Source organism: Mya arenaria, chromosome 13 (assembly GCF_026914265.1).
Source record: "Mya arenaria isolate MELC-2E11 chromosome 13, ASM2691426v1".
Lineage (NCBI taxonomy): Eukaryota > Metazoa > Mollusca > Bivalvia > Myida > Myidae > Mya > Mya arenaria.
Window position 1 is genome coordinate 31,165,881 of NC_069134.1, and position 72,089 is coordinate 31,237,969.

The 72,089-nt window shown below is 34.9% G+C and overlaps 3 protein-coding genes, 1 long non-coding RNA gene and 1 other non-coding gene across 7 annotated transcripts; 2 read left to right on the forward strand and 3 right to left on the reverse strand.

Moving 5' to 3' along the window:
• Nucleotides 1-3,563: 3,563 nt before the first annotated feature.
• LOC128213558 (phospholipid phosphatase 1-like) lies at nt 3,564-23,029 on the reverse strand. Of its 2 annotated transcripts, none has more exons than XM_052919402.1 (6): nt 22,069-23,029; nt 14,241-14,392; nt 5,946-6,166; nt 5,515-5,635; nt 5,052-5,228; nt 3,564-4,643 (listed from the first exon to the last, which is right to left on the reverse strand). In XM_052919402.1, exons 1-6 carry the CDS (start codon nt 22,178-22,180, stop codon nt 4,353-4,355), a joined length of 1,074 nt encoding a protein of 357 aa, XP_052775362.1. In that variant the 5' UTR covers nt 22,181-23,029; the 3' UTR covers nt 3,564-4,352. The 2 variants fall into 2 exon arrangements, with proteins under 2 accessions (XP_052775362.1, XP_052775361.1); XM_052919401.1 differs by lacking the exon at nt 22,069-23,029 and adding an exon at nt 17,224-18,422.
• LOC128213560 (uncharacterized) lies at nt 6,677-9,391 on the forward strand. 2 transcript variants are annotated; one of them, XR_008257755.1, is made up of 4 exons: nt 6,677-6,958; nt 7,595-7,759; nt 8,634-8,752; nt 9,078-9,391. It is a non-coding gene; the product is annotated as an uncharacterized LOC128213560 (long non-coding RNA). The 2 variants fall into 2 exon arrangements; XR_008257756.1 differs by lacking the exon at nt 6,677-6,958 and having other exon boundaries at nt 7,455-7,759.
• A 977-nt stretch (nt 23,030-24,006) lies between the features above and the next one.
• Nucleotides 24,007-33,550, reverse strand: LOC128213557 (phospholipid phosphatase 1-like). The gene is made up of 6 exons (XM_052919400.1): nt 32,950-33,550; nt 27,830-27,981; nt 27,369-27,589; nt 26,149-26,269; nt 25,706-25,882; nt 24,007-24,732 (listed from the first exon to the last, which is right to left on the reverse strand). Exons 1-6 carry the CDS (start codon nt 33,059-33,061, stop codon nt 24,442-24,444), a joined length of 1,074 nt encoding a protein of 357 aa, XP_052775360.1. The 5' UTR covers nt 33,062-33,550; the 3' UTR covers nt 24,007-24,441.
• Nucleotides 33,551-38,530: 4,980 nt separating this feature from the next.
• Nucleotides 38,531-38,602, reverse strand: Trnaw-cca (transfer RNA tryptophan (anticodon CCA)). Its single transcript has one exon. It is a non-coding gene; the product is annotated as a tRNA-Trp (tRNA).
• A 3,694-nt stretch (nt 38,603-42,296) lies between these two features.
• On the forward strand, nt 42,297-49,873 carry LOC128214420 (uncharacterized). Its single transcript, XM_052920886.1, has 5 exons — nt 42,297-42,542; nt 45,680-45,724; nt 45,905-46,017; nt 47,346-47,419; nt 48,255-49,873. Exons 1-5 carry the CDS (start codon nt 42,437-42,439, stop codon nt 49,717-49,719), a joined length of 1,803 nt encoding a protein of 600 aa, XP_052776846.1. The 5' UTR covers nt 42,297-42,436; the 3' UTR covers nt 49,720-49,873.
• Nucleotides 49,874-72,089: the final 22,216 nt, after the last annotated feature.

Sequence of the window (72,089 nt, forward strand, 5' to 3'; positions counted from 1 at the left end):
ATAATTATAAACGTGACGTATAAGGACAATTATTTTGAACTAACCACAAAGTTTATTACTCCATTTATGAATGTAACACTTTCCAACATATATTTTATATATTTCCATAAAATGAATTTGAATTGGCATTTTATACACGTTTACCTACATGACAGCATGCGATATGCATATGCGACGCGCAATGCATCAAATAATATGTGCAGGTGCTTTCACTTCATTCTTTTTTTTTCACTGCATTAACAATGCATGGCGAATTGTATGAACTTGTTCCAAATAACCTACTTTTACAAGACATATTTGTCGCAAATAAATGCTATATAAGCACACATGAAGTTGCGGATATGATATTTCCTATATGGTTTCTAACCATTGCAATTTAAATGCAGTAATTTACAAAACTAGTCATTATCGATGGATACCAGAGGGCGAATACTTTGTGACCTTAACAAGGGACTAAAAAAATAAAACAATTTCGCCCCTAAATAGTTTTGACATTGTCAGTAATGACATAGCTGACAATCGGACAGTCCAGACTTATCCTTAGCAGATATAAGGCAATATGAACTAGTAGCGTTTTTGTCAGAATTTGTGATATTTTTTACAGAAGCGTTTGTCAGAATGTAAGTGAAATATCCATTATAAATCGTATGTGAATACAGATTGGGGAGAAGGCAAATCAAAATGAAGTTTTAATTTCTTAACTAATCAAACTTTCAAAATCAACTTTCCTTTTTTAAACGAACTCACTCATATATAATATAAAAATGTAAGCCATCGTCGTTTTTAATACCGGTGTGGTCGTTGTTAATAACAACATTGTGCATTTTCGTTATGTTCTTGTTGTGTACATGATCACCTGTCTAGTAACTGTTCCTATAGTCAGCGTTGCTCTTCGCACACACTGTTTTAAGTGTTCACATCGTTAATGCCGTTTCTTTATCATCATTTATAATTATGTCGTTGTCGTTTTTGTCTTTCGTGTTATCAATATCCATGTCGCATTTTGTATTGTTCCACCTAAATGTTTTTTATTCCTTTTCAAATACCAACTTTCTTATAATAGTGTTGTCATGTACATAATATTACATTATTTTTGAATTATGCGATAATTATCGTCGTCTTCGTAAATCTACTTGAAACGGTAATCATATATTACTTCACATGTTTTAATGTCAGCGTTTATAGATTTGGCAATACATTTTAATAAGCATTTCAATTATTTCTGGTTTGTCCCAGTAGTTAACTTTTCCTCCAAATAGCAATATATTATAGACAAATAAGGAGTGTATTTACTTCTGAAACGCGGACCTCTTGACCTTTAAGTGTCGTCGGAAACCATCAAAGAAGACGGGTAATGCCACACTGTGTGGTCTAACGATGATATGCTGATTACATGTATCATTAAAGGTGATATTATTGCAACATATCGAGGAGTGTAAACAAACATCTGAATACTTATTCAATTTCATTTAATATCATTTCGTGTATACCCCTCGAGATGAGCAGCTTTTCATTCTCCGTGTGTGTCAAGAGAATAAATGAGATGTCGCGATGAAATGACCAGAAACATGCAAATGGTGATAAGTGTCAAAGGTTCCGTGTCAAAATTAATGGGCATGATTTAAATATAATGTAGCTTCTTCACTAACAACTTTCAGTAATCGCTTGTACGATGTTGTATTTTTATGATATCATTTAACTACAATGTTGCCTACTGAGTACTGACAAAACAATCAAATGCATTATGAAAAATCAAACATTTTATAAGTTATCAAAGCGCTCTCGAGATAATATCTGTATTGGAACTCATTTGTATCCGTAAGAACGTGTAATTCTTACAACTATTGTTAACTTAGGGCGTTTTTGTTGATACCAAACCAGTTTTAGTTTTGGTTGCAATAGTTTCAGCAGTTTCGAAACCGGTTTTGATAGTTTTGCTTGAAGTAACAAATGCATGGTTTTGTATACGACATGGCGGAGCTAACGGCATGTAACCATTATTTATAATTATTAATATTACCTTTTATATTTAGCACATTTGCCCATTGTAAGGCATTGTTATCAAAAAGGTTGAGTGTAAACAAACGTAGTTGATAACTTTCCGCCATGTTGTTTTCAAAATAAAATAGTTTTCGGATGGAACGAACCGATGGAACCGCCTCCAGTAGGGGTTTCGATAGTTTCAAAAACCGGTTTCGGTTTTCGTATAAAAAAAACGATTAAACTGTTTTGGGTTATATTTGAAACTGTAACAAAAATACACAGTTTGTGAAACCAATATAAAACCGAAACCAGTTCATTACCAACAAAAACGCCCTTATATAATCAAAAATTCACTGTGAAACCGATTTTCCTTAAAAGAAACACATCATTGTAGGTTAAACAGTGCACCTTTATACTAAGCTTATTAAAAATGTTACATCTCAAATATGTGAAGTTATAAAATATGTAATTGCACAAATATAGTCAACTTCTGTTACAACATGATAATCTATATTATGATTGGAGCTGGTTTACTATGCAATTATGTTTATGTAAATGTAAAACATTTTTACTGATTATAAAGTAAATATACAGAGACACATTTGAGAAACAGATTTTCTAAATTAAAATATCTGTGAATTTAATATGATCTACGTCAGATTTCATTTAAGATCGAACGTTACGTATGTATCGCCTAAATCATTGAGCTTTACAAAATGAACTAGAAATAAAATGTTGCATAGAATCACAGACATCGTCCATGGAATCGTTTGAAGTTATATGCTATGGTGAATACATGTCTGCCCCGGAGGGTATTGCATGTGCATTAAGACACCATTTTACAATACTGTTTGTAAATTGTGCACTTTAAATTTCTACCCGTTATTTTGTTGTAACTAATCTTCTAGAACTTGTTATAAGCATATTGAAATAAATTAAGATTTGGTCATATTATATAGTATTTATTCTCTTAGTATTGTTGATTAATTTGGAGTGTACACATCTTAGTTTTTATACATCTCTATTACTGTTTGTTGTGAATTTGGCGATCTTAAGAAAATGAAATGATTGCAATGGTCATACTTGAATAGATACTTTTTTGACATGAAATATAATTTGGTATTCTCAGCCTAGTTAGATTATATCTATACAATACCGGGAATGAGAATGGCCAATTTTTAAACTGAACGCCGACATGATAACATTTGTCATCCAACCTGTGTTTCATAAGCATGGTTTAGTGATCTGTGCTGCTGTTTCATCAAAAATGACAAACCAATAAATTATGCACTTCTGTTATTACAAAGTAATTTTAATTGCAATGAAGGTGCTTGCTTTGAATGAAAAGCTTACATTACAATGATTCTCCCAATCTATGTAGCATCTATTACCTTGTACATTACTTTCGTGTATTGATTTGAATGCTTTGATTATTATTATTGGTGGGATATATTCGAAGACATTCCAGTAGTTTTCATCATTGATTGATTGATGGATTAAGAAATAATCGTCGAGATGCTGCCAAACCACTTGCATATAGACGTTAAAACAGCGGCGGACATCACTAAATGATACTTAAAATGAGTTCCTCGTGTTTATTCAACAGACAAAGTGTTTTATAATGTAAAGAAATGCAGTATTAAGGCTAAAAAATCCAAAAAAGATGTTCAGAAAAAATGCGAAAACAAGACAACAAATTTAACAAGAAATGTGCAAGCCGACACTTAAACTCGCTCACGTATTAAGTTCATGATAAATACTAACTTAATACTTAGAACACACACACTGGCTTCGTTTATAAATTGAAATAACAATACTTTTGTTAATACGAAAATAATTACGATTTCGTACACTTACATTTCTAAATCGCCAAACCATCTCATCTTTTATTAACTGTGTAGTATTTATTAATTTCCATGCACAAGTGCATGAACAAGAACTTGAACAGTGGCGTACAAATGCCTGCGATTTATTCTTTTTTGAATTACCTTATTTATAAGGATAAAAAAATCAGAAAAAGATACTTGGTTTGTAATGTTAATAATTTAAATTGAAAGCAAACTATATCTGGAACAAAAGATAAAACATATAATCATTGTTATCACAGTTTGTACCGTAAGAAGTTAAAATGCTCAAATCATCTATGTCTGGCAAATCCAAAAAAGCCTGATATCGCAGCCGAACATCAGCTTGATCATCATACAAACGATTGAATGTACCCGTTACATTCAGCACTCTCATAAAAACGAATATCAAGTTTAATTTGGTCGATATGGCAAAGAAGATATCCTTATAACGTCTTCGAACATCTAAGAAAGAAACTGCAAGTGAGCATGAATAATTCAAAGTACTGTACGTTTTCTCATACTTTAAACGTCTTCCACTCGTCGACTAGGTGTAATAGGTGTAGACTTATGATGCCTTACAGTCGGTTTCTCATTTAATTTGAAACTACACGTGTATTTATGAACGCTTCCATTTACATGTGACATGTCACTTAAGTATTCGTTGGGCAGCAGCGGTGCTGGTGACTGTAGTTCAGCGATTGTAGGAGTCGTTGCTCCACATGAGCAACAACATCGTTTTTCATCTGTTAACTGGAAAGAAAGACTTTCTGAATCGTCTCTGACTGGAAGAATCTTATCGCCGACGAAGTGAAACTGAAATTGACGCATATTTATTTAAATTACATTAACAATATCATAAATAATACATAATAAAAATAGAACGGTCATGAACTAAGGATTAAAACTGTGCTTGAAACAAGGCCAGTATAAATAAAAATTTAGTTTCCACTGTATTATAGAATAGATGATAGTATTTATACAATGACCTCTGAAAATCCATATACCTTCAAACTCAACAATATAAGACAAACTCGTACATCGGCTTGCACATTGACTCAAATGGTGATCATCATGTATTTGACATTATGTGTTCATACACCGATGAACCTAAATTCTAGACCATTCAATGTTTATATTAACTGTTGGTATTTCCAAAGCTATTTCGAAGGTAATCTTACCATAACCTTAACTATTAAAAACAAATATAAAACCTACACCCACCACAAGTACTGCTGTAGTTAATCCGACGAAGAATCCGACGATGACATCTGCGGGATGATGTTTGTTATCCTGGATACGGCTTAGACCGCAGACCACAGCGAGGAAGACGAGTCCAAATTGTAAGAAAAGTTTAACAATCCGGGAAAATGTCACGTGTAGCCGTCGCTGGATGTAAAACTGAAAAGGAAAAACAATTATTTAATTTATTTAACGTTAAATTTAAGTTTAATATAGTACAAGAAGAAAAGAAGAGGACCGCAATAACAAATGAATATTAGCACTCAATGTACTTGTGCACACTGTTAAGATAAGTAAAATTCAGACAATTTTGCTACAAACCTACCATTTGTGATAAAATGGGAAGAGATTTGGGTGGTTTACTAGTATTTGAAGCTGAACACCTGGTCGGCGTTAGTATACGTACACTTATCTTCAATCAGAATGGTTGAAGCACTTAACTTACGCAGAAATATATTGCAATATACATTGAAAATGACGCGTGACCCGAAGGGAACGACAGTCGGCTTTCCCGAATCTCATCCGGTCCGTGCTCACTTCCGGAACACGTGTATTTGCTAACGTACCTGGAAGAAAATGAATTATAAGATTTATATTTCCCAGATGAAAGATCTGAGAGAAAATGTTTGTGCATATTTAAAATCCAATTATGAATGTTTATTATATTAAAGAAACACTTCTATATTCATAATTTTAAATGATAATAACAACTTGTTTCTGACAGATTAAATGCCGTATTCCTGATGTTCAGATCAAAAAGGTTAAATTAAAACAAGGATCGAACTGACTGTTGTTTCAAAAATCTCATAATAAGTTAAGTTCAAACTCAATATATGCAACAACGAATAGATGTACACTCATTCTTTAAATGCTTACCCCGGACAAAATGATTGGTTAAACTGCGGTCGACAGACGTCGAAGAAATTCGGTCGGAGTGATCCTAGCTGGTTTTTCACGAATTCAACAACTAGCTGTTGTAGCACGAAGCCCACGAGGAAGACGCTGTAGCCATTCATACAGAAGCCCAGTCCCTCTGCACTTTGGCACGGACGTTGGCACTTCCGTTCTGCTGTATTTAGGACCTCAACAATCAAAACCTGGAAACGCGAAACAATAATATTCTATGAAAAAGCGCCAAATCATTTGTTTAAGATTTATAGAAGACAGGCAAGATCTAGAATTTGTTTAACTCGAACAAAATTGGAAAATCAAAATGCAAATGTTGTAACCATTGCCAACTTTGGAGCTTATCAGGGTAACGACGGTCTCTATCGATTTCTCCTGTCAGTGCAATAGTAGTGTTAAGATACGCTAGTTTAGCACTTATTTATCTACTGGACGCAGTATAAGATCAAGGCAGATAAGAAATGTGGATGGGAACGCGATTTTGATCATTGTGGCGCTAACGTGAATAACGAGAAAAAGCGAGAATCAAATCGCGCACTCTTTTCCCCTTGATTTTTCATGGTATTTTCGAGCTTAAAACTTAGTTTTTTGTTGTCAACATAAAAAAACACGTCAATTTCAGCAATAAACCCTCTGCAACACTATTTATTGACGTTTAGTTGATCATAACCTTTTAACGATTGAGTTGGTCAGCTGTTCGGCTTTTGGACTTTGGTAACTACGTTTGTATGACGGTAAGGTGCAAACATTTCTGGTCGATGATGTGAGGCGTTTTTGAAATAAAAACAGTATTATTTTATTTTTTTGAAACGAAAGAACATTGATCAGAATATGCTTGATCATGAAATGGTTGTTTATAACCGATATTTGTTAACATTCTGACAAACAACGTAGTAACCGAGACACCGTTTCCCAGTTTATCACGAGGAACATCCGGTGTTAAACTTCAACGTTTCTTGGTTTAAATTGTGGAATTGCAAGTGGTAAGTACAAATAAAATGTTATTTAATCATTAATGATTATTTTTAATCAGTATAACACAATCTACAAGCTTGATAAGTAATTTGACAGTACTTTCACATGGCAATCAAAGTAATTGTCAAAACCCGGAAGTGAATTCTGCGAATTGTTTTGTTGTTAGCAACCGATAATGACCGCCAAGGTTAAATGTTAAACGTTGTCACAGGCCTCGACGGTACCTTATGAAAAAGAATATATTCAAAATGATGATCCAGATTTTGCAAATGAACAACTTTAACTTGACAATCTTTATTATAAATGAATTTGTGCAGTCTTCTCAAAGTCAAAATATAAAAGATTCAGATGAAAGGTCAATTTTATGTTTGATAAATAATGATGATTTTGATTGTGAAATGAACAAGAGTCTGATAGTGGACATGATGTTTCTGAGACTAATTTCAACGATGATTTATTACTTTGTAAAATAATTATGATGGTACTCTAAGAACTGAAGATGTCAAGGAGATTCAAAATGTAAACAAACTGCAGTGTGCATACTACTATCATTTGAATGTTACTGAATAACGGTTCGGATCACCTGTTTTCATAAAGTAAAATACTATTTGATTTTTTATTTGCTATCATTATTGTCTTTGAAGGTGCTGAACCATGTAGCCAAGATGTGCACAACCACTACTCATGGGATTTTGCCCAGCAAGTCCACTATCCACATCATGCCAACAAGTTGGGCCGATATATTTCGCCACCCCACAGAAGTGTCATGTGTTTCGCATGTGTGCCTTAGGTTCAGCTATGTTTTTATGGTAAGATGTCACTCTGAATTAAACATGGAGTAACAGAATAAGACAGATCTTATACAATAATGATGTACCTGTAAAAATTGTCTTTCCAAGTCAGAATTAATTTTTTAGGTTAGATTTTTTATGTTGTCAGCTTTGTATTCCTGTTCAAAAACTTTTACCTTGGCCATACTTAGAAATCCTTTTAAAAGATTCAACGTAAACAAGTTAAACACTCTTGATCTTAGCTTGGATTTTAAAAATGAATTTTAATTAGAAATAAAGATCTGTAAAAGTAATACAGCTATCTGTTAGTGTCATTTTGGGTTGTCTACATTATCTTCTTGCTGACTATTTCAGTACAATTTTATTATTATTTGTGAAATCAATTAAAGGGGCTATACACCATATGATGAAATAGCGGGAAAAAAAGAAGAAAATTGTCGAAAACTGACATAAACTTGGTATCAATGAGTACAATGCATTGAAACTAACTACATGTAACTGAAGTACCACATAGTTTACAATTATATATTTGCAGTTTTTTCGTATTGTACCATTAAAAAAGATTACTAGGTATGTATACCTAGTAGAATTCATTTGTATGCGTGATTGGCTTGTCGATGTTATCACCTGATATTACCAAGTTAGGTATATAGCTTAGATATTCCAAAGGTTTAGAGTAAGCCTTCGTAGCACAGTAGATACAACATTGGACTGCAATTTTGGTGAATCCGGATCGAACATTTACATTTTGGTATTTTTTTTACAATTATGATATCAAAGAGTAAAACATTTTATTAAATAATTGTCCTGAGATTTGTTACAGAAAAAAACTGTTTTTGGTGCCAATCTGGTGTATAGTCCCTTTAACAATAGTTAACATTTATTTGTACAGGAAAGTAGACATTTTATCTGGTGGACGAGGCCTAATTGCCGGGGAAAGGAAGTGACAGTGTCGTGAGCCTGGCCCACCACTACTTTCAGCACTATGGTGTCGGTGAAAAACATGCTGAGGTATTTAATGCTTCACCCATTTAAATTATCTATAGAATTTTAATGGATTAAAGGTTCTAACAGCTTATGCAAACTTTATCCTTATTGCTGAGAAGAGATTATGAGAATCAATAGTGAATATAAAAGATGATGAAACTTAACATATTTTACACCATGAAACACATTCTTACTCAGATTTTTTTTTCCATTTCACATTCGATGATGGATAACGATTGGATATTTGGATTCAACCATGGCTTATGAAATGTGTCCATCAATATAACATTGCTTTCTTCATGTACTGCATATAGCTTAAAAAAGAAAAAAAATGTATTAAATTTTCCAGGTTTATTTCGATAATGCTGTCGGCCAAAACAAGAACAATGCTGTGCTTTGGTATGCCATGTGACCTGTAATGACAGGTAAGTTTTCTTATCTGTTAATAATTGTTTGTCTGATTTTTTAGGACAAATGCACTGTCTTTTGAAATCAATCACATCATTGATATCTGCGATTGGTGCTTTAATTTTAAAGGATGCAGAACTGGATGAAGTTAAAGTGTAGTTGGCAGTAATTTGATATGAGGAATATGTTAACTAAATAAACATATGTTAACACTCCATTATTGTAAGATTTATATGTCTTGAAAACTTTATTATACCCTAGTTAAAATCATTTGCTTAGTTATATTTTTATGCCCCCTTTTGAAAAAAGTGGGGTATATTGTTTTGCACATGTCGGTCGGTCGGTCTGTCTGTCGGTCGGTCGGAATACCAAATGGTTTCCGATCAATAACTTGAGAACGCTTTGACCGAGGGACCTCATACTTGGTATGTGTATTGGTCATCACCAGCAGATGAACCCTATTGATTTTGAGGTCAGTGGGTCAAAGGTCAAGGTCAGTGTGACCTTTACATGAAAAACGGTTTCCGATCAATAACTTGAGAACGCTTTGACCCACTGACCTCATACTTGGTAGGTGTATTGGTCATGACCAGCAGATGAACCCTATTGATTTTGAGGTCAGTGGGTCAAAGGTCAAGGTCAGTGTGACCTTAACATGAAAAACGGTTTCCGATCAATAACTTGAGAACGCTTTGACCCAGGGACCTCATACTAGGTAGGCTTATTGGTCATGACCAGCAGATGAACCCTATTGATTTTGAGGTCAGTGGGTCAAAGGTCAAGGTCAGTGTGACCTTTACATGAAAAACGGTTTCCGATCAATAACTTGAGAACGCTTTGACCCAGGGACCTCATACTTGGTAGGTGTATTGGTCATGACCAGCAGATGAACCCTATTGATTTTGAGGTCAGTGGGTCAAAGGTCAAGGTCAGTGTGACCTTAACATGAAAAACGGTTTCCGATCAATAACTTGAGAACGCTTTGACCCAGGGACCTCATACTAGGTAGGCTTATTGGTCATGACCAGCAGATGAACCCTATTGATTTTGAGGTCAGTGGGTCAAAGGTCAAGGTCAGTGTGACTGTAAGCTGAAAAAAGGTTTTCTGATTGTCCATATTTTTTTAATGCATGCACAGATGATTGGGATTGATGTATAAATGTTTGTATAGAAATGATTTTCTTTTATGTTACTATTTTAGTTGGGCATTTATTTGCCTTCTTAAGTTATCATAAGTAGATGACCTGCCTCATATGCATCCAATGACAAATCAGCTGTCATTTCAGTCCATGCATATTTCATTCAATTGTCCAAATATTTCTGGCAACTTGGCGCTCAGGGGGCATAATGTTTGACAAACATCTCTTGTTGTGAATATAGATACCGGTAAGTTTTATTTACACTAAACAGATCTTCCAACAATTTTCAGGATTGCATGAGAGTGTAACACTAAACACTATGTTGGCTGGGCACACCAAATTTGCTCCTGACTGTCACTTCGGCAACTGGAAGGTCCAGTGGCGATGTTGTAATGCCGAGAATCTTCAAGAAATTGCCCACACTGTTTTCACCTCTTCAAAGTCCGGCCACAACATCCCACACTTGGTTTATGACCCTCAACAGCCAATCACAGTTCACAGTTGGAAATCATTCCTAGATACATATTTCAAAACTCTAAAGAATATTACCAAATACCACCATTTCTATGTATCAAAACATAAACCAGGAGTTTAGTATGCAAAGAGTTTGTAGATTCCTCAGAAATTGAAGTTATTCTTTTGAGGATAAGTCCAGAATGTGGTGTTTTGCCTGAAATAAAGCACGCAACGTGCCTAGATGCTGAACGTCAATCGTACCTTCAATATTCTTTTGGTCCATTCTTTAGATCTGAGTCATCAAGATCTGCAGTATGCCCTAAACCAACTCTGTGTAAAGTCGAAGTTTACTCATTTGTTGGTGAAATGTCAATTGTAGATCAAATGTTTGTGGCAAATATGAAAGAAATGAGTAAAAAATGGCATTATCACATGTAACCATAGCAACAGGCTGTTGTTTTATGTAGTTCTTTTATGTCATTTTGTACATATAATGAGCAATGTGTACTCTTTGTGTCTATGAATTAGTTTATGTGTTAGCTATAACAGACAGTTAAGTTAGTATTTCGGCATGGACACTGCATTTAAAATAAGAACATTTTTAGTGGACATTGTTTTCAAACTGGCTTACCAATGTGTAACAGAATGATCCATATCTTTTGATTTCTTTGTACAAAAATGACTAGAAACTTTAGTTTTTATACCTAAGATACTTGGTATCATTTACATGCCAATAACTTAAAACGCATTGTATATTGAGAACACATTATTTGTGGCAGACTTTGAAAATGATTGGAAATAGCATTTTCATTAGTAACCATAGCAACCGATTTTTGCTTTGACCTTTGTGGCCAATTTCTATGTCATTATAGACATTAGCAATGTGTACTTGCTATTTTAATGTTGAAGTTTATGTAACACTTGTAAAGATAAGTGATATATTTAAACAGGTATCTTGACATATATATAATATTTAAAATAAGAACAGTTTTGTTCACATTGTTTTTTATCCCTGTGTTTCATAATGTTTCATATGTTTTATAACTTTTGTGAAATTTAACGTGAAACTTTAGAGTTAATTTCTGTAAATACTTAGTATCATAAAGATGTCAATAACTTATAAATAAAAAAAAATTATGCGGACTTTCAAAAATGATTGGTAATAGCATTTTCATAAGTAACCATAGCAACTGAATTTTGCTTTGACCTTTGTTGTAAGTTTCTTTATCATTATGGACATTAGCAATGTATACTTGTTATTTTCCTTTTGTAGTGAATGTGATACTAGTAAAGATAGTTTTATATTTTAATATTTTGACTTGTGTACTTCATTCAAAATAAGAACAGATTTAGCGAACATTTCGTTCAAATTGTGTTAAAGCTCTCTGTTACGAAATGTTCCTTATCCATTGTTGTTTTTTTAATATTTGACTGACTAGTTCGGATTTTATTTCTGCAATTGCTTGGTATCATAAAAATGTCAATAACTTAAAACACAACTTTATGAAAAACATTATTTTTTGAGAAACATTTAGAAAATGAGTGAAAATGGCATTATCAATAGTTACCATAGCAACCAAATGCACTTATGAACTTTTCGTTAACTTTTGTAATCAAACTATGAGTGCTTATTGTTTCTATGCTAAAACTTATATGTTACATGTAAATAGTCCTTGACATGATACTTATCTGACATGGATATTTCATTCTAAATAAACACATTAGACCATACATTTTGTTCATTTCGATTTATACACCCGTGTTACGAAAAGTACTATATTTTTTTAGTTTTTGTGAATTTTGACTTGAAACTTTGGATTTTTGTTCTTGAAATACTTGGCATCATAAAGGTTACAATATCTCAAAATGTCATTTTTGGGCCAGAATGATCATATTCCCATTCCCATCCACAAATACAGAATTTATGAGGTTCATAAAGTTGACCCGTCTTTTTATTACAAGTTGCGATAGAAAATTTCAGTTTTGGACGATTTTAGATTTAGCCATAATTAGGTAGAGCTGTTCTATAGGGGAAACGTTAGTTGATAAAGTACTGAAATATTAAATCATCTCTTATAAACTTACTTCTTTTACATATTATATTCCGTGTCTTTATATTGAAGTCTATAATTGATCGTTTATCAAAACATTTAATTGGGGCCATTTTCACACCTTTATTTTAACAGTTTGGTAATTTTTCTAATAGCAGTGTGACACAAAATTGGGTGTGAAATTTTGGACAGGAACAGCTTAAATGAAATATTAACTGCAGTTGCTATCATTTAGTACCGGTCTTTAACGATACAATTTCAAATGTCATTAATGTTGTATTGACAATAATACAGGTATACCCTTTTTTCCATAACAACACGTTGATGTAATGGCATTTTGACACGTTTTGAAAACCTAGTGCACTCGTTAATAAAAATATGCTGACAAAATCTCATGTAACACATTTCTTGCCTAATCAAAATAATTATATTTACGCTATATTTATAAGCACGTTTGGTTGAGTGCACAATGTTTACTATTAAGAATTAGAACTTAAGCATTACTAATGAACATGTTGACTCGATGTAGATATGTAAATTATTATCTTTGAATACCCTTATTTATTATGTTTCATAGCCCATATGTAATTCCAAAATTGCCAATGAAACTTGAAACATTAATATTTATAAAAAAATGTTGCGTTTTAACTGTCTGTAATAGTGATTGCGATTAAAAATGGGAATACTTTTTGCTAAATATATTACTTTCTATTTTTACACAAAAATAATATGGGATAATTTTATTGTTATAAATGACAAACTTCGTTGCACATGGGATACCCAGTGTCATCACCTTGCCGATGGATTATTTTCTATCCTGCTGTGAATACGCCGCGGGGTGAGCCATAAAACCATTATCGTACAGTTGAATACACAATTTCTGGGCATCGATTTTCTACAATTTTTATATAAATGTTCAAAAAGGACCAAAGATATTTAAAAATTCATTATTTCTAAAAGTGCACTTGAAAGAGAAAAAAATCCGCTTCGTAATCCGCTGGAAGCTAAGCGATCGAATGACTATAATAACTTTAAATAGCAAAACAATTTTTAGCTCTTTCTTATTTCAATGTAACTTTAAATGACCAACAAAACCCTTAAAAAGGACCAAAATGTAAAAATCATACAATTAATACAAAACCATCATCTTCAAGGGCAAGAATTATCCTAACATATATGTAGGAAGTAAGTTGATATGTTGAAAGACTAAGTCGTGAGAACTGTTTAACCATATTTTCCCTATATAACTCTATAGGCACTTTTGCTTCAGCGGATTTCTCCAAAATTGGCAATGGAGATTAAAACCATTGATAAAATCATAGTTGTCAGAACATAATAAAATATCCAACAAGAACGGTAAACATCTTTTTGCGGCAATGTGCAAAATCATATTTAGTATCATGCATACAATAAAATAGTTTGACTATCAAAGCTACCATTTCCCCATGGCATACGTACCACAAGAATTGAGACGCTGAAGCCAGCTATAGTCAAAACGGTAGTAGAGACTGTTTCAGACCGGAAAGGGAGTGAAAGAGCTGGGTCATCACATATGAAACCACGCTCGAACGGCGTCCCCCATAGGAAAAGAAACAATACCGGAATGCCCACTGAAAATTAAGAGGGATACATGCAGATAAAAATGAGCAATTGTGGGAAACACATGGGAATGGAGGATATGAACAACAAGCGACGGACAAGAAATGAATATTAGGGTGAGAAGTCGGTGTAGAGTTGAAGAATGTCTTGTACATGGAGAAAGTGCTGTACCTAGTAGTAGGAAGAGGTGGATAAGAATTTGTATACAGAAGGGCGAGGACAAGAAGGCAGTGGGAAAATACGCCGAGTAGGGTGTCAATAATTGGCTAAAGGAGGGGAAAGAAAGGAGCGGAAATAATGGATAATAATTTATATACATTTATTTTAAAATATCAATCCTAAACAAATCATTTATATTTAGGTTATAGTTTGGTAATTCATTGTTAAGATTTAAACTGTAAACATTGAAATACATTGGGAAGTATCTTGCAGTTTACATTTCGCTTAAAGGGATAAATTGTGTGACATAGGTATGTACTTTTACTTTAACGATGCGATATCGTAGTGTGGTTAAATGTATACCTTGTAACTTATGCGAAACTAATTCGTTCAATTGGGCATTGAAGTTAACCTTAGGTGAATCTGATTGTTCTTCAGTTTCACCGAAAAAATACTTAAGTTATTCACTATAAATTCCCACATGAAATATAAAGATGCTTAGTGTTACAGTTCGTGTGAGAAATAGTACACTTTTTAAGGTATTCGTCCGCTATATTTCATAACTCGAATTAAAAAGCCGTTCATTGTTCACATAAATAAATTAGTAGTATAATAGTTTCCGATACCTTATTTACCATGTCATAATAGAACCTCAAATTCGTTTCTCGTTTTCTTATAAGTAAGGGGCGTGTTTAGTGTGCGAAACTCGGCTAATGAGTATAAAGACGGAAGAGAATAGTTATATTGACTTAAATTTTACAAAATTTCTTTTTTTTTCTATAAATAAGTTAATACAGTATAATTCAATAATAATTCGACAAATGGCTATGTTAAGCAGTTGTGACAGGTTATATGTAGTACAACAATTTGTCCTAATAATTACTCTTATCATAATTGATGCTAGCTTTTTGACTAACTGTGTGTAAAATTAAGTGCTTTGCATTTTTAGTTAGTACACGATAGTGTTACATTCCTTATGGTTTCCATATTAAGACGTATTGGATTAGTATACTTTATACAATTATTTAAGGATAAAATACCTATTATACAGCAATCATCCCCTTTCAATTATGGTTTCAGAAAATTACTGTTATTTTCGTAATTTATGCTGAGACAAACGTCTTATCAAAATAAGCTTTCTCGTGTGAAAAGTAAGTGATCTGTTATATCCTAGGTTTTAGCGTGCACTGTAATTTAGAATTATGGGACGGAAATCTGATGATAGGCCCCTACTAAATACGTACAAAATCCAAATTTAGCCAATAAGTGTGTACAGTAGTCGTTGCAGGAATAATTGTACCGAAGTTTGTAAAAACTGTAAATAATAAAATTCTGCACGCATATTCACTGTAAAAAGGAGGATGTTTATGATCACTTGACTGGTAATATCTCATTTCATAATAAAAAAATATGTCAAGAGTTATCACGGCATTTACTCAAAGGTAAAAGTTCATCTTGACACCGAGCAGGACATGTTCATATTAATTTTGTGCATATGTATCAATAACGTTTGAGGTAATGGGAACATACAGTATGGTTTCAATAAATGGTAAATGCAGCAACCAATTTCGCGTGTACGTCGAGAAAATGAATAAGTCGTCGTGATAAAATGCATAGAAAATTGCAAGTGGCGATAACAGTCACAGGATCCGTGTCAAATTTAAACGGCCTTTATTGGAGTTTAATTCGTGTTTTAGTCAATTATTATTTGAAAACAACCCAAGGCGTATCGTTTATGACTAAAAAAGTAATCTTAAAACTACTTGAGCGAAGATAAAGAAAAAATATAAATGATTAATTATTGTTATTTTTAAATAGTTAATGTTTGTTTTTTTTCAAAACAATAAGGACATACTCTGTTAATGTATGGTCTTAATTTGCATCACTTTTTCACTCATTCTCATTCATCAAATGTTCGACAACTCTAATATGTGCTACGCATAACATGATCGCTCTGGTGTACGAGAATGTTAGTCACTGTGCTATAATCAATCCACAAGGTCGCCAATTGACAAAACAATCGAATGAACTTGCGGGCAATGGTCTAATATCTCAGTGCTATTGAAATAACTGTATTTTCAAGGTCTTCTTTTGGATTGAGCTTTAAGTAAAGTACATCGCCAATTGAATAAACTCATTATGCACTTTATAGTATTGCTAAATGTACATTACTCATGCAGCCATTTAATTTCATAATGTTTATATTGTGGGTTTGTGTTTTATGATTCAAAATATCTAAGGACCTATGACAAGCTACATTGTGTCATAGTTTAAGTTCATATAATGTATTTGCATAAAGACACGTAGTGCACTTTGGATTCGTTTTAAAAGGATAATCTTTCTGCCACCTAGCAACTATGAATGTAATTATCATACCATACAAAATGTGTTTTCAATGAAAATAGAATAAACTTTTGGTACTGAAATCGGAAATGATCAAAATAGACTTTCTTTGTCGAATTTACAATTGAAAGGTTTCGATCCATCTTATAAATTAGGCAGTCAAAATGGAGAGAAAAAATCGCCAAAGATATCATTGAAACTATACTCAAATCGTAGAATTTGTATTTTAAATTGTCAACTTATCAAAACTACTTATATTTTAGTTTTATTAGTGAACAACACTTAAGTTCAATTTTTAACTTTCAAAAAAATCATAACTTTATTTATAAAAAACAATTACCTATCAGGAACAGTAGGGCATCTATTATTACTGCCATTTTCACCCGCCTGTGACTTAATTCTCGTCTATTTCCCGGACGCTTATCCATGTTGCAATAACCCCAAAACACCATTTTTGTTCCTTATTCCTTCTTGAGCAGTTAACTAAACACTGAATTATATTCGCCAGTCAAACAACGAGTACAATCCGCGTTCCTGCACTCCTTAGTTTAAACACACAAACGAACACGAACTAAGGTTAAAATTAAATGAATGATGAACAATATATCAATTTGAATGAGACATTTTTTAATTACAAGACAATCCTAATGATGCAATTAAGTGTTATTTACCATTAGTAAAACACGAGCTAATTGATCCAGGTATTTTATCCGATCGCTGTTAAAATTGTACACTGGTCCCAATTGTCAATATTCAAATTTAAATGAATTGGTTCCCACAATATTATAAGAGATTTCCTTAACCATATCTATTGAACGCGAGCTTCTTCAGGAGCATATCAAAGTACCCAACACACAACAACTGCCGTCCAACTAATGTCAGGACTGCAACTGTTGCTACGTACTTCACTTTTAGATAAGCATTGGCTGCTTTGTAGTTTATGCAAGTACAAAAACATATTGTTAATCTTGAATTTGACTTTCTAGTAAATATTCACTACATGCTGTGATTGTCTGTTTCAATAAATGATGATCCTCAATTGTTCTACCTTCAATTGTTTAGGATTCAAATGTCAATCCCAATTATGTAATGCTCCTTTCTACGCCTCTCTGACAGTTTTGTGTTTTGTTGTTTTGCATTGGTATACGTAATGATTACTAATACAATCATGCTTTCCGGGTATATGTTTCCATGTTATCCACGATTATCTGAAGTTTGAGCTTGTTTATTGTAGGTTGATTGCACAAACGTTCGCCAACAATCAAACTTCACTGCGATTCCACTTTCAGATTAAATCCTTTTCTAAATGGATTTTTATATTTGCATTTAAACGAGTTGATAACGTCTTCAAAGTAAATCAGTTTTATTTTTCTAATTTAAGTCCGAGATGATTATCCAATCTGAGATGTGTTTCTAATCACTGTGTTGTTGTTGTGTTTTTTTGAAAATAAGCTCCTTTCATCAACTGATGTTAAAGATACGATCAAACTCACATTTTAGGACACATCTAACTTCATAAACTATGTGATACCGTCCCAATTTTTGAAGAATGATGCTCATTTACTCTACGTGTATGAGTCGCCTTAAGAGCCCATTTCCTTGACGCACGTTCTGCGTTCTAATTCACAAAGAGGTCAATGTTACAAATACTTTTATCCAATTGATTTCTTCTAATGACTTCCGATTTTTCTCACGCACCTTATCGCACTATTATTATACGACACAAAACCACTACGGCTCGATATTTACTTACGTAAACATTAAATGCGTAAATATATATAAATGTTGTTTGAAAATGTATTTTTGGGTCATTAGTATAAACGCATCAAGGAAGAACTTCTTTGTATATTTAGAGTTCATTTCAGTCTGGTCATGTATACAGATGCACAATGGACGATAATGAATAGTTAACGCGTGAATACCTACGTAATGGAATATAGTGGTATTACTAACGAGCTAGTAAACACCAATGAACGAACATGTAGACCCCGTTACTAAAGGACATGACAATCAATTCCGCCTCTTAGGCATTGATGAAATGCGCAGTCGGAAAGCACTGAGCTATAGTAAAGTTAGTCTTAATGTGTCATTTTTTTCATTTAAAGGAGACCAGCTCAGTCTGTTGAGTGGTAATATTTCACGCACCTTATTAATTTTAATTCTTATAATTTGCAGGAATGGTTTTACCTACAGAAAATATTTTTTAGAACAATCGCATACGATACGAATCTTTATTGCCGAATGTAGATCGATTGTTTTCTAAAATTAATATGAAGTATACCTTTATAAGTTAACTGATTTAAATTTAATTAAACTCGCATCACACACGCACTTACCTATCTGACAGTCGTATATGTGACGCGCAATACATCATTCAATATGCGCAGGTGATTTCACTCCATTCATATTTTCACATGATTAACAATGAATCGTAAACATTAAATTGGATTAAATATTTTCAAATATACTTCAATTAGGAGCTCTGATTTATTGAAATATAAGCACGTATGTATTAGTTTCAATGCTTTTTTCTCCCTCATTTCTGTATGGTTTCTTTGCTATTAAAATGCGCCAAATCACAAAAAAAGAAGTCGTATTCGACGGATAACAGTATACGAACCATAGACCACAAGCACTGGAAGCGGGCTACGGCTGAGTTTGCCGACACAGCTTTATCTGACAGTAGGTCTTGGTCTTTACTATTTGGCAAACTTTTGTTAGAGAAATATTATCGTTCCACGAAATCAATGCAAAACCGTTACCACTTTGTTTTCTGAAATCATATTCAAGCACAAACAGGAAATATTGCTACCAGCTTCTCACAATAAAATGTCTTAATAATTTGATACATGATTATTTGGAATATTTTCAGAGACTATTGCATGTGTAACTGTCAGGGAAATCATAGTTCAAATGATCACTGTATGCCAACTGTGACTAATACATGGTATAAGTGGGTAACCACTTGGCAATGTCCTGCATGAAGATGTCAACATATAAACGATCGCTTCAATACAACAATGGAACCTATCTTTGCGTGCGTTGTGACATTTTTAATGAAGAAAACACTATAGCTTAATTCCGTCACTAACTAGTTTTGGCATTTTTGAAAATGGCGAAAGCCATTTAGGGCTGACAGCTTGACAGTCAAGACCTATTATAGAAATATGGCGGAATAAACCAGTAACATTCTCTTAGGATATTTATGATAGTTGAAACAGTGGAATATGTCAGATTGTAAATAAAAAATCCATTTATAAAACGCATGTAAACAGAAATTGAGGAAAATGTACATTTGAAAATTACTTTTATTTTTTAATAAGAGCAAATGTTCCAAACCAACGGTTGTTGGTTATTTTTAACGCACTCAATCATTTACAATACGTCCAAAATGTAAGCTTACGCTAACTTCGTAAATTATTCGAAAGCTCTTTTCCATATCAATGAGTTCCTTATAGAAAACCTCAATGTGTCGATCTATTTTGTTCTTGTTTTGTACATCACCTGTTCACTAATCTCGTTGCCACAGCAGTTGTTAGCGTTTCGTCAGTAACGTGTCTTTATCACCTGAGTTCATGTTGTCTAAGTCGATGTCGTTACAAATATCCGTATTTTGTATTGTGGGTGAGTATCTATATTCTGATTTAAGCTTGTTTTAAACTAACTATTAAATCAATGTTAAATGAATTGTTAACTTTTGTTTCGATTGTTATGCAAATATACAGAAACATTGTTTTTCAAAATGTAAATCCTCTGGAATTATCATTATTTTCTTATTTTAAAGTTCATTGACGATCCAACGTAGGCATCTTTTAAATTGTAGAACGCTACCTTTTGGCTAGACAATTAATGGTGTTTTGCTCAAATTGCGTCCTTAGATCATTTGAATATATATTGATACATGTTTGAATTTCAAATCGCCTAAGAATAATGAATGTGCGTACATTAAGACATCATTTCGCAACACTGTTTTGAATGAACTAACCTTCTTTTATTTCTGTCGTTATTATGTTGCAACCTATTTCATGTTGTAGCTTATTGAAAAACTTTGCTCACAGAACATTGAATATTTTTAAACTTTGAACACTTTTGTGTGTATACAAACACATTCTTACATTTTCACATCTCAGCTTTCTGTATACATCTCCAAACGTGTTTTATTGTTGGTGAAAACAATCTCTATCTTCGTTGCATTTCTATTTTCAAGCTTATACGCGATCTTAAGAAATAATTACAATACATTTGATATCCTTTTCAGCTTTGCTGGTGCGATGAATAAGCATATTTAAACCTTTTAAACATAGTTTACATGTTATCTCTTTACGGGCAAAACAAAATGACTTTACTGTTTTGTCATGAAACGAAATTTTATGTTCTCGTCCTAGTATAATTATATCTGTTAAAGAGCCCCATTTGAGGCCCTTCCAACAATATCAGTCTTTTCTTTTTGTTTTCTATTTTCATTGCATGTTTTTTCTATGTGGGGGTTAATTTTCAAACTGAACTCCGACATTATAATATTATTCATGCAACTTTTGACAGTCTTTTATATTTCAAGATCTATTTAATTGTTTATAATGATATGTTAAAAGCTGAATTTGTATTAAAACTTAACGGTGAAATTTCATAAAGAAACGTTGCTTATTTAAAACGATTTTAACTTTAAATACATAATCATTTTACAAACTCCTAAATAAAATATTAATACAATAATTATTCTTTTAAGTGCATAACGAGTATATCAGAATATTGTTGAATTTGATTACGGTAGTTAGAAATTATGAATAAATTACTATGATTATAGGCAGTAGAGGTATGGATATTCGATAGTCTAATAGTGTGTCAATTAATGTCATTATTGAGAAATTATCCGCCAATTTAATATGGATAACAATCGGTATGATGCATGCTATTTTGTCATATTTTACATTAGTCAGCCGTATATGAAAACCATGTAAGCTCATTAATAGTTTTTACATTCTTGTTACACAATCATATCTGTTACATAGGAATAATCCTCTTTGTTACTAAAAAGAAGATATATGTTTATTTCAGTGTAAGTTCGTATTTTATAGTGTCATACACAAACACATGTTCACGAGTGGCGAAGCGGCTTTCGCGCGTGCTTTCGGGTTGGATTTTTCTTTCCGTACCGGAAACTCATGACAGAAACTTATATTCTTACCTGTTAGAACCAGTGTGACATCAATAATTACCGCCAGTGTAATCCGCCGGCGACTTAATCCTCTTCTATTATTCCGACTCTTATCCATGTCGCAATAACAGCAGAACACCATTTTAGCATTTAACTGTTTACGCAGGCTTTTTCTACAGTTTGAAATACGGGCTTTAAACCGTAAACAAATAGAAACAATATTGTGAAATCCTTAAACTGTTTTTACAATTATTGACAAAGTTTTAGTCTGCTACTTGTTATGATTGACTGTATCAATTACCGATGGTCTTCAATATGTTTTCTTTCCAAACAAGTTGAATGTCTCCAGCACGTATCTTGTAATTATGTCCCTCCTTACACCGCCCTGTCCGCCGTTATTATGTGGGACAGGTATATATAATCAACACAATCAAGATATACACAAGATATAGACGAATTCCGGGTATTTTTGTCAAAATTGCAGAGTGTTATTAAATAAGTTTTGACTTTTCGACAACTATTAAAGGTTACAATCCACTATTTATCTTTGTTTCAAACGGATTCTAATACCTGCCACTGGATTAGGTTAAAACAATTTTAAAGTTTATAAGCTTTAATTAAATTGATATCAATATCCCGCTTATTTGTTCAATAGCAATGCAGATAAATGTTTGCATCAAATTGATTGTTAATTTGAAAATAGATTCATTCATTTACCACTGGATTTAACTGCTTTAAAAGATATAGATAAACTGACATGATACAGCACAAAACTCATCTCTTATTATACTTCTCAAATTTACTAATATACAGATATAAGTATAGATCACGCAACAATTATATTCCCCTGACATAAGCTTGGGTTTTATTTTACAAAGACGCGAATATTAAATTTACGCCTTTATCCAATTGATTTCTTCTGACGACTTCCTCATTTTCTTACGCACCTAATCACAATATTATTATACCGACTCTAAAACACAATTCAATAACAATACGGCTGAAAGTTACTATAAGACTCTTTACATTAACTTACGTCAATAATATATTATTATAACTCTCTTTACATTTACTTACGTCAACATTATGTTATCAATTTATATCTATCTGAATTTATTATAAATATTATATGCATCTTTAATGTTATGAATGACTTCTATGTATACAACGGCGGGGGGAGGGGGGACGGCTATGATCAGCTTGTGCATAAGAAACATTCGTATAACAAAGTACATATAAGACACCAATACATTAACGGGAACACTCCCTTGCTGGTGCAAACACATCAATTCTGCTTCTCTGACATTGAAAAGTGCAATGTAAAAAACATCTCTCACTTAATTAATAGTATTAAGTCAGTTTCTTTATTTAAAGGAGATCACACATACCTTGTATTGTTAGAAAGCGGGATTATAAAACGCTTATATGTTCGTACACGTACATGGCTGGGTAGCCGTAGCTTGATCACCTATTAAATCTGCATCAATAATGCATTAGAACAATTGATCTCAATTTTAACAAATAGTTATAAATGCATCGATGTAAAATGTGTTTTTTTCCCAATGTTCAACAGTACAAATATTTCTATATTTAATGTCATCGCGTTAAACTAAATTACCTCGCACGATAATGTGAAGGATGCCAACTGACACATTTAATGCTGCATGACACACATTTGAACATGCACACGCGCATGGAAAAGTACGTATACCGTCTACGTGGCCTTGTGGTTAAGGCGTCCGCCTACGGAGCGGGAAGTCGAAGGTTCCAGTCTCACAAGGGGCTTGTTCTGATATGGCTGGTTGCCGACCCAGCAGCTAGTTAAATCGAGGGGTACCGATTGCCTTCCTGCCAGGCGCCTGGCATTTGGGATAGGAATCGGGGTAAAGATGTTCACGAATGTAGATGTCTCATAAGCCCAACGGGCTGGCCCTTAACTAAGAGGGGTGACACTATAATAAACAAACACTTTACTTTAAATTGTGACGTTTAAAAAGTGGCGGTTATTTTCTTTATATGAATACATAGTTTAAAAGGAAGATCAAAGCAAGGACAACATGATACTGTCATTGTTATAATATAGACTGCAATCATTCAACATTTACAACAAAAAAGTAAAACATTGTGATCACATTTTTTCACATAATAAGTTAAGGATGTTTAATTCTTATATGTTCGGTAAGTTTAAAGCCGCCGATATTGCGCCCAACAACATATACTCATTTTAAATGGACCAACTACTTTCAACCCTCTCATTAGAATTACTACTTAGTTCAAGTAAGTCATTACGACAAGGTAGCTATATCTCTGAAACTGTTACAGTGTCCGCACAGTATGCGTAGTACAAGCTCTTCAAAAAGGTACTGCAAGTGAACATATATAATTGTTGGTACTCTCCGGATGTTAAACGTCTTCCACTCGCTGACTTGGTGAACTTGGTGTAGACATATGACGCCTTTCATCCGGCATGCCATTAAAATTTTGATTACAAGTGTGTCTATGCATGCTTCCATTCCCGTGTGACATGCCACTGAAGTATTCGTTTTGCAGCAGAGGTGCTGGTGTCTTTGGGTCAACGATTGCAGGAGTCGTCGCTCCACTTGCGCAACCGTCACATTGTGTATCTGTTTGCCGATGGGAAAGAACTTCTGAATCGTCAACGGTCGTAAGAAGCTTGTCGCCGACGAAGACAAACTAAAAATGATGCATATTTACATTAAATCGCATTGAAAATATCAATTGTTATTGATAACGATAAATTAATGTCTATGTAGTTTAAGCCTTCTATAAGTGGCCACCCCACCCCTTACAAAAAACACACACACACACAAAAACAACCGGTGTTTACAGTACACAACCTCTGTTTATTAATATTAATCTACTTGCCTTTATCTATCTTATCAGATATCCGATCTATGTATCCTGCTGTGCAGTTTGGGAGGTTGTATTATAGAAATGGACACTAAATGGCCCTTAGCAAATAACGAATACACCGGATATTGGCCCATACTATGCCACCAGTGCAGTTAGCAGAAGATGCACAGCAGGGGATTATCATGCCAAAAAATCCTTACACTAGGCCTCTAAGGGCCAAGCATTTTACATTAAACCTTGTGCCTCTAGAGATGGTACTCGTAAAAAAGTTTGACCACTGTTCTTGTCCACCTAGTTTCCGTTGCTTCACTATCATACATGTGAGTAATACAATTAACTCCTGAAAATCTCTTCAAACACCTCGCAATGACCTCTATACCACCATATAACCTTAAACCTTAGTCCGCCCGGTTAGCTCAGTCGGCAGAGCGTTGGACTGTTAATCGGACAACCCGGGTTCGATTCCCGTGCGGACCAGGTCACTTCTGTTGTGATCCTTTCTACGTCCATTGGCACTGTACCACTACCCCTGGCATGTACAGAAGTTGCCAGTTCCTTGCAGAAGTGAAGGCACCAAGTACTGGTTCACCGCCCAGGATAGGTGTGCGGTGTTTGAACTGTCACTCTGGGACCCTTCAATGTGCTCACGCCGGGACCCGGAGTATAAACTACTAACACCACCACCAACCTTAAACCTTACAATATAAGACAAACTAATAGATCGGTGTGATAATGGTTAGAGGTCATTTAACTAAAGCCTTGAATATTTTAAGTTTACACAAACTGTACCCACCACAAGTACTGCTGTAGTTAATCCGACAAGGAATCCGACGATGACATCGGCGGGATGGTGCTTGTTATCCTGGATACGGCCAAGACCACAGATCAGCGAGAGAAAGACCAGTCCGAATTGTAGGAAAGGTTTAACCAACCGTGAATATGTCACCTTTAGTCGCCTCTGGATGTAAAACTGAAGAGAAAATAAAATACTATTATTTATTTTTAATTTCATATCGTAAAATGGGTGATAACAAGGCTCCAATGACGATGATTATTCAGTTTTGGCAAACACGAGTGCACGTCGTTCGCATTAGAAAAGAAAGCACTATAGTACTAAAATCATTTGTACAATAATGAGAAAAGGTTTGGATGGAATACCAGTATTTAAATATCCAAACCTGGTAGGTATGAAAACAAACTGAACATTGATTGGAATGATTAAGGCCATATACTCACAGAGAAATAGATGGCAATGTACATTGAAAATGATGCGTGACCTGAAGGGAACGACAGTCGACTGTCCCGAATCTCATCTGGTCCGTGGTTACTTCCAGTGCACGTGTATTCGCTGATATAGCTGAAAGACAATTAATTGTGAGATCAACCTTTACATGTTGATATATTAGAAATTTATGTTCAATAATTATTTTGAAATGAATGATTATTATATCTTTGCATTGTGCCCTCGATTTATTAATCATAAAAATGTTATCAACATGTTTCTAACAAAATGAGTATTCACCATGTTCTGTAACCGTATTTGAAAATCTATGTTAAATAAGCATAGAGTGGCTACTGTGGCATTATTGCACTCAGGCCGGATTTGTTTTGTTTTACCAAATGCAATTTTGCAACATGCTGTGCAACAGGATGTATGTTTGAAAAGAACAAAGCAAATGCTGCTAACTCATACTCACATTCATTCGACCTAGTCTTTTCCCCAAGATGACAAATATTCACATGTCATAAATATTATGCTGTGAAATATTTTCACTTAAGTTCTCTTTTAAAATTGGATAAGCTCTGTGGAATGCATAATGGAATGGAAAAATAACACTCAATTTTGTCTTAATATTTGACCCAGAAATCCAGTGTTTAACCGACAATAACCGACAATACCTATACTCACGCTGGTCTTAAATAAGTATTCGGAGCGAGCGTCATGAAGATTGGATAAACACTGTTAAATTAATAAACACAATTGTGTTTCTTGGTTTGACGTAATGACAAAGTTGTTGACCACATACCCACATTCAAACTAGTCCTAGGTGCTATGCATAGAAATATTCTGACTGAGTTTTTTTAAGAATGAAATAACATTGAGGAATTAGTGAAATAAAAAGAAATTTTAACCCATTTTTTTGTCTTAATAGTTGGCCCAATGTCCTAAACTTTTTACCAGAGATAAACAATATTAAAAAGGTCTTAAAACATCTTTACCAAGTTTTATACAGATTGGATAAATACTATTGTATATTTATGACACTAAATAAAATCTTAAACGTCAAATTGTTAACGAAACGCCCGATAGATCCCCCGTCGTCCATTTTTCCCCAACCTACACTCCTTACATCACGAGGAAAAATTATGTTGACAAATATTAAAGAAAATAAAAAGTAAACTTCAAGCTCATATTCCACAGTAAAGTGATATAAGAACATTACTCATAAGCCTACCCCGGACAAAGTGAATTGTTAAACTGCGGCCGGCAGACGTCAAAGAAATTAGGCCGGAGTGCTCCAAGCTGGTTTTTCGCGATTTCCACTACCAGCTGCTGCATCACGAAGCCAACGAAGAAGACGCTATAGCCACGCACACAGAAGCCTAGTCCATCATTACTCTGGCAAGGACAATGGCACTTCCGGTCTGCTGTGTTCAGGAGCTCAACCACCAAAACCTATAGACGGCAAACGGTAACGTTATGTCAGAAAATGCGCCAGACTCTTTAATTACTCGAAGAAGATAGAACAAATATAATTTGTGACACAAAGATGAATTATCAAGAAGCTAATTTGGTTGTTGTAAGAACTTGAATTAAATGTCAGATTCGAACAACAAACGTCAATATAAGGAACTATATTCCAAATCAATTAGTGGTTTGACTACAAACGTGACCATTTTCCCATAGAATACCTACCACAAGAATCGAGACGCTGAAGCCGGCTATAATCAGAACTCTGGTAGAGACAGTTTCAGACAGGAAAGGGAGTGAAAGAGCTGGGTCGTCGCACAGGAAGCCGCGCTCGAATGGCGTTCCCCATAGGTAAAGGAATAATACCGGAATGCCCACTGCAAATAACATAACATACAAGCTACGAAATGTATGCAAATAGGGGCATAATAGGAATAGAAGAAGTGAGCAAAAATGAGAAGAATGATAAGTATGATTATAAGGATGGGGAAGAATGTGCACAGATAAAACTAGGAATAAAGAGTGTTGTACTTGGTTGTAAGAGGAAATAGAGAGTAACTAAGGACGAGGACGGACAAGAAAACAGTATATAAAAAGAGGAGTAGGATGTGCATAATGGCTCAAAGGGATAACAGAAGAGAAATATATTTAAAACAAAAATCTAAACAGAGCATCTCTGTCTGGGTTATGGTTTTCTTATTGTAATCTTTGGGTTTCAACCAGAGCATTGATATACATGGGGAAGTTTTTTCAGTCTACATTACTTTCACTAATAATTTGTGACACAAGCAAATGTTTATCCTCAATGTGCTATTTTTGTGGGGTTTCATGTTATACAGCTAATTTACAATGCGTTTCAACAAGGAATGCTATACCTTGTAATTAGTGTGAAGCCAATTCGTTCAACGTAGCATTGAGGTGGACCTCACGTTATCGTTCACATAAATAAATTAAGAATGAAGCATTTGTTTATCTGTTTTTTCTTACATTACTGTAATCGGATTTTTAATGTTTTTAATAAAGGTAAGCAGGGCGTAATAAGAGTTCGAAGTACAACAGCTCCATGTACACATTAACACGAACCAATATCAGGGTACTTTGACATGTTTGCGGAGGTAAGAATATATACGAAGAGGTCCCCCAACCCACAATAACAGAGATAAGCTCATTATCAGAACAGAACAGAATATGCCTGGACTCAAACTATTCAAAGTTTCTCGTCATTATAAACACATTGTTTAGAATATTATCAGACAATAACCCAACCGAATGTAATCAATTAAACGGTGAAGTTATGTTTTAATAAATTAAAAATAAATTTGTGTCATTTCTTAACATGCAATAGTTTATACAGTCGAATCTCGTTATGTCGAACTCTGTTTTCTCGATGATCTGGTTATGTCGTGTTTTTAAAATATTGGGTTTTTTCAAACTCCTTTTTTTGTATTTCTTTATATACCGAATGATCGTCTCAAATTATTTCCCGAGGTACTGACGACTTCGACATAATAACACGCTTCACGCGCTTTTTTTGGCCTAGCGAGTTCATCGTCGCTTTGCAAGGGCGAATGTGTGTATTCTTCTGTGCATGATGGCGTTGGCTTTTTCGGCAGCTGATTTGCGCCTGCTTGGGTGATGCTACTTCCTTTGAACCGAATTTTAACTGCACATGAACATCGTATGTCACACATAATAAACACATTTTGTGCACCAGACCACTCCGCAATCTATTTCGTATTAATATCTTTATATTATTTTCTTTGGCTTTTCTTTTAAATATTGGATAACAACCTGCTTAAACGTTCTGTAAACTTTGATATCAAAGGCGAAACTGAAAATTTGGCAACTTGGCTCGAGTAACAGGTATTACAGCAACTCGTTTCGTGTACGAGTCGAGAAAATTAATGAGAAACGTCGAGATGAAATGACCAGAAAATTGCAAATGGCGATAAATGTCAACTGTTTCGTGTCAAAATTAACAGTCATCCTGTTACATGTTACACAAACGCAGAATGCCTGTTCGTACCAGATCATAATTTAAAAACTTCTTTTATTCAGTATCACATTGTTATTTACGCGTGTTTCATTTTAGGTTCGTTGCTCAGATTTATGATTGAAAATGTAATTTGAAATAAATACAACCATTATATTAAACAAATAAGAGTGATGTAAAATGGTATAGTTTATAGAGCAATTAATGTGTTTATAATAGAGTAAGGTTCTGATTTGCTGTTTATATTTCATCGATGCTGTGAATAGACGTGCAAAACTGCAAACATTTTATACGTTCAATATTTGCACTGAACAGCACTTTCTGACTGTGATAACATTAAACACTGATGATAATTAAAAAAGTGATCAATGAAATTGCTGTGTTCATAATACGGACACATAATATTATTGTATGGTTTTGATATGCTTTTTATATTTCATCGATTCTGTGAATAAACGTGGAAAACAGCTGAATATTTTATACGTTCAATATTTGAAATGAATACCTCTTTGTAATTGCGATACCATTAAACAATGACGATAATTAAAAAAAGTTCCTTTTTATTTCCAAACAAAGTGAACAATGATTTAATGAAATTGCTGTGTTCATAATACAGACAGATTATATTATTGTATGGTTTCGATTTGCTTTTTATTATTGCATTGATACTGCGAATACAAGCAAGAACAGCTAAATATCCTTAATGTTTAATATTTTAGAGTGGTTATCACGTTGTCATTGAGTTATCTTTAAACAAGGACGATGGTTGACAAAACAATCGAAGGGAACTCTGGGCAATGATTTAATATCTACGTGCTTTGCGATAAAGTATGTTTCAAGGTCCTATTTTGATTGTGCATCAAGTAAAAAAAACATCGCTAATTATTAAAGTGACACTATTATTAAAAAAAACAATGCATACACATGTATAACAAATATAAATTTTGAGCGACCAACCTTTAACTTCTTACTTAATTATGCATTTATTGAAAAAAGTAATTACTGATAACAAGATTGTAACCGTGTATATATTAGCTAAAAACGCAAACATATTAAATGATTGGTGAGTGCTAAAAGATTAACTGTGATCTACTATCATTAGGTACATAGAAATAGAGTTAAGCAACCTGGCTTAAACGTTCTGTAAACTTTGTGAAACTGACAGTTTAGCAACTTGGCTTGAGTAACAGGTATTACAGCAACTCGTTTCGTGTACGAGTCGAGAAAATTAATGAGAAACGTCGAGATGGAATGACCAGAAAATTGCAAATGGCGATAAATGTCAACTGTTTCGTGTCAAAATTAACAGTCATCCTGTTACATGTTACACAAACGCAGAATGTATGTTCGTACCAGATAATAATTTAAAAACTTCTTTTATTCAGTATAAAACTGATATTTAAGCTTGTTTCATTTTATGTTCATTGTTCAGTTTAATGGTTAAAAATGTAATTTGAAATAAATATAGACATTGTATTAAATAAATAAGAGTGAAGTAAAATGGTATAGTTTATAGAGCAATTAATGTGTATATAATAGAGTAAGGTTCTGATTTGCTGTTTATATTTCATCGATGCTGTGAATAGACGTGCAAAACTTCTTAACATTTTATACGTTCAATATTTGAAATGAACAGCACTTTCTGACTGTGATAACATTAAACAATGATGATAATTGAAAGATGTTGCTTTTTTATTTCAAAATAAAGTGATCAATGATTGAATAAAATTATTGTGTTCATAATATAGACACATTATATTATTGTATGGTTTCGATTATTTTTTTATTAGTCGGCGCCCAGAAGGGCGACGACTATATTTGATATTACTTTAGAAATATTCCAACTTAGGGACTAGTTCATAAATTGCAGAACAATGATTTCAATAGTTTCCACGTTGCATGATAAAATATGAAGTTTAGTTTGTTTTATAAAACTTAACACTTTAATTGATAATGAAACCTTAAATTATTAAAGCCCTGCTTATCATTATGAAAATTTTGATTTTAAATACCCAACTCAATCATAACAACTCCATCTCTCCGAGATAGATACAAGCCGAGGTGTTCCGATTGATATCAAATCGATGAAGGTTACACGGTACTATTAAAATATCCTTTATGTTTTTAAATCGCAGTAATCTCCCTTAGTGACAACAAAAATGCCGAGTTTTGAAAAATTAACCTTGAGCTTAATAGTTTGTTTTGAAAATGCCATGCGAAAGAATGAACTCCAGATAATTCTCCTTTGATGTATAGTATTTTTTATCCCCGTTCTATATACTCATATGAGTGTATATCTTTTGTTATAATTTAGATTAAACCGGAGGATTAGCTTGGGTAAAAAAAAACAGAATATCTATAATTCCGGGCTTAAACTAATGTAACAATATTTTTAACCATTATGTCCTTCGAGCATATGTACACCCAACATAAAACAAAATATAATCATTGAAATGATAACTATTTTTGGTTATCTGCATGCACGTTTTTCTTCTAATTTCATTGCGCCGACTTGATGCTATGCATCAACTTTTTTCTTGTTTGTTCATTGATACTGTGAATACACGCAAACACAGGTAAACATTCTAAACGTTTAATATTTTAAGTTAGTTATCACTTTGTCAGTGTGTTATCATTAAACTAGGATGGCGATTGACAAAACAATCGAAGAAAATTATGTACAATGATTTAATATCTACGTGCTTTTGCGATAAAGTATGTAACACGGTCCTATTTGGATTCATTGTGATTCAAGAAAAAACACATCGCTAATTGCTTGATAAACTCATGTCGCACTTTGAAGTATTGATAAATGCACATTACTCATTCAAACTTTCATGTCTGTTTTGTGATTTAAAATATACAAAGACCTTTGACAAGCTGTAATTTATCGTATATTTAGTTATCAAAATGATGTTTATGAACTGAAAAAGTTGCGCATGTTCTATCTAAAGATTGTACGACACTCGTATTTAAATTAAAACATTTGTACATGTTGGAAAACATGAAATATAATTATCATTTCATATATGCATGACAAGTGTGTTTTCAATCGGAATAGAATAAAATTGTAGATGGTATAATGGAACGCTATAATAAAAACAGTACTAATGTTAAATAATATGTGGTTGGAAGAATTAGAGCATTCTAACACCCAAGAAGAGTCTCGAAATAAAAATCGCAAATTTTGTATTTTTACTTGTGCGCAATTATTATAATTATAAACTTTGGAACGTAAGGCAATTGAACAAAGAATTTGATTGGATCACAACACCTTATTTCAAATTGTTACGTTTATCTTACTGATCGTAGTAAAGTTTATTTTTCTTTATTATGAAATAGAAATGCTTACCTATTAGAAAAAGTATGACATCTATTATTACTGCTAGTGTTATCCGCCGGCGACTTAGTCCTTGTTTATTTCCCGGACACTTATCCATGTTACAATAACCACAGAACGCCATTTACAGTCTCAATTCTCCTTAAGCAATACTATTTATCCACCAATGAGACGGCGAGAAATTTTTCCGATACTGCGCTCCGTAGTTTAACACAAAATCAGATCGAATTTCATTTTATATTTGAAGCATTATCAAACACAAACCAGAGACTGTCAACTTGCATTATAAGTTCATATTTTGGACAAATTATAATGTTAGTAAACGTCATTTGTATGTGCAGCTACGTCATCAATCAGCGTTTGTCATAAACCTTTTTGCGGGGTTTTCTTATAAGTATTTCACATAAGAAATCCTACTTGTATTAAATCCGTTCGCATTCAAAGAAAGATGCATTCGTGTGAAACAGTATTTTTCCTCAATGAGACTCAACACCGCATCCACATCAGTATATTCAAATTACCCTAATCGTAGCACAATTTGTTAACAAATCATGCTATAAGATCCTATGTAAGGACGCTTGTACGTTATCAAATTAAAGTACACAATAATACACCATCATGATAGCTTCTGTTATGTTTTCATCATAACGATAAAAGATAGACAGAAATTGTTTTACAATGCGCACAATCTATTAAACGTCGATTGGCGTTACTTCACATTGCAAATCTACCTACATATATTTCACAGGTGGATATCATTGTGTTTACATTCATACACGTCGTAAGTAGTATACTAATTTTGTAATTCATGCCCGACGATGGCCTCACTCACTCATTTGTTTACGTCCCACTGTATATTTACTACTTTTTGACGTAATAGAGTGTGCTTCATCATGATATCTGGGTATTGAATTTTTGTCTTAAACTTAACTTTAAAGTGACACGCTTATTCAAAATCAATACATACACATGTATAACAAACATAAATTTTGAGTGATACACCTTTAACTTCTTACTAACTAATGCATTTATGGATTTTATTAATTACTGATAACAAGATCGTAATCGTGTATGGACTAATTCAAAACGCATTTTTTTAATGATTGGTGAGTGCTAAAAGATTTACTCTGTTCTACAATCGTTTCATAAGGTAGAATTACCGTGTTTTCTGTACCTTTTTAACAAGCCGAACACGGTATCCTTCATAAGTACCATTGTTTTCGACATGTACTCATCCTTTTTGGTATATTAAAACAATTGTATTATTGTGGTACATCTTATTTGGGAGTAAGAGTGCCCCTTTAAGATTAACATCGGCAAGTCTAATGTTCTATCCGCATGCTTCAAGCCGTAGATTTAAGTACAAAACCATATGATAAATCATGATTTTTATCTTCAACTATTGTCAAATATTCAATGCATGCAGGATTGTCTGATTCAATTACCTTCAATTACTTTTTTGTATTTATTCTTCCTTTAAATACCAACAATTATAAGTCACACGGATGTTATGTTTCTGACCGCACCTCTCCGGCAGTGAGTTGGTAATTTTTCGCTGGTTTACGTAATAATTTCTAATACAATCCTAAAACCTCATCAGGGTATAAATTAATACGCAAATCTAAAAGTTGGAGCATGATAAGTGTAAATACTCCCACAACTATTCGACAGCAAAAAGCTTCACTGCGAAATCACTTTTAAGATAATCATATTCTTCCTAAAAAGGGATTGTTATATTTGCACTTTGATAAGGTTATAACATCTTCAAAGTTTAAGTGTTTTTCTTAAATAAACTCATAGTAATATCACGTTGATTCATCTTTTATCCATCAGATTATTTTTATCTCTTTTTAAACTAAAGCACTGAACATATCAGATGTATTTTCGTAATAGTACTAGTCATTTGTAAATAAACTTTTATTTAGGTGATTATCAAGATACGATCAATCTAAAGCTCGAGCATGTTAAGTGCGAATACTCTCACATCTAATCGCCGGCAATTAAGCTTCACTGCGATTGCACATTTTTAGATTATCAGATTCGTTTTTTAAAAAAAATCCGGAATGTTATATTTGAAGTTCAATTAGGGTTTAAAATGCAATCTTCATCTGCAGCCAATGAAATTGCACATAGGCAATTATTAAGTAAGGCTTAACAATTAAGAATTCTAACTTTCGCGGGCGTTTAAAGGTCCGCCTACTGCATCTTATCCGATACACACTCCCTGCGTTAGAATTTGCGTTGACAATGCGTCAGTCAATGAGGTTGTATTTTAAAACAGTAAGATCGCATGAAGTAATATTTTAATGATTGTGAAGGGTCTACGCTCAATCCGCCCATTCTTAATCATCAAAATGTTACTTCATACCATCTTACTGTTACAAAACATCTTCAAAGTATAAGTGTTTTTCTTTATAAAAATCCTATCAATAATTACGTTGATTGATCTGTTATCTATCCGGTTATTTTTATCTCCTTTAAACTAAAACACTAAACATCTAAGATATATTTTCATTATATCACTTGTCGTTTGATAATACGCTCCTTTCATTTAGCTGATGTTAGAGATACGATCAAATGGACGGAATACTAGAGCATATAACAATCAAACTATGTTATACCGTCCCATTTTAAGTATGATGCTCATTTGATATATAAGCCGCCTTAAGAGGCCATTTCCCTGACAAATTTTTGCGTTCTAGTTCAAAAAGAGGTAAATAGTACAAATTATTGTATCTAATTGATTTCTTCTGATGACTTCCGATTTTTCTCACGCACCTAACCACAATAGTATTACATGGCACTTAACATAATACAATGACAACATAGTTCGATATTTACCAACATAAATATTCATTTCTGACCTGAAAAAGGGTTAACTTAATTAAAATAAAAAGTTATTAACCGCCCATCGGGGGTTACCCGCCTAACTGTTACGCACGGGGTCATTAATACCGGTATTTCTCACAACAAAATAGTTCTAGCATTTATTGCTCGGATATTATTCTTAAAATGTTGATATCATCGTTTGAAAACAAATGATCCGTAAATTTTTTGAAAATCGTCGTAAAACAGTCCCACAATTCATTTATTTTTTAGCGTTTTCAGATAAAGTTTTGGGGTATTCCGTTGCCTCGAGTAATTTCAAATATAAGACTGTTTGCAGTGAAAACGTACTGAGTTGCAGTTACACACAACGAAAATAAATGTATAGGTCTTTTAAGCTTCCATGTTTATTAACGTAGCTTAAGCTATGTTAACAAGCATGGTAGCTTAAAAGACCTGTATATCCAACGATGCAGCATTCAAACTGCGTTATTTCTAACTACTGGAATATAAACTATGAAGGTAAGAAACACTGTCTTTAACCTTCCGATTGTCAAAAGAGTAACTTCCCCTAGAAAATTATTCATGGAGTTGATTATTATGAAGAAAAAGTTTTCAATATCAAACGCTAATCAAAGCAATTCAACGAGTCCCCTTCGAAACAACCTCGGATTTATATGTGATGGTTTACAATGGCAGAATACTATACATTTAACTACGTAAGTTCAATTTAGGACGTTGAACCATAGGATTTTACTCTTAGGAATCTTATCTTAATTATGTATAAAATACATTTCACTAAAGATCAATTTAGACTTAGTAATAAAAATAACAACATAAACAACAGAATAATTAATATCATATCTAGTATAATTTTACGAACTACTACGGCACCAGTAAATTATGCACCAGTCGATTATAACCACGCCCTTACCCTAGGTCCAGGGAATCGAGGGGACTTTGACTTTCGGTCAGGCCAATATCGGGTAAAATCCCCGCCCTGCGGGGACACACTGCTTTCAGAATACACACCAAATACCCTAGCGCCCTGGGACATCCTAAGTATGGCTCATTCTCACCTGTTTTCGGCTTGAAAACAAAACCACCGTACTGAGAATCCTGCCAAAGAGAAAAAGCACTGCGACTTTCATAACTATATACGTAACACTGCTTGTGAAATATTAATATTAAGGTGACTTATAGGCCCGATGGGCTGGGTGTTATCATCATCGATATTTGTATTGTGAATATCATTTGTGTTATGAAAATGAAAAAAACAAAACCTTAATTACTTATATCCGAGACTAGACGTATGGCCGAGGTGTGTAAACGCAATTATTTTCAAATTCAACTAAACAAAACCTGCTCTAAATGTAAAATCATCAAGTCCGAATGTCAAGCTGGCTTGTAATTCAACCCGAATAAAATAGACAAAGTCCTTATGCCGAGCTGACAAGTGCTTATGCATAACGTTCAGCTAGACATTAAAAATGTCAAAGTCCTAATGTCAAGATGGCTCGTTATTAAACCCAGTGTCCAGTTAGACATTCAAAATGTCAAAGTCCTAATGTCAAGATGGCTCGTTATTAAACCCAGTGTCCAGTTAGACATTCAAAATGTCAAAGTCCTAAAGTCAAGATGGCTCGTTATTAAACCCAGTGTCCAGTTAGGCATTAAAAATGTCAAAGTCCTAATGTCAAGATGGCGCGTTATTAAACCCAGTGTCCAGTTAGACATTTAAAATGTCAAAGTCCTAATGTCAAGATGGCGCGTTATTAAACCCAATGTCCAGTTATACATTTAAAATGTCAAAGTCCTAATGTCAAGATGGCTCGTTATTAAACCCAGTGTCCAGTTAGACATTAAAAATGTCAAAGTCCTAATGTCAAGATGGCTCGTGATTAAAACCAACTTTTAGCTACATATTCAAAATGTCAAATTCCCAAATGTTCCAAAAAGCTGACATAATGGTAACAACAATGTATAGTCGCTTTTTTGTGAAGAGTTTTGTTTGCATATTTGTCAGTTGCAACCGGGGTAAAAAGGTTATCGTGATATTTTTCAAAAAAAAAATTATATTAAAAATCTGGAAACCACAAGCCATTACTGGTCATTTGGTCACAATTATTTTCATATTGTGGATTAAGACTTCCGTTTGAATAAGAACACAGCTTTGATACAACCTTCTCAACTGTTAGACGTATCCAAATATGGTGCAAGTGATAAATGTTTAACCCTAACAAAATATTGTTTCTCAACATGAAAAAATGAGTTTCCAATTTGTGAAGAATTTGTGAACTAATTACTTAAGACGACTCTTCGAGAAATTGTTTTAACTGCGCATGCGCATATAGCCACACCTACTATTTGCATATGCAAAGGTGCAATTTCAGTGTCAACGCTGATTTAAATGACGTCACAATAGCTTTCAGTTATTATTGGCATGTTCTCTTTGACAGGCACACGGCTTAATTTTAAAGCTTATGAAATTTGGGAAGGGCTGACACTTTGTTGGTTAGAAATAATTAAGTAATTTGTTTGTTAATAAGAAACCACGGTCGCTTCTTTGCGCTCCGCTTTCTTACGAAACTTATTCATGAACTTCATAAACTCTAACCTAACATAAGGAGAACATAGTTCCTTTAATATTGATTTTAAAATGATTAGAAACTTCCAATAGATTAAAATAAATATAAATCTAATTATATACAAATGAAAGGCACACGTGTAATTAACAACTGTCAATTCAAGAATGTTTATAAAAATATGACCCCGACGTGATTCGAACACGCAACCTTCTGATCTGGAGTCAGACGCGCTACCGTTGCGCCACGGAGTCGTGCTGAAAAGAATTTATATGTAAAAGGAAATTATTCCTTATCTTAAAGGGAGCTATATCGTCAAGTTGTCGTACAATATATCTTGATCGAGTATTTTCCCTTGTATAGTGAGTGACCTGATCAACTAATCATTTTATTTCTAAAGTATAATAATCATTTCAAATTCGTCGGGTTTATATTGCATTAATGTCGACAAATAAAGCCCCGAAATCTATATGGACGAGCATTTTAAAGGGGTACGACTGATGTTATCGTGTTAGGTGTTAAACATTCGATCCTTACTTTGCATAACATTAGTTCGTACAAAATTCTCTTTGACTTCTGTCTTATTTGTGTATTTGTTAAAGGGCACAATATCTCAAAAAGTTTTGTTCAGATAAAACTCTTCACTTTAGAGTTATGGCCCTTAAATTGTCTAAATTTGGCAAAATAAACAAAGATAAATCTATGTTTAATCTAATTGTCCATTGTATTCTCGAAATATGAAAAAAGAAGACGCAATCATTAATTCAAAGGGATATTGTGTATTTTCATACTATGTCAACATTGGTATTAAACATTTATGAACATACCTCAGTTGCTATTGCGCGTAAAATATTTCAACTCAAATTGGTTCGACAATGATAGGAGCTCCCTACAGGATATCTCGTTCGCGGTATTTTATTTAGTATATAACACGTGAACCCAGGTATGTTTTTAATACGATAAAACAACTCTTCTATTTATTTGTGTCATCTGCATGTTTAATTAAATCGCCAAATCTTACAATATAAATTTTGGAATCAGTGCCCGAATTCCGCCTACCGGAAAGAACACCAATTTTAGTCTCGAACTTTTATGCAACACGAGTACACCGTATTTGTTCCGAACTTTCGACCTATAGAAAGTACAACGAGTTTTGTCCCAATCTTTCGACCTACATGAGTACACCGTGTTTGTCCCGCACTTTTGACCTACAGAAAGTACACCAAGTTAGGTTCCGAATTTTTCACCGTCAGAAAGGACACCGGTTTTAATCCCGAACTTTCGACCTATGGAAAGTACACCGGTTTTGTCCCGAACTTTCGACCTATGGAAAGTACACCGGTTTAGTCCCGAACTTTCGACCTATGAAAAGTACACCGGTTTAGCCCCGAACTTTCGACCAATGCAAAGTACACCAGTTTAGTCCCGAACTTTCGACCTATGAAAAGTACACCGGTTTAGCCCCGAACTTCCAACCTTTAGAAAGTACACCGGTTTAGTCCCGAACTTTCGACCTATGAAAAGTACACCGGTTTAGCCCCGAACATTCTACCTATGGAAAGTACACCGGTTTAGTCCCGAACATTCTACCTATGGAAAGTACACCGGTTTAGTCCCGAACATTCTACCTATGGAAAGTACACCGGTTTAGTCCCGAACATTCTACCTATGGAAAGTACACCGGTTTAGTCCCGAACATTCTACCTATGGAAAGTACACCGGTTTAGTCCCGAACTTTCGACCTATGGAAAGTACACCGGTTTAGTCCCGAACTTTCTACCTATGGAAAGTACACCGGTTTAGCCCCGAACTTTCTACCTATGGAAAGTACACCGGTTTAGTCCCGAACATTCTACCTATGGAAAGTACACCGGTTTAGTCCCGAACTTTCGACCTATGGAAAGTACACCGGTTTAGTCCCGAACTTTCGACCAATGCAAAGTACACCGGTTTAGTCCCGAACTTTCGACCAATGCAAAGTACACCAGTTTAGTCCCGAACATTCTACCTATGGAAAGTACACCGGTTTAGTCCCGAACATTCTACCTATGGAAAGTACACCGGTTTAGTCCCGAACATTCTACCTATGGAAAGTACACCGGTTTAGTCCCGAACATTCTACCTATGGAAAGTACACCGGTTTAGTCCCGAACTTTCGACCAATGCAAAGTACACCAGTTTAGTCCCGAACTTTCGACCAATGCAAAGTACACCAGTTTAGTCCCGAACTTTCGACCAATGCAAAGTACACCAGTTTAGTCCCGAACATTCTACCTATGGAAAGTACACCGGTTTAGTCCCGAACATTCTACCTATGGAAAGTACACCGGTTTAGTCCCGAACATTCTACCTATGGAAAGTACACCGGTTTAGTCCCGAACTTTCGACCAATGCAAAGTACACCAGTTTAGTCCCGAACTTTCGACCAATGCAAAGTACACCAGTTTAGTCCCGAACTTTCGACCTATGGAAAGTACACCGGTTTAGTCCCGAACTTTCGACCTATGGAAAGTACACCGGTTTAGTCCCGAACTTTCGACCTATGGAAAGTACACCGGTTTAGTCCCGAACTTTCGACCTATGGAAAGTACACCGGTTTAGTCCCGAACTTTCGACCAATGCAAAGTACACCGGTTTAGTCCCGAACTTTCGACCAATGCAAAGTACACCGGTTTAGTCCCGAACATTCTACCTATGGAAAGTACACCGGTTTAGTCCCGAACATTCTACCTATGGAAAGTACACCGGTTTAGTCCCGAACATTCTACCTATGGAAAGTACACCGGTTTAGTCCCGAACTTTCGACCAATGCAAAGTACACCAGTTTAGTCCCGAACTTTCGACCAATGCAAAGTACACCAGTTTAGTCCCGAACTTTCGACCAATGCAAAGTACACCAGTTTAGTCCCGAACTTTCGACCTATGGAAAGTACACCGGTTTAGTCCCGAACTTTCGACCTATGGAAAGTACACCGGTTTAGTCCCGAACTTTCGACCTATGGAAAGTACACCGGTTTAGTCCCGAACTTTCGACCTATGGAAAGTACACCGGTTTAGTCCCGAACTTTCGACCTATGGAAAGTACAATGGTTTAGTCCCCAACATTCTACATATGGAAAGTACACCGGTTTAGTCCCGAACTTTCGACCTATGGAAAGTACACCGGTTTAGCCCCGAACTTTCGACCTATGAAAAGTATACCGGTTTAGCCCCGAACTTTCGACTTATAGAAAGTACACCGGTTTAGTCCCGAACTTTCGACCTACAGAATGTACACCGGTTTAGTCCCTAACTTTCAAACTTTAGAAACTACACCGAGTTTTGTCCCGAACTATCGACCTATGGAAAGTACACCAGGGCTAACAGGTTAACGGCCATTAAAATGATTAATAAATGTCAATTAATACTAGAACTCGTCTTTAATAAAATTGTTGTCGTAAACTTGCTTTAAGTTTTAGTTTTTACCAAAGAAATTTAGACAAAAATGTAATGTGTAATGAAAGGAGAATGTGAAAGTCACTTCATGTTTCTTTTCGCATGGGCTCATAATGAGAGAGACAACACGTGCGCTGCCTGTTCGGAAATAACACTGATGATATGCTGTAAGAAACAAGATGAAAATACGCATTCATATTTCTGAACAATTTATTGCCTTGTGTCTGAAATGAAATTTGATTGAAACATTAACTTGCATAATAAAACTCTCGTCATGACATGTTTGCGAATGTCCAATTCATCATCAAAGCTCATCAATTTGTCGTAAACGCCGGACATGTAAATATAATGAATTGTCCAACCACGGTGTTCCCAACTCGTGTAGACCAACGGAAAAGCACGAACACTATTCGGTATTCTCCGTAATAGAACGGAAACTACTTTGCCGGAACTTTTCGGAAATAAACGAAGAGATCGCAAATAAACGTCAGTATAGTCGAATGACATTCGCTGGTTCATAACTTAGACAACATGACACAACGTAAACATATTAAAATAAATTGGTATAATTCTTAAATGAGATAGAGGAACAAGTTTAAGTTTTAAATATTATAATATATTTAAAAATAATTACATTTCATATATTATTAAACATGTGTTATTTAAAAATGGTTAAGCTCAATATTCTACTAACTTTAACGCTTGTTGGATACGTGACTTGTGGATCAGTGTTTAAGACGATCATCACAAACGGAACAGGTATTATAACATATGGTTCTGTAGCATTGTGTGTGTTAAAAAGTATACTACACTATAATACGTTGAGTTCATTGGATCAGTCCTTACGGTGAAGCTTAATTCAGATATACATCATTCTTCTTCAAAAACATATGCAAGGGTCAGTCTTAATCATCGTTGCCATATTGGCTATATATGCAGAACAGAATTGTCTGATAGTTAGAAATAAAGATTGATTTAAAATGCTCTGTTTATATTAAAATAATTTTTTTTATGCTTTTTTTAAAATGAATTATGCTTTAAACATGAATAAAAAGAATAACTGATTTAGAACGTGGCCTTCCTTCAAAGATATAATTTATTATTTCTATTTTCAATTTCCCTTTAATTGGAGTATGCCATGCTGTGTTGACATTGTTTCACGTTCCTTATATTAGTCAATCACATAATTTAATAATTATTGCAATGGTACGCATAATAAATTACATTTATGTACTGAATGATAGTTTAACCATACATCATTGTGTGAAAAAGATTAAATGATTTCTACAATATGTCGTACTGTTTTTGTACTCTTATTGTTTTAATTTTATTGGCTGATTTCAATTGGTTTGAAAAATAAGGTAGCGGATAAAAAATGATGGCCCGTGCCCATATACTATTTCTGTATAACATGAAAGGGATTGAGGAAGATTATGCAAATGTTATACCGATACTGCAAACATGCTGTTTAGACATTAAACGATTGTTAAATGGGTCATGTCAATTCCAATTCAATTGAAATAAAGAGCAAACAATCACTATACCATTTGTTCTGGGACGTTTGTCACTAAACAATACCATTTCAAATAAAAAAAGGTTACATGGGTCACCATTTAATATAGGTGTTAATGGCTCAATGCAATACAAGGGTTATAAGTACACCAGAAACCTTAATAAATCAATAATGTTGTCATTATTATAGAAACATTATCACAAAAATCATGTAATGGTTCATCATTAGGCCATACCAAATCATTTCTATGTGTAACGTCCGGGGCTTCCCGGTTGAAAACGGACAACACCTCAGTTTATTTGATTAACGATCCGCCGAATATGTTTGATTTCCTTTTACTATATTTCCGACTACAGAACACAAGGGCAGACAACATGCTGGCTTCATACTTTGTACTAGTATTCCTGGAATGTTGATGTAAAAACGATGCATTATTTGTCACGGATTCCCATGGTCAACACACTTAAATACAAGCTTTATTTGAACTCATTTTGAAGTGGAAATCTATTTTGAAATTTAGAACTAATTATATAAAAGGTGGCTCTGCTTTCTAAATATTACATAGGATATAACTTATTTTTTCGAAGGTTCGTTTGTTTTTTTCAGGACAGCTAGATAAGTTTTCGTATTTAGGGTTGACGCTAAACATAAAAACAATTAGGTATGGCCTTAGTACGTATAAGCTAGTTTTATAACGTAAAAGTCGTAAGCTTATATTAAACAACCCCATAAATGATGACATATTACAGCAATGTAGAGAACTTGCGTACGTGACATTTGTATCAATCATTGTTTCAAACGGTTAACATACATGAATTGAATAAATCATCTCTTCGTATTTAAACCATTCTCAAAATTTAACTTTTTAACTGTGCTTTATTTGCGATCTTGTATTTACATAATATCATAAATGTAGTTCGTCGGTGAAACATGAATGTATTGTCAAGGAACCATTGAAACACCTTGTCAAACACTTTGTACAGCACTGAAGTAGACATGCAGACGGAACAATAGTTTTTTGTGATTTAAAAAATATAACTAAGGTATCATTCATATAGATGAATAGTCTAACACATATTTTAACACTGCATAGTTGTCAAATATCTCTCATCATAGGCGTATCTGGATTTGTTTTTTTTAAATTGAACGCCCGGTAAGCGGTGTCGATATGTGAAGATCTTTTATTGCGTTGATCCCAATGTTTTATGTGTTGGAATCAGAGGGGTGACATCCCGCAGGATATTTTTCAAAGAGATGAAACAAGAACAATTTCATGCATTCTGAATGCCAAAATAAATTGAATATTTAACTAGTAAAACGGCTCATGTATATACTCCCCCTTAGTTTTTAATTCTTATTGCTGATTTTGAGATTGAAGCATTTCCTATTTCGAAGGAACTAAATTAGATTTGAACGCCCGGGCGTACTCGAGTATGCCTAGGTACGCACCTGCTCATGTTTAACCAAGATTGCCTCAACTTAAGTTATATACGATTTCGGCCGGATCGCTGGTTTAATTAATATAATGAAATGTTTGTATTCAGTGTGTATATTATTTATATACATACACGTTTTTAACCCTGAACAGGCTTGTCCAGCAATTTGAAATAAATGGCCATGAGTTATATTTGAGATGTTAAAACGGTGTCATTATGATGGATGTGTATCGGCGGCTCCAGTGACAGGCGAACACTAAATGTCAATGTAACAATTACTAACTATCCTTAAGGCTAATAGGACCATGCTAATAGATTGAAATGACTATCCGTTTAAAGTATTTGACAAGACCCTGCTAAACGGTCGAATAATCATTCACCGGCCATTGTTCAAATTAAAATAGTTTAAATAGTTTTGTGGTCATCGGCTCACTAAAAACGGCCCATATCTGACCCTTTTCTCGCACCAGTAGTCTTATTAATAAGCAAGGTTATGTGTGATCATCATAATGATATATAATGTATCCCACTACTGCGAAATGAGAAAAATAAAAATAATCCCTTGACTGCGAAATTACAATACAAAACTAATTACTTTACTGCGAAATTACAATACAAAAATAATAACATTACTGCGAAATAACAACTTAGTTTAATTTGATGGCGCTTCATATATGATTCTGATGTCAATCTGTTCACGTATGAGTTTACCGTTTTTTTCCAAAGCTTCCATGTACTGCTAAAATACATATGTATATGCGTTCACTTTTGTTAGTATGCAACTTACAGTTTGCTTTGATTATATCTGCTGCACTTTTCCTTCCTGTTTTTTGTGTGTAAAATTATGTATATGAATTTGCATAAACAAGTCTATTTTGAATGGCCGCTTACTGCATTTATCATCAACATAATAGTTACGTATTTTATTTCGAATTATTTATTTTCAGGGCCGATTCCAACGAACGGACAAACAGTTAGTGTACACTACACGGGTAATGATGAAGTTTTATTACTATATATATGGTTACACGAGTTCCAGCGATAGTAAAACACTGGTTGTAGTATTAATTCTTCTTTTTCTTCTTCTTCTTCTTCTTCTTCTTCTTCTTCTTCTTCTTCTTCTTCTTCTTCACATTCTACTTCTTGGGTTAATAAATATTATTTCTCTCTAGGAACATTACAAAATGGAGAGGTGTTCGACTCGTCACGTGACAGGAATGAACCATTCAAGTTCAAGCTTGGTATGGGGGAAGTTATATCTGGATGGGACGCTGGCGTTTCATCGGTGAGTTACATGGTTAATCTTGTAGTGCATATTTATATTGAGCAATGCGTCGGAAAGTTAAACCACATGGCGTTTAGTCTTGACAATTAATGTTAACCATCTATCACTAATACAAAACATTTATATATAGGCAGTTTGCGTTTTAAGAAACAAATAATAGTTTCCAATATTTCTTTATTTCGTAGTATCATTATCCAGTCTGTCCCATATTTTACTGAATCGATAATACGGCAACATGTAAACTAGACAGGTATTTAGTTTCAAATGCCGGTACTTAGTGTTGCATTATTTGTCGCCCAACATCCAATGTTAAGATAACCCACCTCAATTATAAACATAACAATTGCTATTGATGATGTTTTATTTCAAATTTAAAAAAAACGTTATGTTTGAATATTTTAAAAGTTTGATTATAATAATAAGTTTTTACCGAGAACTTCTTTTAAATAGACGTAAAATATGCAAACATGTTATGGTTAAATAGTATAAATTAAACATATAAATAATATCAGTCTTTATAATTAAAATGCAGTGACACGTCAGCATTGATGATGGATGGCTTACCTTAAGTCGTGTGAATACTAATTGTCAATTTTCAAAATGTCTTAAATTCAAGGCAAAATGTGTAACTTGACAAAATGTGAAGATGTATCGAAGTTAAAAAACTAACCAAACGTAAACATGTCAAACTTAAAGCTGTTACAATTGTCGCCATTGTTCACAATGGATCAGTCTTCTCTTTGTTAAGTAGCCATTGACTCATATGAACATCTTGATTTATTAGTCAGGGCGCCGACTATAATTGATATTTCCCAAAATGTAGCTTTAACTTAGGGACCAGTTCATAAATTGCAGAAGAATGCTTTTGATATTTTCCACGTTGCACGATTAAATGTGAAGAACAGTGTGTTTTAAAATATGTATACTTTAATTGATAACCAAGTCTTAAATTAGAACGGCCCTGAATATTGTTTTCGAAAATATTGATTTTAAAAATCAACGTTTCCCCGAATAGTTGAAGGTTACACAGTACTATAACAAATTGCTTTATGTTTCTCAATCTCCTACACAGTAATCTCCCTTGTTGAGCAGCGAAAATGGAGTTTTGAAAAACTAACATTAAGCGTAATAGATTGATTTACGAATTTCATTTAAAACAATACTTCCAGATTCTTTTTTTATTTTACACTGTACTATAACAATTTCCTATATGTTACTCAATCTCCTCCGCAGTAATCTCCCAATTGGCTTTTTGGTGATCTACATGCATGTTTTTTCTTCTATTTTTATCGCGCTGACTTGATGCTATGTCTTGATTCCGTTTTCAGATGAAGGTTGGAGAGCGGGCGAACATCGAGATCCCTCCAGAATATGCGTACGGTGTCGAAGGATATCCGCCTGTATATCCTTTCACAAAATAAATAATCCTCTGAAGACGTGTTGCGGAAGCGTACCAAATTTCTTGAAGTTTAACGAGTCTATGTACCCATCTAAGTCATTAAGTTCAAGTGTAGGAAATTATATTGCATTATAAAACGTGCATTCAATTTGATTACAGTCGAACCCCGTTGTCTCGAACTCCCATGGACCGGCGAACGTACATCGAGCATTGAGAAATTCGAGCCAAGCGAGAAAGCTCCGATTCAGTAGAAAGACATTGTGCCTTTAAATTCAGTTCGAGCCAACGAGGAATTCGAGCCAAACGAATTCGAGCAAACGGGGTTCGTCTGTATATGCAATATGGCAAGGAATATAGCCATAAAAATCCAAATATTCGCATATTTCAAAGGCATTCAATTAAAATGTTTGAAGTATATGATACACTGTTTTAGATATTAGGATGTATAAAATAAACTCTTTGGAGGTCACCAAGAGCAGCGACTTTAACCCTAATGAAACCAATTATGTACTATAATTTAAGGAAGAAAAGAAAAAAAACATACGAATAATATAAGGCCGTTTTTTGTTGACAAATTTAAAATGCTTTATAACATTTCAACAAATAAAATATGTGTTTTTTTAATTCTATGCCTACCGCGATCTGGATGAGGCGAATTTTGATCATGTTCGTATATGATATTTGCACTACTCTATCTTTTCTGTTACGTGTTAAACCCCTTGTACTAAAAAGTTAAAAATGCTTTCAGTATTTCATATATCAAACACATATGGAAACATTCGCATTAAGGTGTTTTCTTTTCACGCTTTGCCATATGTTCATCCTTAACATTTTTCACCATACCAGCGTCTGCAACATTAACGTTCGATATTGAGTTGCTAGGCATAGAGGAAGTGACACCTGCCGCTCCACCTGCACCAGCTCCGGTCGCCCCACAGCCTGTCGCCACGTCCTTGGGATCATTTACCCAGTCGCAATTCGGTACAGGAACAGGATCAGCGTTTTCAAAACCGTCCTCTGCAGGCGGGACGTTCCCTTCCTTTAGTGGATTTCAGTCCACTGGAGGCATATCACAAACATTTCCATCAAATACACCAACGTTTTCGTCAAATACGGAATTTTCTTCACAGCAAGGATTCGGAGGTGGCGGAAGTAATTTTGGTTCCCAGCCAAGGATGCCCGCACAGCCGGCGCAACCGGCTCAGCGGCCCGCGTTCACAGCGCCTGACCCACCCATGCCTGCAAGACAATCCATTTCCAGTTTCCAGCCACGAGGTACGGCAGACTTCCAGTCATCCGGATTTACTGGGTCAAACACCCAGCCCGGTACATCGACCTCAGGCGGAGGCTGGTTTAATCCGCCACCACAGACACCCGCTCAGTCGTCCGCTTCAACAAACAGGTTCCCTTCAAGAGCGTCCCAACCAACAGGAGGCTTCGGGCAAGGATTTACCCCAGGACAAAACACGTTCGATAGTCGTGGATCTGGTAACGGTTTTGGCTCGACTCCCGGACGGACAAACGACGGTTCAGCTGGAAGCACTACTGGGTCTACTTTTGCAAGAGACCTTGGTCTTGATCCAAGGGTTGGCAGTGATCCGAGATTTGGTTCCGACCCCAGAGGTAGCGACCCTAGATTTCCCGCCAGTGATATGTCAAGAGTTCCCAGCGGTGTTAGTAATGCAAGAACGGACACAACAGGTCGATTTGGTTCTATCTCGGGCGATACTGGAAGGTTTTCGGGTTCGGGTTTTGGAGCAACAAGTTTTGGACGAAATTCTGATTTCGGTGGGGGAAGTACTCGGAGCGCACCAATGGACGCCGGAAGAAGAATTGACCCTCGCACAGGTGACATGTTTAGTTCGTCGTCGTTTGCTACAGGACCTACCGACTTTCGCCGTGCTTCGGGCGGGCAATCAGCATCCACATTTGGCAGAACTACAGATAGCCGGTTTGGAGGGGCAGCGGATAGCCGCTTTGGTGGGATGGTAGATAGCCGCTTTAGTGGGGCGACAGATAGCCGCTTTGGTGGGGCTGTTCCCAGCCGATTTGGCGGGACAGCAGGATTTGGCATGGCCAGCGGGCCGAGTGATCCGAGATTTGGGACAACGCGTGGTGGGATGGGGTCAGACATGTCACGGTTCGGTGGTGGCGGCGGAAGGATGACAACAGGAACGATGCCAGGGGGTTTCCCGGGGAGATTTCCAGGGGGATCAGGCAGGCCGCCGATGGGAGGCTCCGGAATGGCACCCTTTATGTCACCGTTTGAAATGAGACGAATGGCCACAAGTCGACGCTTCTAAGTTCCTTTGTATTTTCTTATTTACAAAGGCTATTTATTTGTCTCGAAATTCAAAGATGGTTGTTGTGTATATATTTCCAAAAATGTCATATTTTGTCATATTTTTTGCATAATGTTGTCAAATACTTGTACGAGTATTAAACTGAAGAAATATATATATATCCTTCCAACTATCTGTAAAACAGCCATGAAATGTTTTCTCTCCAGTGTATATAAAAACATAAGTTATCAAATATAAAAGGAAAATAAAGAAGTTGCCTACACACAGTTTATAACTTTCATTTTCAAGTTGTGTTCAGATCGTTCAGCAGAACGGTTGTAAATATAACGCTTATTCGCCCTATGCAGCGCGTGCAAACATAACTCCTCTATGCTCTATGCAGCACGTGCAAACATTACTTATTTATGCCCTATGCCGCACGTGTAAACATTACTTCTCTATGCCCTATATAGCACGTGCAAACATTACTTCTCTACGCCCTATGTAACATGTGTAAACATAACTTCTCTATTTCCTATGTAACACGTGCAAACATTACTTATTTATGCCCTTTGCACTAAGTTCAAACATTACTTCTGTATGCTTTATGCAGCGCGTGCAAACATTACTTCTCTATACCCTATGTAACACGTGCAAACATTGCTTCTGTATGCTTTAGGCAGCACGTGCAAACATTACTTCTCTATGACCTATGCAAGATGTGCAAACATTACTTCTGTATGCTTTATGCAGCACGTGCAAACATTACTTCTGTATGCTGTATGCAGCACGTGCAAACATGACTTCTCTATGCCCTATGTAACACGTGCAAACATTACTTATTTTTGCCCTATGCACTTAGTGTAAACATTAATTCTCTATGCCCTATATAGCACGTGCAAACATTACTTCTCTACGCCATATGTAACACGTGTAAACATAACTTCTCTATTTCCTATGTAACACGTGCAAACATTACTTATTTATGCCCTATACACTTAGTGTAAACATTAATTCTCTATGCCCTATATAGCACGTGCAAACATTACTTCTCTACGCCATATGTAACATGTGTAAACATAACTTCTCTATTTCCTATGTAACACGTGCAAACATTTCTTATTTATGCCCTTTGCACTAAGTTCAAACATTACTTCTGTATGCTTTATGCAGCGCGTGCAAACATTACTTCTCTATGCCCTATGTTTCACGTGAAAACATTACTTCTGTATGTTTTATGCAGCACGTGCAATCATTACTTCTCTATGCCCTATGTAACACGTGCAAACGTTACTTCTGTATGCTTTATGCAGCACGTGCAAACATTACTTCTGTATGCTTTATGCAGCACGTGCAAACATGACTTCTCTATGCCCTATGTAACACGTGTAAACATTACTTATTTATGCCCTATGCACTAAGTGTAAACATTACTTCTGTATGTTTTATGCAGTACGTGCAAACATGACTTCTCTATGCCCTATATAGCACGTGCAAACATAACTTCTCTATGCTCTATGTATCACATGCAAACATAACTTCTCTATGCTCTATGCATCACGTGCAAAAAGTACTTCTCTTTGCCCTATACAGCACGTGCAAACCTTACTTATGTACAAATATTACGTCTCTACGCCATATGCATCGCGTGCAAATATCACGACTCTTTGCCTTATGCAGCATGTGCAAATGTTACGTCTGTTTTAACGAACAGATCAATTGCGTCGTTATAAAACATAATTTACATGTATAGACGATAAGACTGCTTACTTCTACAGAAAGAAAGTTGTAGTGTTTTTCCCGGATACATTCTTATATGAACTTTGGTTTATGTTATTGCCGGGTCGACAAAACTAAACCCGTTGCTTGAATGTAAATGTTTTACTTGCCCGTACGTGTTTCTGTGTAAGTGTTAAACTCGTCTTACTCTTTAGCTTGTCTAGCTACTGTTACGTGTAGATGAACATTCAATTCGTCCAGTGGTCAAGTCGTATATGTCCAATAAGTCATTGACAAGTGGCTACGGCATAAATGTTCAATTCGTCTAGTAGTTAAAGCGTTTATGTTTAATTAGTCAAGTTGTTACGGCGTAAATGTTCAATTAGACAAGTGGTTAAGGCATATTTGTTCAATAAGACAAGTGGTCAAGGAGTAGATGTTCAATTAGACAAGTGGTAAAGGCGTAGATGTTCAATTAGACAAGTGGTAAAGGCGTAGATGTTCAATTAGACAAGTGGTGAAGGCGTATTTGTTCAATAAGACAAGTGGTTAAGGCGTAAATATTCAATTAGGCAAGTGGTTAAGGCGTATTTGTTCAATTAGACAAGTGGTTAAGGCGTAAATGTTCAATTAGACAAGTGGTGAAGGCGTATTTGTTCAATTAGACAAGTGGTAAAGGCGTAGATGTTCAATTAGACAAGTGGTTAAGGCGTATTTGTTCAATTAGACAAGTGGTTAAGGCGTATTTGTTCAATTAGACAAGTGGTTAAGGCGTCAATGTCAATTAGGCATGTGGTAAAGGCGTATTTGTTCAATTAGACAAGTGGTTAAGGCGTATTTGTTCAATTAGTCAAGTGGTTAAGGCGTATTTGTTCAATTAGTCAAGTGGTTAAGGCGTAGATGTTCTCTTAGGCAAGTGGTAAAGGCGTATATGTTCAATTAGACAAGTGGTTAAGGCGTATTTGTTCAATTAGACAAGTGGTGAAGGCGTATATGTTACATTAGACTTGTGGTTAAGGCGTAGATGTACCATTATACAAGTGGTTAAGGCGTCGATGTTCAATTTGACAAGTTGTTAATGCGTATATGTTCAAAAATTCTAATTTAATCTGCGTTGATATTCTTTGTTTCCGCTGGATAAGGTTGATGCTTGTTCGGCCTTACTTTAAGGCTTTAATGTTCCATTCGTCGAGTGTTTAAGGCGTAAATGTTCAATTTGTTAAGATGTCTCATCGTAAAAATGCAATCTGTCTTATTGAAATGTAATACATGTTATGCTCAATCATTTGTTAAACATTTAGTGTATTACTCGGTCGGTTGTTTGGTGCAAACGTGCTTGGCGACTGGTTGCTTAGACTTGAGTTAACACCAGGCCCAATGTTTACTAATAATTATTCGTTTATGAGTTTGGTGTAATTATATGGTGTAATTATACAATAGTTTTAGTTCCTTGAGCTTAAAAAACTTGACCTGCAGTTAATGAAAAACCGGGTCTGTTGTTAAAGGGGGGGGGGGGGGGGTATTATGTGGTTTTATACATAACAGCTCGTTTTTTTGTGTTATTTATTATCTTTGTCATTTGTCTCAAACACACAAGCCAATCCGCCCAATGTATGTTAAGTTCATGTAGCGGCGTACCTCAAATCTAATGTACAGCATACCAGGCACGTGTATATCAGCGGTGTTAATTTACAGCAACCCTACCGGACTCGCCATGCACGTGTGAAAGGACATAGTTGAGGCGAATTTCCTCTCGCTCGAGGTCTCGAATGGCCTCCTCGTGCTGAAAGGGTTAGATATTGCTTAGATTACAATCTACTTTTTTATCCGATTTATTTGCAGATAAGCAATCATTAAGTACTATGCCTTATCATTAACATTAGACTCTGTCTGGCGAGCTGGTTTGTGGCATAAGCTAATACAAACTGGCTTACATGGTAAAATTCTCACAGTCATAAGAAACATGTACAATGATATAAAATCATGCGTTTCCATCAATGGGCATCTGTCTCCTATGTTCCCAAGCTTTTGTGGAGTCCGTCAGGGAGAAAACCTTTCTCCGATTTTATTTCTATTTACCTTTACGATTTAGACGAATTCCTTAAAAGAACATATTCTAGTGTTTCTATAGAAGTAGATGCAAATGAGACAATTATAATCCTTCAGTTACTTATTCTCTTGTATGCTGAAGACACTGTACTCTTTGCAGACAATGAGCGTGATTTTCAAAAAAGTCTTAATTGTTTTCAAGACTACTGTTTGCAATGGAAATTAAATATTAACCTCTCAAAGACTAAAATAATTGTCTTTGGTGCCAGAAATCTGAAGAAATTTAACTTAAGCATTGCTAACCAAGTACTAGAGATAGTTAAGGAATACAAATACCTAGGTGTATATTTCTCGTCCACCGGTAGCTTTTTATAGTGCCGTAAATATTTAATAAGCCCGGCTAACAAAGCAATGTATGCTCCTGTTCTTAGAATTAATAACCTAGACTTGCCTTTGGACATACAACTGAAACTTTTTTATTCTACCATTGTCCCCATTCTAACGTACGGATGTGAAATATGGGGTTTTGAAAACCTCGATCTACTGGAGCAACTTTACTGTATTTGTTTTTTTTTTGCGGCGGATTACATATACTAGAAAGAGTACTCCACGTTACATGCTATACTCGGAACTTCGTAGATACCCTCTTAACATCATAGTTAAAACCATAATGATAAGTTACTGGAGTAAACTCGTTTCATCCCATGACTCGAAAATAAGTTTCTTGATATATAAAGACATTTTACATAGTTATAATTCAGTTTGGGCCAGATACTTCAAGTCAATACTTGATTCAACGGGTTATTCATAAGTTTGGCTTAATCAAACAAGAGTACCTGCAAAACATGTTAGTAAATTTGTGAAATCTAACCTTGTAGACCAATATCAGCAGACCTGTTTTGAACAATTTAATATTTCGTATAAGGGTAAAATGTAATCTCTGTTTTACCCAAATCTCTACGTTTTACATTCTTGCATTTCTGCACTAGCAATCATAAATTCCCTATCGAAGTCAATAGAAAGTGTACGTTTTGTAATCTAAACGATATCGGTGACGAACTGCACTATCTACTTACATGTCCATTTTTTAATCCTATCAGAAAAAATACATACATTGTCGTTTTTAATCAAGACTTAATGTCTTGAATTTTAGGGAAGTTTTAAATTGTAAGAATCTAGATACCTTAAAAAACAGAAATGTTTGTTAAAATCTTAGTTAATCACTTTAAACGAATCTTATCATGTGCTCAATAGTTTTTCATTTGTTATCTCATTACTGTATCGATTATATTGTAAGTGAATTTGTCTTTGTTATAAAAATAATACTATTTAATCTAACCAAATTCCCCTTACTAATTATATTTGTTTTGTATAATGATGAACTCCAAACCCGTTGTGAAGCCGCCATTAACCCACCTCTTTATACCTGCGTTAACATATATATATATATTGAGTGTTCACATGATTTTACTTAAATGTAAACTGTGATATAATAAAAGAATATTGAGTTGAGTTGAGTTGAACAATTTCAACTTTAGCGGGTGTTTAAAGATCGCCTACTGCCACCCGTCCGATACTCACTCTCTTTGTCAGATTTTGCGTTGATAATGTGACAGCCTATAAGGTTGTATTCTAAGTCAGTTAGATGACCTGAAGTAATATCTTAATGATAAAGAAGGGCCCGTTCGCTCCGCTCACTCCGCAAATTTTTTATCATTAAGAAATGACCTGATGTCATGTAACTATTTCTTTTATAGTATTTTTTATTGTTATTAAGAGCCAGTAGGGATAAAAGCTTCGGTAAATACACATATGAACAAAGAAATATTAATATATTCCGTAAGGGCTCTCGTTCAGGTCTCATAGGATTTTAGCTGAAGTAATTAATTTCGTATATTATATGTCTAGAATGCATGTTCCAATAAAAAAATATCATCAATGTTTTTATTTAGAGGTCTTTTTCCGTTTGTTTTCAAACGGAACGCGTTAATCATGCCATTGATTTTTTTTATCAATAAGTATGTCTGAAAGTGGTAGTAAAGCTAATATAAAGTAACATGTTCACACTTGGATTTAGAGAACTATTTTCAAACGAGCATTTGTCAGTTGCTGTCAGGTGTCCTTAATTCAAAGTAAGTATAAGAAGTCGAGTCCAACAAAGTTTTAAACGAAGTTGCCAACTGAGTATCTTCAAAAAATCATGAAAAGCCAAGATATTTTGCGCTTTCTGCGACTGTTAACATTCGAAAGCATGAAAGCCTTCCATTGATGCTATGTAATATTGTAAGTGGTCAACATTATACTTTATAATATCCCCATCATAAATCCACACGCAATACATATCGCAAAATACGGTAGTCCGTATTCCACTCCAGTGCACGTCACGTCATAACAAGTATCGTTGCGCGATGTTAAAATAACGTCATAAAACAAAAAAGTGCGTCGTTAAAATGACATTTATTATGAAAACATGCGGCTTTAAGTGATCTAACCAGTATATATAATGAAATGTTGTATTCGACTCTCGTGGATTTTTGCAGATTTGGTTTTACTCGGCTTGCGCCTCGTGAAATCCGAATCTGCAAAAATCCACTCGAGTCGAATACAACCTCCCTGATCAAAACGCAGTACTAATAACCCTATTATTTTATTCAATGAGGAGGCAGTATTTCTCAAGTTTTCCAATACATTTATTTCAGTAAATCAGCAGTCAGCTGTTACTGATTTTAATCAGATGAAGCGGTATATATCAACAGTGGCTGGTCAAGTTAGTGTGTAGTTCACCATTTATTGTAGACCACTTAAAACTTAAAGATTCTTAGTATGTATTTTCACCAAAAAATGGTTATGCGATTTCGTTGTATCAAGCCATTTATTTTTGTCGACTGAGTCGCATCAACACATTTAGTTGTGTATTACATGTCACAATCTTAAACCAGTTCAGTTAAAACATTGTTCACACTGAACAGCATTTAATTAATTTACCTTACAATGAATAATAATGAATTGTGGCTGTGATCGATTACAGCTCGTTTTTCACAACATCAAATACATGGACAAAACAAATAAAATGAGAAGATTTCGTGAATTTCCATCACGTTTTTCATCATGTTTTTGTCTTCATTCGAAGTGCTTTAACAAACACATTCTTCCTGGTTTAGGAAAATGACATACTTTGACCGCCAGTTGCCATGAGTACACGCATTCTCTTGATTTAAATCCATCAAGGCCATAGTTCAATTGGTTCACCAAGGCTCCGTTTCAATAAGATATCTTGTATCACCAAGGCCCCGTTTCAATAAGATATCTTGTATCACCAAGGCCCCGTTTCAATAAGATATCTTGGTTCACCAAGGCCCCGTTTCAATAAGATATCTTGTATCACCAAGGCCCCGTTTCAATAAGATATCTTGGTTCACCAAGGCCCCGTTTCAATGAGATATCTTGGTTCACCAAGGCCCCGTTTCAATAAGATATCTTGTATCACCAAGGCCCCGTTTCAATAAGATATCTTGTATCACCAAGGCCCCGTTTCAATAAGATATATTGGTTCACCAAGGCCCCGTTTCAATAAGATATCTTGGTTCACCAAGGCCCCGTTTCAATAAGATATCTTGTATCACCAAGGCCCCGTTTCAATAAGATATCTTGGTTCACCAAGGCCCCGTTTCAATAAGATATCTTGGTTCACCAAGGCCCCTGTTCAATAAGATATCTTTGTCGTAAACCTTATGCTGCTTAAGAGTGCTCGGGAACATCCGTAACGTTACGGCCAGAATCTATGCGATAAATATCCTTTCATTATTATCCCCCGCCAAATCGAAGGGTTTCGGGAGGGGGATATTGCTTTGTCGTTGTCCGTCCGTCCGCCATTCCGTCCTTCCGTCCGTCCGGAACCATATCTTGGTAGGCATTGGTCAGAAAATTTTCAAACTTGGTCAGAATATTCCCCTTGATCAAATCTCGACCACTTGTAAAAGTGGGTCACATGGGGTCAAAAACTAGGTCACTAGGTTCGAGCTAAATTATCTTTATTATTATTTAATAATCGATTTGTTTTCATATTACAAACATTTTTAACTACTGACCTGGTGTTTCATCTGTTGGATTTGTGTCAAGCGTCTCTTGACGTAATCAAACTCCTTGAGCAGCTTGATAGAAGAACACAGCGACTCAGTCTGAGGGGAGATATCTCCTAGAGCAAGAAAAAAATATTGAACAGTGGCTTACCGCCCTTACACGGTGTTCATACGGGATGATTGAAACGTCATATGTAGACAAAAACTTTATGAATTTTTCGCACATTTTCCTGCCGGACAATATGTATTATGTCCGCCTTCATATTTACGAAATATCACCAAAAGTATGTTTACAAATTATGACGTCATATCTCTAGCTATGTACAACGGCACTTAACAAGCTGCAAAATAACGTGTTTCTATACATACGTGTACACTCCAATGTCAAGATGCGTTCAGAACTACGTCTGTTATTATCGTCTTTGAATTTGATAAGTTTAAAAGGAAAACAAAACAACATCGGAGAAAAATTAGACATCAGTACTATTTAACCAGCGAATATGTCTAGGATATGAATAATATTGACTGTTTTAAGTAATGGCATTCTAACAAATATTCCTATATGTTATATTACACAGGCTGATTTTCGTCAGATAGAGTATATTTAAGTATGTTGATTTCCACATTAAGACACATTAAATATATTATGCAATAATCATATCCATATAGTACTTAAACATTACCGAAAAGGCTTATCAGCACATTCATTAGCACATTCAATTAATGACTTTTAAATATATTTTCTTCAACAACACAAATGAAGCTTCGGAATAATACACACCTCTTTTCACAGGATTTTTGGCAACGCCACCGACAGGTCCTGGACTTCCAGTAGACCCCAGTCGGCTGTGGCGCCGGACTTTGGTGGATACCACACTTAACCGCCGCGGCTTTGTATTCATGGTTGATTTCCGAAGTGCACTGTCCTGTATTGCAGGTTTTGATGACGATTTGCGAAGCATGGATGTCGGCCTTGTGGTACCCCGGTTCCTCGATGGTTTCTCATTAACATGTGGTCTTGATGTTGACCTTTGGATAGTTTGTATTGGTGATGGAAGGCCTTGCATGGAGTTGGAAGATTTCTGTGTGGATATCTTAACATGCTTAAGGGCTGACTTATGAGGTGGTGGCGGAGCTCTTCTTGTGCTCTCAGACTGTTCTATGGATCTGTCGGGTTTTTTCGTAGTGTTATTTTGCTTATGTTTATTATCATGTATGTTTTTTACAGGAGCCAAGAGTTGTTCATAATCGTTATTGTCATAATCATTACCACCAATTCTCTTTGGACGTAGTTTGTCACCATTTTTGCTATTGTGTTTAGTTTTTAAATATTCGACCTCTGGAAGTACGTACTTTGGTTTTAACCGGCGGTTGACAGAGGACGAACGAGCGGATGAATGTGGAATAGGGCTTGAAAAAGATTTTACGGATGGTTTCCGTGCCTTAACACAAATGGGCTTATTTACAGCCCGAATCATGGGTGAGTAAGGTATACTTTTAGTAGGTGCTTTATCACGAAAATACGGAGAAAATCCGAGATGGAATTTCTTCAGGAATGTTGGTGATTCGTCTTGTCCATAATTCAAAATGTCTACTCTCTTTGGGTGTATCTGTGATTTACTTTTACTGCTCTGTTGACCTGTTGGTATACCTTTCAGCGTTGGCACATATTTTCGGTTATTAGCCAGGTCATACTCCTTATGATTTGATTTAGCCTGCTGTACATGTTTCGAAGGACCAGGTGCCATGTGCACATAGTGGGAAGACGTTTCTGGTGACGTCATTTGGTTGTTCTCCACGGATCGAGGTCTAGGAGCAGGTGCCCTTGTTTCCACTGATTGCAAGTGTTGATCTTCTCGAAACATCGTCTGTTTATGAGCGTTCATAACCTGTCAAGATAATGCATAATTATTTTTTTTATACTGTAATCATTGAAATATGAAAAAATACATTCTGGCGACATCACAACTTTATAATGACGAAAATGTTAAAATTGTTGTAGAATTTCTGAAGCTTTTAGGTAAGGTTTTAGTATTAAATACTTGATTGATTTTAAACTAAGTACGAAATTATTAAAGCATCATATACTATGTTCGATACATTTTTAGATATGTAATATTTTTTCACCAACATTCAAAACATGTACGATGTTTTATATACGCAATCCACTAACAGAGAGCGGGGGAGTACTGAAGTCTGTAATATCTACTTCCGGCTTCCGCCAGTCTGGACTCTCAAGCTGGCTGAGCGTCAACCGCCGTTCCTCTAAACAACGGGAAAGAAGAAATGTCCATGACTTTGAAAGTATAATCCCAGTGAATGACTATTACAAGCCACGTACAATCTCAGTTTTGTAAACTGTTCATATTTTCTTATTCGTTTAATTAAACATGGCACGTTAGTTGTACGTTCATGTATAGTTACTAACGTGTCATGTATAATTGTTCTCTTTACACGCCCTGTCATAATTACCTGTGACTATCTGGCAAATATGTTATGTACGTTACCTCAAATATATGTTGTCTGCTATAATATAAACTATGTCATATCACAAATTACTGTATCCGAATTAAAATCCCGCCCGACCATTCTTGTGTGTCAATTTTCAAGTTTAATGAAGCTGAAAGACAGGGCCATCCACAAGAGCATAGTGTCATGGACAAGCTAAATCAAACTATCATTATAGACGTCAATGTACTTACCTTGAGAAAATAAGTTCATTTCAAAATTACCGATATCACATAATTCAGTATGTGTATACCACGTGATAAATTACGTCATATATGCTTCGTCGGAAGGTAATAATTTTGCTTAAAATGAAGACTTAAAACAAAGATAACTTTTCTTTTCCTACACTTTTATAAATAAAACAAAGGGCAGTCGATGTCGCTTGAAGAGTTCCGCCTCCCTGAGTTTGATAAGATGATTAGTATCATTAAACACCTCGACAAACCTGTTTCCAGAAAAATGTTTTGACAGTGCTCCGTCAGACGGCCGTTTTGTGAAAAGGTTTGTCGAAGTGTTTTAAGAAAATAAACTCTCAATCAAACTCTGGTAAGACCGAAGGCGGAGCCCATTAGCGGCGTAGACTGCGCTATGTATCGTTTAAAATGGTGTAGATATAGTGAAGTTATGTTTGTTTAAAGTCTTCATTCGAAGCAAAAAGTTGCCTTCCGAAGTTGCATTTATACCGTAATTTATCACGTGGTATACACATACTGTAATTTATTATATAAACATAACGTCGAGTTTGACAGCTATATCTGTATCAACCAATTCAAAGCCCACCTGGATTGTTTGCATTGTTTTCCGGATAGCAGTGTCGAACAAGGTCATCAAGAATCTGGAGGAGGTCACCAATATGTCGCCGCTCAAGCTGCACCACGCCCATTCCAGTCACGTGGGACAGGGGGAGTTTTAGCATCTGAACATATATAAACCTAAGCAGTTCATGGGCATGGCGGATACATTTGGTTATACATGCATAAGGAAATTGCTCATGCGAGACATGAAGGGGAAGGGGTCGTTAGCAACTGAAAAGATGCTAAAAATCCAGCAAGTTTCGTCCTGATTGGTATTAGTAAGAAGACGAATTACATAACAGTCCTAAATTTGCAGAGACGGATTGGAAAATGTGCATCTATATTGCCAAATTCAATCAATTATATGCCTGCTAGATCTTGGTATTTCTTAAATGGTTGCAGCCTGGGCAGTTATTAGGTCTGCCGATTAAGTATGAAATTATAAACATTTACATATATTTTATAGAAAAAAGGTTGCTTACTTAATATGAAACTAGAACTCCGCGAGTCGGATGTGTCGCCTGACGAATTATTTACTGTCGACATAATAGCTGTTAGATTGGCATTATATTCATTTATAGACAATGATGTTGCCATTTAACTTAAGTGTAGGTGGCATTTGAACCCTCAATCAGATATACCTACGGAATAAGTTTCAGGTTGAAACCTCCTATAGTTTACGAGATATGCCACGGACAAAACCTAAGCAAGAAAATTAACAAAGGGCAAAAACTCTAAAAATATGGCAGCAAGAGTAACGGTTCTTGTGCACTGCACTTGCCCTCAATGAGATCTATCTAGCAATGAAGTTTCAAGTTGATACCTCTTATATTCTTCAAGATATGCCCCGGACAAAACTTTAAGCATGAAAATTAACAAAGGGCAATAACTTTAAAACTAAGAAAGCAAGATTACTGTTATTGTGCACTGCACTTGCCCTCAATGAGATATATCTAGCTATGAAGTTTCAAGTTGATACCTCTTATATTCTTCAAGATATGCCCCGGACAAAACTTTAAGCATGAAAATTAACAAAGGGCAATAACTTTAAAACTAAGAAAGCAAGAGTTACTGTAATTGTGCACTGCACTTGCCCTCAATGAGATCTATCTACATATGAAGTTTCAAGTTGATACCTCTTATATTCTTCAAGATATGCCCCGGACAAAACTTTAAGCATGAAAAATAACAAAGGGCAATTACTCTAAAAATATGGAAGCAAGAGTAACAGTTCTTGTGCACTGCACTTGCCCTCGATTAGAGCTATGTACATATGAAGTTTCAAGTTGATACCACTAATAGTTTAGGAGATATACCCCGGACAAGCGAAAATGGGACGCGGACGCCGCCGCCGCCGACGCCGCCGACAAAAGTAACCCCTATATGTCGTCTTTTCAGGCGACACAAAAAGTAGCTACTCTTCACATGGATATAGTAGGTGTAGGACAAAATCCTTTTACAAAATCCTGGTCTTTCCCATCTCTTTTAATTCAACGTTTGAGGGTGTTCGTAGAAGAAATGTTGTTATTTATGGTATATTATACAAATTAAAAACAATTCAGTTTGAACTTTGTCCACTTAGGCAAATATTGGTGGAGTGCATTTTATGTGGGAATCTTGTATCCGTCTCCCCGATACACCATTCATTTTTAGAATAAGTCGGAAATCATATGATTTTATAAATATATATTCTAATTCACACCAAGTCGCTCTCACACCTTTTCAAGAGTGTCAATAATCATCTGTAGCGTGGAAGCTCTGTCCTGGAGGGTTGAGAATGGCTTCAAAGCTTGCGGGATGCTCTCGGTCGTCAGGAGCTCGAAAACGAGCACTACCAGGTGGGGCACATCGTCAAGGCAAGTACACTTCGCTTCCGGATGCCCGTTTGACCTTACGTGCGGCAGCATTTGTCTCGCTTTGCAGAGCAGCACTTCAGAAAAAATAGTACTTTTAAGTTCATATATATTTAAAATTATTATTATAGGATGAGATTGGCGAATGGGGTGAACAGCAAGGAGAGCAAATCTCCGGGTATATTTGTTTCATGTCGGAAAGTGGGGGTAGGGATTTCATGTTAATATATAAACGCACCGACTGTTTATCTTTTGTACTTTTATTTTGCTTTCATTTTATATTAAGAATGACTGCTAACATAGAAATATAAAGAAGTAAAACACAGTAAGATTTCTTACATACTTACAATAAGGGGACACATACATTTTACATTTAGTATCTCGTATAATCCATATAATGCATGTAGTATAAAGGGTAGATCTTTCCATTATAATTATATCAGTCACTCGATCATAATAGGAAATTGTTCAATTTTCAAACATATATTTTACATATGAGTTATCGAAAAGTTCAAAATTTACCCTAAGAGGCAATTTATCTCCAAAGCAAAATCACGTAGCTTAAGTCCAAGTTAAGAACAATCCCCTTTTTGTCAAATTTTTGTTCGAATAAGTATTTCGTTAGATCGCAGTTAAGGAAGATTAGAAATTTCCAGACATTATAAGGTTTCCATTGACTGCCGCTAATCTGTTAACCGATGATTTATGCACGACCTGACTGTCCAGACGACCTTTAATGAGGTATTTCAATTCGAAAGACGTTAATGATTCTCTTTTATATATTTTATATCAACAAAAGGCAATATAAGATAGTCGCAAATCCATCGTATCATGCTTGCGTGACCAGACAAGGGCATAACATTGTTACGTTCATTACAATTGTGGGCGTGATTGAACGTCTGTGTCCTTTTGCAGAACTGTTTCGTGAATGGGATTGTAGTTTTGTGCTATTTCGCATTTTGAAATACTTACCTAGTGTCGTGTTCTTTGGAACTTGTTTCTAAGGCAAGCGTCTATATTGATTAAAATCGTAAATAATTTGATCACGATCGGATAGACGCTTTTATAACAGGTGTTCCATTTTTACGTACTGTTGCGATTTAGGTATTCACCAAGCACATTATAACTGTCATAGCAGTATTGGTCAGGAACGGTGATCACATTGTGTTTCTAGTAATTATACTAACAACAATATAACAGAACAGTGTATCACAGACGGTTTTTATCTGTTACACAACATACTTATCAGTTCATGTCATGAAATCTTGTAATAACTCGTCTTAATAAAAAATGTGTGTGTAAGGGTCGAAAACGATTCTGGTGACAGTCTAACATATATAAAGTCATAAATATTTCTATCACCGATTTTGGTTGTACAATGTAGTTCATGTATTACAAAATAATGAATTTGTTACAAGATAACAAGGACAATTGCACCAATTGTATTGAATTCAAATCCCTACAAAAGGATGAAACGTAATGAAACAGACGTGAAACTTTTTTTTCGGATATATTTAATATAGATAAGCACATTAAGCATTACGTTTTTTTGTCTGGAAACGAGTGTTAATTTCACTTATATACAAGTATATGCTATTTATGTTCTATGATATAAAATTGCACTCCCAGATAAGATACATACACATGTATAACAAATATCATTTTTGAGTGATAAACCTTTTACTACTGACTAAATAATGCACTTATGGAAAATATTAATTACTGATTACAATACTGTAGCCATGTATTTAATAGCAGAAAGCGCAAAAATATTAACTGATTGGTGAATGCTAAAAGATTTACTGTGGTCTACCATAGTCTCATAAGGTAGAAACACCGTGTTTTATGCGTATTTCCTTCAATTTCAACTCGATTTCCTTGATAAGAACCATTGTTTTCGACATTAATTCATCCTTTTTGGTATATTAAAACAATTGTATTAATATTGGTATATCTTATTTGGGAGCAATAGTGTATCTTTAAAATGTTCATCGTTTGCTGTAATAATAATACAAATGAACTCACCTTCATCGATATCAAATGATTTTTCCATAAATCACAAACGATTATAAACAACTGCACACATTAGTTCACTCAAGTTCAATCCACAACTGTTCTGCTATATTTATACTCACATGTTATTGCACGAGTTCTTTTGAATTAAGATAAGGCGACACGTGCCCATGAACAAGAGTATCGGGGTGTAGCTAATCGCTTGTATGTAAATAAAACACAATCGTTAACAAATCAGCTGAATACACGATAGAATGTATTCCTCAAATTCAAATTAGCATGTAAACATGGTTTCCCACGTAAAACAAATATATTGTAAACAAATCAGTTTATTTTACGACTTTAAATTTAAGTCGCATGGCAGCTGTGTTTTTCTCAAATACTTCAAAACTTTGTCACGCCTATACAGGTTAAATTATATGATGTTGCGTTCTTTTATATCAAACTAATTTAAATATCTACTGTGAAGGAATGTGTTTCAATTGAGACGAATAACAAACCCCCAGATCACAATAACGTTTTACAGCATCATGTTTAAATTGCTGATTATATATAATTAGTAAAAAAGTTGCTTGAGATATACAGCATAAAAAGTGCTTGTTTGCGATGCTTTCGTTTGTTTTCACAATATTTTATATAGTGGTACTTAGTTGATATATTTTGGGACACGTTTGTGGCTGAGTAATAAATAACAAAATAAATCCCCTATTGAAACAGTCCGGCCTACAACATCGATGTAAGCGTATCCAACTCTCCTAGTCGTGACGACATAATTAGTTAACCAATGGGCAGACTCGTTACAACTAAAGCTGAATTGTACAATTTCGCAATATAACAGAAGTCATACAGGAGATGATATTACTACACAGTTTTATGTAACCAAGAGATACATTTTATCTACGATGAGGACAATTTGACCTTAACTGAGTGCAAGTCAGCACTGAGTCGCTGGAGCCGCGATCGGTGTTGTGCGACAAAGATTCCTAGAGGACAATTGGGTGTGCAAGGCCACGAAGTAATTAAGGCATAATTGGACATCATGGCATTGATACTCCTCTAGGATGCCACCGCCGTGATGCGTGAAATTATCAAGGCAGTCTCAATGCAATGGTGGTCCCAAAGGGAGCTGTTTGTTGTCAACTTTCTACGCTGAAGTTACTTTTCCTGATGACGAATCTACACTGAAGCTTTTATAAAATGAAGATGGCTGTGTGATCTGCCTATGTATGTTGCTTGTTCGTTGTTTGTCACTGGTTAATTGTCTCTAAGGCTTTAACCAGAATTGATTTGGCTACTGGGAAAACCATGTTGTCTGCATTGTATTATTGTCAACATATTATGAAATATAATAAAGGGATTTCTGTAGCCCAAGGTTTGGTTTTAAAACCGATACACAACTTTTTCATGGTTCAATACTTAGTAAGCGTAATTTATGTATTCTATCATACATGTTTTCCTGGTTTTTGAGAGCTAAGAAAGTTTACAAAAGAAGATTTTATCTGATTAAGATGCAAACGCATTCTTACGCAAAATGGTAACAGTATTCGAAATAATTTCAGTGCCAAAATGTGTGAGAGTTTCCAATCAACATCGTCATGTGACTTTATTGTAATGGCTTTTACTTCAAGAAAGATATTTGCATTTACATACTCATGCAGTGAGCTTTAGTCATTCTTTTTTACTATTTCATTGAATTTCTTTCTTTTTATTTTACGATATATCACCAAGAAGCCACACAACATCTCCAATTATATAGACTAAGACAACGCTTACTATTAATTATCAAAAGGCACTTCCGCCAAAATGTTATGTTTTAACAGATGTCTGATAAAATATTTCTGACATTTGCTCAGTTCTCTACACCAAAACATTACATACCTTAATGGGAAATGGAAGTTTGAAACCTTTTAATGCTTGACCTTTCCAGCCAACTTTGTTGTTGTGTAGGCCTTTCAGGAAGAGTTTTTAGACTTAACAGCATTGTTGTACTTTCGAAAAACGTCCTTGGGCAAATATATAAAATTATCAGAAATCCGAAATATGTTCTCAAGTGGTAGTTCAGTCTCTGCAATAGCATTTGTGAGTCAAAATAAACCATTACTTGTCATGTTATTAATCATTTGTTACTATGTATTTACAAAGGTTAGGTGCATGTTATATATCTCGCATTTGAGAGTAAATGTCTATATCGTTTGGCAATAATTTAACACAGCTGTCAACTGGCGGCATTTGGAGAACCATCAGAACTAATAGTTTACATTCATACAACGTCATTGCAGATTACTCAAACAATTAAAGTATAATTACTGTCGTCATTTGGCGCCAAGCAAAGTGTTTATAAATGACTAAAAACAATAAACATTTGCAATTGAAACAACGCAATGTCTCATACTGGCGGCTTTGGAAAGCATCATTATTTTGATATGCTTTTACATGATTATTACATTTAACGTTATCAAATATTGACGTGTATTCTCCCCAGATCATAAAGCTGTCATTTGGTACCATACACAGTCTATTCAAATTGCAAAAAGCAATAAACATAACTAAATGTCACTAAAACATCCCTGTGTCATAACAACTAGTGTCTCCAAGTGTTCCGGGAAATGGATAGGGGTGTCTGGAAGTTTTCAGTAAGCAAATATTGATAAAACATTTAAGGAAACTCTGTCATCAATAATGAATTTGTCGTCTGCGTTTAACAAAATATACAATTGAAAAGAACCAGTGGACATGGAGGCATCACTTTGGGTGTTTAGGAAAAGACGCTCTCCAAAAACAGACATATCATTTGAAATATCATTTGAAATATTTGACCCGCACATATTTAAACCTTTTGCCTTAATTCATACGATTATGGTATCACATGCAAGCAGGCCAAAACTGCCAAGAAAATAAGAAAAGCGTTAGACTCAACTCCAAGATAGCTATATTGGTCAACTATGTTACATTATGTACTGCATATAGGGTTATCAACTATTCATATCAAATCAGTGATGGGAATCGGTTTGTAATACAATTTCGTCATCGGGCATCAAAATGTAACATAGTAAACAATGGAAAATGGAACTATTTGTAAAATGAATACCAATGTATATACTGAAAACGAAATGCATATTTTAGACCGTTACAATGTCAAGATCAGTTGATAAACATTCAACGAAGACTTTGTTTAGAAGCGCACTTGATTTCACTTTTTTTCGAGAGTGCATAAGGCGCTAGCCAAAAGATACAAATAGATTTTCCATTACTAGCAGAATATTTTTAAACCATCCTTTACCATTACGCGTTCAGCGCACAGTAGGTCATTAATCTTAGGTGCCGTTTAGGCAATCCCATCTTTAAAGAAGGCGTTTTGTGTTGGATGTGCACTCTCTTGCGCACAGTGATCATATATTGGCTAAGGGAGAACAATATTAGATATCACGTAGGGAGCTGTTTTTTATACCTTCTGTGACTCTCATATTTTGATTCAAGTTATTCTGATAATTCATCTTCCAGATTACTTGATTTCGTTTGTTTCAAGCTCCTTAAGACTGTTGACACGTCTTGGTATTCATCAGAACGTCTTGTATTGTTTAAGTAATGCATGGTCGGTGACAAAAGCGATAACTAGAAGCACAAGCCATTTTTTCAAGTGAATCCGCTAACCTTATATAGGAGGGTCTGATAAAAACACACAAAAGGTTGCAATACGCGTGGCACATCTTATTACCGTAAAACCGTTTGAGTGTGAGCGAAATATACTAATTTAAATAAAACTGTCATCCACGTAAGAAGAGCTTAGACAAAAATATCCAGTCGGATCCATTTCGTCTAGAATGTTATAGAATTGTATACGATAAAATTAAAGTCAATTTAAAGGATGAAAGACAGATAGTTTTCTACTGCCATTCCAAATCCCTATTGCATACAAATCATATTTTCGCGTGAACAGCAGACTACCACAGCTACTAAATTACATATAACGGTGACATATGCTTCATTTGTTTATGTCAAAAGAAGCTTGTAACCTCATTTTAATGGAACACAAAAAAGTGTTTGAGGGTTTAGGTTTTGAATAATGATTACATTGAGTTTGTCAAATCATTTGACAAATAGTACTACTGGGAATGATATCAATTTTAACCAATGAAATATAAATGCAATCATAGGCAATTCCATTGAGCTCTCTATTTTTCTCTAATAAATAGAGATTAGAAATTGACATACCAGAGCGGATCACAGTAAGTGCATTGCCTGCCTTTCAACGGTAATTGATTTGAATAATCTTTGTAAAAATATAAAATTTAGCATAAACAAGAGCTTTCGCCTTAAGTGACAAATGCTCTCGATGTGCAATCAAGTTAAATGTATAAAACATATATGCCTACACTCAGGATAGCGTGACATAAATCATAAGCATATATATATATGCCAGACCCCATGACGATTTACTTCCATTGTTAGGTAGTGATGAATTAGGAGGTTGTGACCTGGGCCTTGCTTGTGACACACACATAAAGTTCAGATCTTAGAGATTGGTTCATACATTCCTTATGAACCGAAGTTATGTGCAAGGTAACTGCAAAAAGATAACTGGGCAAGACAATATAACGACGCGTTAAACGATAAAAATTGGAAAACAGTCGAACGTCCGGACATGCAGTTGGACGGCATGATTTAAATATGCACAACTTAAAAAACTTCAGTGGAAAAACTCATGCATGCCAAAATTACATCCAAGAAGAGAACGCGTTTGAGAGCATGTATCCATCTACCCACATTAAATACCCTGTAAGTTAGGGATGCAGGTCGATGCGATACATTGCCTTTATAAATCTTTAAACTTTATAAACTATTACTCATTTGCCATATTCTTCCCCAATAATTTACGACCTAAAATCAGCACAAGAACATAAACACATTTGCTAACGGGGCAAAGTAATCTCAAGACAAATTTTGCGCACACATTCGAAGCATAAGATTCCCATTCTTCACGATTTTGTTTAAAAACCACATTCTATATACCGCACTTTAGGCAGATTAGGAAATTCATGACATTCTAAGGTTTCAATTAACTGGCGCTAATCTGCTTACAGATAGTATATGTACGTTCTGATTGTCAAGACGCACATTTATGGGGGGATTTCAATTCGAAAGACAATAATGACTCTCATTTACATGCTTTATATCAACGAACTGGAATAAAACTAATCCTTGGGTCAGCATTGCCTGTCAAGACTAAGTAACAACATTGTTACGTTCATTACAGTTCTTGGCGCTATTAAACGTTTGCGTCCTTTACAAAACACTTTTTTAATGTAAATGCATTTTTCTTCTAATTCATAGGCATAAAACATGCATAATAAAATAAACAAATATTTTTGCAATTATTGCAATTTTTTAACAATAATTAGTTAACCTAAAGATAGATTAACCCATGCTCATGTTTCGCGACCGTATCTGACCAGAACCGGAGGCGGCTATTTAAAAGGGGGCAGAAACATTTTCCCTAGCTTATTTAACTTTTTACACAGTGTGTATAAATTCAATATATATATAAAAATAACAGATGCAGTCACAAACTGCCATATTCCCCGCCTAGTTAAGAACAGTATCAATTTTGCTTTTTGACAATGGATACCAATGAACATTAACAACGCGCAATTACTAAAAAGGTCTAGAGTTATGGCACTTAGGATTAGTTTCAAAGCAATAGCTTAAAGAATTTTTAAATTATGCCCAGGACAAAGAATATCGATAAAATAAACAAAGGGCATAAACTCAAAATCAATGCATCCAAAGATGCATGTACTAGCTAAGGTTAAATTGTTAGCAATCGTGTTTTAAAAGCTAGACAACATTTACGAAGAAAGCTTGTGTCACTATATAATCAACATGGTCCTGTTGCTTTAAGATGATTTATAAAAAAAAGAAGATTTGTTTTTTAATTATTCGCATTTTTGAAACCAGGAAAGCAATTCAAATCGATATTTATCATTATGTTCTTACATATAAACGTATTGCAAAGGATTCATGCTTTACTCCGGAAATTGTTTTGTATCTTAAACTTTGATTGAAAATGGAAATGAAATTTTGAAACGGTTGTTATATGTGACCATCCATACCGACCTTGTACTAATAAAACGTTTTAAGATAAGTTGCGTTTAAAAATAATTTCATTGACAAATATTTACCAGGTGTGGTTTTTAAACATCCAGAATATGTCATGAAGTCGTGGTACTTTATTATTTGTAAAGGCGAGAACAAAAAATACTTATCATGTTTTTAATCATTTATTATTACTAATGGACCCAGGCTATGTGCATAGTATATACTTCGGTGTTTGGAGCTGAATTTCCACATTTTTATACCGTTTGACAATAATTTAACATAGCTATCAACTGGCGGCGTTTTGAACCATCAAGAATAGAAACGTTTATCAATAAAACGTTAACAAGCAAAGTGTTAGATGGCTAAGCACATTAATCATATGCAATTGAAACAACCCAATATCTCATACTAACGGCTTTGGAAATCATCATTATTTTAATAAAAGTAATAAACATAAACAAATGTCACTAAAACATTCCAGTGTCTTATAATAAGCGTCTAAATGATCTCGAAGACGATTAGGGTGTCTGAAAGGTTTCAGCAAACAAATATTGACAAAATAATTGAGGAAACTCGCCCGTCCTTAGTGAAATTTTCGTCTGCACTTAACAAAATATATTATTAATAAGAACCAGTGGTCAAGGACAAATCAGTTTCGATGATTAAGGAAACTTAGCTGACTTTTTTTTTAAGCATTTGTTCCGCAAAAAAACATGTAACTAGAAGCGCCAGTTGTTTCTTCCAGACTAAGAAATATATTGCAGGTGATTCTGCTAACGTTGAAAATCAATAGGACGTTCAGATTAGCAAATTCATCGTTAATGATTTCACCTCTAGTGGCGACAGCTCAGCTCTTGTCGACATAAAGTTGTTTCAATGTAATTGAAATGTACAAATTTAGAATAAATATCATTTATTTCAGCAAAAGTTCGGCAAAAATATCGAGTTGGAGTCGTTCCGTCTAAATATTTACCACTTTTTCTGCAATAAACCAAAACTTAATTTGAAAACAAAAACCACATATTGTTTTCATTTATTCTCCAAATCCATACGAAAAGCAGTGTATTTTCGCGTGAACAACACTTGAATCCAAGAAAACACCAATGTACATTTACTTTTTTATGTCTAAAGCTTGTTACCTCATTTCATGGAGTTACAAAGAGTAACTGTTTCGAAATTTAGGATAACACTAAATTCGGTATAAGGAACTTCTTGGAATTAATTCAATTTCAAGCAATCAAATTAATCCCATGTAGCTGTGTATTTTCTCAATAATGGAT

Coding starts and splice junctions, on each gene's coding strand:
- LOC128213558 (XM_052919402.1), bottom strand. CDS start 22,180: ATGGTGTTCTGCTGTTATTGCGACATGGATAAGAGTCGGAATAATAGA. Junction 5,636..5,945: donor AACCAATCATTTTGTCCGGG/GTAAGCATTTAA, acceptor ATTTTCTTCCAG/GTACGTTAGCAAATACACGT. Junction 5,229..5,514: donor ATATTGCAATATATTTCTGC/GTAAGTTAAGTG, acceptor TTTCCTTTTCAG/TTTTACATCCAGCGACGGCT.
- LOC128213557 (XM_052919400.1), bottom strand. CDS start 33,061: ATGGCGTTCTGTGGTTATTGTAACATGGATAAGTGTCCGGGAAATAAA. Junction 27,982..32,949: donor TGTCATACTTTTTCTAATAG/GTAAGCATTTCT, acceptor TGTTATTTGCAG/TGGGCATTCCGGTATTATTC. Junction 25,883..26,148: donor ACATTGCCATCTATTTCTCT/GTGAGTATATGG, acceptor TTTTCTCTTCAG/TTTTACATCCAGAGGCGACT.
- LOC128214420 (XM_052920886.1), top strand. CDS start 42,437: ATGTGTTATTTAAAAATGGTTAAGCTCAATATTCTACTAACTTTAACG. Junction 42,543..45,679: donor GATCATCACAAACGGAACAG/GTATTATAACAT, acceptor ATTTATTTTCAG/GGCCGATTCCAACGAACGGA. Junction 45,725..45,904: donor AGTTAGTGTACACTACACGG/GTAATGATGAAG, acceptor ATTTCTCTCTAG/GAACATTACAAAATGGAGAG.